The 62,416-nt window shown below is 37.3% G+C and overlaps 3 protein-coding genes across 3 annotated transcripts; 1 reads left to right on the top strand and 2 right to left on the bottom strand.

Annotated features, from left to right (window-relative positions):
- The first annotated feature begins 4,398 nt into the window (after window positions 1-4,398).
- APPL1 (adaptor protein, phosphotyrosine interaction, PH domain and leucine zipper containing 1) lies at window positions 4,399-22,401 on the top strand. Its single transcript, XM_008946045.1, has 21 exons — window positions 4,399-4,494; window positions 5,545-5,604; window positions 6,528-6,599; window positions 7,401-7,488; window positions 9,040-9,081; window positions 9,902-9,960; window positions 10,435-10,581; window positions 11,066-11,148; window positions 11,243-11,401; window positions 12,729-12,917; window positions 13,399-13,441; window positions 13,683-13,739; window positions 15,769-15,860; window positions 16,440-16,622; window positions 18,896-18,945; window positions 19,326-19,500; window positions 19,611-19,647; window positions 20,797-20,943; window positions 21,196-21,246; window positions 21,593-21,682; window positions 22,252-22,401. Exons 1-21 carry the CDS (start codon window positions 4,471-4,473, stop codon window positions 22,399-22,401), a joined length of 1,998 nt encoding a protein of 665 aa, XP_008944293.1. The 5' UTR covers window positions 4,399-4,470.
- A 6,019-nt stretch (window positions 22,402-28,420) lies between these two features.
- ASB14 (ankyrin repeat and SOCS box containing 14) lies at window positions 28,421-38,157 on the bottom strand. The gene is made up of 9 exons (XM_008946047.1): window positions 38,030-38,157; window positions 37,424-37,503; window positions 35,945-36,076; window positions 35,690-35,848; window positions 33,482-33,727; window positions 31,673-31,844; window positions 30,211-30,754; window positions 29,220-29,373; window positions 28,421-28,614 (listed from the first exon to the last, which is right to left on the bottom strand). Exons 1-9 carry the CDS (start codon window positions 38,155-38,157, stop codon window positions 28,421-28,423), a joined length of 1,809 nt encoding a protein of 602 aa, XP_008944295.1.
- A 1,386-nt stretch (window positions 38,158-39,543) lies between these two features.
- On the bottom strand, window positions 39,544-61,302 carry DNAH12 (dynein, axonemal, heavy chain 12). Its single transcript, XM_008946046.1, is given in 26 exon segments — window positions 39,544-39,632; window positions 41,981-42,048; window positions 42,294-42,381; window positions 42,560-42,698; window positions 42,888-42,922; window positions 42,925-43,094; window positions 44,233-44,336; window positions 44,445-44,678; window positions 44,813-44,953; window positions 45,666-45,755; window positions 46,181-46,312; window positions 47,096-47,299; window positions 48,017-48,067; window positions 48,372-48,546; window positions 48,877-49,010; window positions 49,642-49,848; window positions 51,195-51,356; window positions 51,446-51,592; window positions 52,746-52,886; window positions 53,887-54,011; window positions 56,288-56,447; window positions 57,305-57,373; window positions 57,778-57,923; window positions 59,401-59,443; window positions 59,808-59,864; window positions 61,009-61,302. Coding segments are annotated over 26 exon segments (3,405 nt in total).
- Window positions 61,303-62,416: the final 1,114 nt, after the last annotated feature.

Genomic DNA, 62,416 nt, shown 5'->3' with positions numbered 1-62,416 from the left:
GGCTTCGGCAGTGCCCCTGCGAGGGCTCGGCCCCGTCTCGGCGTCGTCGTCCCGTTTGCATCCGCGCTTCCCGGTTGTAGGTAGAGCAGCGAGCCCGGTGACGATATTCCCGCGGTGTGTGCTACGGCGTCGGGCGGCGGTCCTGCCTCGCACCGGCTCCCTGCTTCCCCCCCCGCCCGCCACAGTCAGGATTTGTTGAGACCTCGTGTTGACCAAACCCGTCCTCACTTCTCAAGACGATTTTTCTTATCTTGATCTCTTACTAAAAACGCATTCACTTTTGATACATGCGTAGGGAAGGCAGTTACTGGATGAGTTATGTAGCAAACGGAGCGGTTCGCGACAGGTTACCGCGGCGGCTGTTAAGGCTGTGAGGGGGTGGGAAAAGCGTGGTACCGAGAGGCCTTTAATTGCTCTGGTACCTTCCTTCCATTTTTGTTGCCTGACCTTTGTCAGCGATGCTGTCTATCGCGTTGGCATTTCTTTCATACTGCTATCAAGCAGGAAGTGCTTTGTTCAGTTCCACTGATTTATTTTGCTGGCAGCAGCAACAGCAAGTATTTTTCTTTTCCTAGACAACAAAAAAGTTTACAGTGTATTTTCTTTTTACTCAGACTTTTGAATAAAGATCCTTGTTTCGCTGCATCGTTTATGTAGATGAGCAAAACTTCCTATGTTGTAATAGAATATTAATTGGTAGGTTTGATTCTTCGGCCCTAGAAGACAAACTTGCCTAATAGGGAACTCAACCCATAAAATGCCAACTCTTTAACAAATCTACAGCAAGGGCAGGGAGGACTTTGGAAAGGCAACAGAAGGTGGCCTCGCAGAACGCATATTATTGCTTTCCAAAGTACAGTGCCCATATAGTTCAGACACTAAATGTTAGAAGAGATCTGGCTGGTAGTATGGTCTCGGGCCCAGAAACTAAACCTGATGTACGGTCATGACAAGGAAAATTTTTTACCGTAATAATAGTAATTTAACAAAATTATCTCTTGAGGGTCTGTTCTCAGTATTCAGAAGTCAGAACTACTCATATTTATAGGAAATGTCACATGTAAGATGAACTTAGGATCCCTAAAAAGTGGGACATAGGAGGTTTTTTTTTTTTCAAAGCAATTAAGACTGGAATGTCATTTGAGAAGCATATGCAAAAAAGTTACATACTCAGACAATTATAAATTCTAGACTCTTCCATGTGAGGTTATTAGTGATAGAGTAGCAAAGCTTAATTCAAACCAATGAATTTGATGTGGTTAAACTACTAGATTTGCCATTATCTTCTCTAATTTCAGGTACAAAATTCTACATCTCTCTGTCAGCCTACTAGTTCATGTGATTTCTGTCTAACCACCTCTTAGAAGAACATAACAAAGACTCTACAGTCTTCTGTTGCATTAACTTATATCTGTCATTTTGAAATTGGTGCGACAAAAATGGCAGCAAATCTGGCTTGAAGAAAGTAGAAACCTTGCTTTCTGTAGGAGTTGCCATGACTCTCTGTTTGATATGTTCATGCTGTAATATTAAAAAATTCATCAGCCTAGGTCATTATTTAGTACTGAGCTCTGGACTGCAGTTTTGCACCTTTACACATTTCAGACATGAACTTTAGGTATATAAACATCAAATCAAACTTACTCTGCATCCAAGGTAAGGAAAGGCTTCTCTAAAATGGCAAGACCCATTTGTTTCCTCTTCTTGCAAGATAAAAGTCTAACCGCTGTGGTTTTAGATGTAAACTAAATGCCAAGTTTACATTGTCTTTTGCTATGCAAATCAGTGCAATTTAAATATTAACTTAGCACACATATTACACACATACACAATGTTTATATGTATATTTTGAGAGTTTCTGCTCAGACTTATTTGCATTCCTGAAGCAGTGCACAGTAAAAAAACCCAAGAGAATCAACAGAACAGGCTCTGTCTTCTGTCACACACTACCATACATGTGATGACATAGAATGTTTAACAGTGTACTGACTTGTACTTAGGTGGTTTCTTTGTGCAGCTCATCAGTGGTGGTTTCGAGTGTACCTGCTCATCTATGTGCATTGAAAGCATCTTAAAGAACATGCAAAATTATGCAAAGCTTTGCTAGAAACAGGATTAAACAATTCCTCGACTTTTTCACTAAGCAATAGTCCACGATAACTTGTTTACAGTTTCAGGTTTTCTTTCCATTCATATCATACAATGTCAGTTTGAAGTCCAGACATCAGTAACTGACATTTTTATAATAAAACATAGAAATGCTATTGTTCCGTAGCATCTGGTTTTAAAGAGTAAGCATAATCCAGAAACCTCATGTGATATTCCTTTAAAATGACAAGTTCAGGTTTCTTTATGTTCTGGTTGAAATGTCATGAATATGTAATTCAGTGGTTATGGTACTATGTAATTTTTCCCTTTGCATTCTTTCTCCTGTAATGGGAGAGTCACAGCTATTAGGGTGACGCAATGCGTTGCCACACCTGGCAAATATTTGAGTCTTCCTCCACCTCCTTCCTCCTCTACCCCCCTTTTCCACTTGTCTTATAAACTAGACCCACCATTAAAATAATTTATTTTGTTGATTATGCTATTTGATTTTTTTTAATATATTTAAGTATCTTGTGGGCATTATGTGGCATAATATTTGTGAGACAGCTGGGCATCTAATTCAAGCTAAATAGAAGAATTTCATGTCAAAAGAATGGTCAAATAACATATTTTCTACAGGTTTAATATGTACTTCATTATCATTAAAGGCAGAAAGTAGGAAAAGGGCAGATGGACTAAAGTCGCAGGACAAGTCTTTGACACGGGGAGGACTCCTAACAGCGACCCCCCCTTCGTGCACAGTGCGGTCCTGTGCTTTTCGCTCATCTCCTCAGAAAGGTTTTCCTGATCCCCAGACTTGTTCTGTCAGTTTTTCTTTCTTTTCCCAGGTCCCATCAGACCCTTCTCTTCCTCTCTGAGGAAACTGCAGCAATTTAGCCTAGGGAAGACAGAGAGAGTTTCCAGTTTTGAGTGTTTAACAGTCATAATGGGGGGGGGGGGGAAATAAACTTATGTACTTAAAATTCTTTCAATTTTCTGTCTGGAATTAATTTTAGTGTAAACCTAAAACCAAAGCACAGTCTTCTTGCTAAAATGTTACTAGAGTTAAAAGGTTTTTTTTGGTGAGTCTTGCAAGTGATACTCCTGTTCCTACATCAAATATTTTATCCAATCCATCCAGTATTTTAGATTAGGAAAGGCAAATGGAGGCTTTGTGGAGTTAAAGGCACATGCTCTGCTTTTCCTCCTTTTGGGGTCCTGTCTTGGTGAAAGGAGGCCATCCAATATCCTTGTGGTGAGGCGTGACATTGCTTCCAAGGGCAAAAAGGAGACGAGCACCTGAGTCAGCATCTCATTTAAGCTTAAGGGCAAATTGTGTCTGAGCGACCTGCTTGTCTTCTCATCCAGAGTCGACCATTTTGTCACAGGGAAGAGCAGTGGACACCTTTTATCTTAAGCAAGGATTCTGACATGGTCTCTGGTAACATTCTTCTGGCCAAAATGGAGAGACTTGGGCTGTGACCTGGGTGGAGAAACTGGCTGGATAGTTTGGCTTAAGGAGTAGTGATAAGTCTTTTGCAGTCTAATAGGTGGACAGTGATAAAGAGGTTAATTTTGAGGTGACTCTTGTTAGGCACCATCAGGAGTGATGCAGGAAGTGCAACAGAGTGTATAGTCATCTACCTTGTGGGTGACACCAGCTAAGGAACAGGCTGACTGATAAGCTGGAGTAAGGACAAAAGGACAGATCTTTCCACTCCTGTTCACCAGGGAGTGGTGAGGGGGAGAAACATGTGTCTTAAGAACAACAAAATATAGGTTACACTGGTTTGCTCTGACTTTAATTCCTCAGCCTTTTGATCACAGAATTGGCTGTTACTGCACAGGTGAATTATAGGTCCATGCACAGCCAGCAGCTTTTCTCCTGCAGGATCGACAGTATCAGAGAGCCACAGCCTTTGTTTTGATCTCACTGCAGAAGAGATGTGCATACCAGGTGTGCTGTTTAATATGAGTCATCTTTACTCTTCCCTAGGGATGTACTGTAGTGGGTCCAGTAGCTGCTTGTGGTTCCAACTTTTTTTATGCACTTATCCATCTCCCTTTAATTTCTGAACATGTAATTTTATTAACCTGGAGAAGGTGATAGTAGGAGCAAGGCTGAGCTTGGGTATGTTTAAGATCCTCTGGCATGCAACAGATACCTGTCCTGTAAACAGCCTTGGTGGGTTTATAAACTTTAGTAATGAAACCTGAAACAATGCTATTTAACTTTGAAACTTGGTTACACTTAAATGCTACTTTCTAACTTGATATGTTAGTGTTTTGGCTGTTTCATTTTTACAGACCCGGTCTTTGCTGGGAGTGTTTGAAGAAGATGCTGCTGCAATTTCCAATTACATCAATCAGTTATTTCAAGCCATGCACAGAATATACGATGCACAGGTAGTGTTAATGAAAATCTTGAATGCATTATAAAGCTTTCAAACCCCATTTCATGTATCATGCTGTTTTTTTGAAATTATTATGAGCAATATTTTTTTTCAGATGTCCACATTCTTTAAATATGGAAGTAAAATAAAATAAGAATTAAATAATTGTTTTTCTTTATGCTAAGGAGTGGTAAAGACTAAATACTTGTAATTTCTTTTGCAAGTAAAAATATTTTCTGGTCTTCTAATAGTTCTATTTCCCAAGTGTTACCCATCATGATCTTAGTGTGCATAATAGTATGGACCAAGTGGGAGATTATTTTTTACCCACAATATATTCACATTTCACTCGGCATCTAGAAAGTAACTGCACTTTTATGCCAAAGACAGAGTCTATTCTATGAGTTTTTCTGAACAATTGATTCTGTGGCTGTGTTTTTAATTTGTATATACTTGAACTGTTTGATTTTTCTACTGATTTGTTACTCTTGCTTTTTGAACTTTTATTTTACGGTTTTCACTTTAATGACTAGTGTATTTATTGCAGGTTTACTGCTATGTGGTTTTATTGTACTGCCTAGTCTGCTTTTAATTTCTGTCCTTTCTCCTTCAACTACGTTATGAAAGATGAAGTTGTTTCATACCTTTACTCTGCTAGTTAGGTCCTGTCTGTGTACAAGTACAGAGCAGTTTGTAACCAGGTAGTACTGAAGTTCAGTGTAATATTTTCTTTTGTTTACAAATAAATTTCTAATACTCAGTAACTGGGGCAGCTAATTGTAAATAATTAAATTCTGATATGCACTGCGTAATATGAAAAATATAGAAATTGGTGCACATAGTAGACTGTGAACTTGGTAGTTGTAAACACTGATTACCTGTAACTCTCAGTGTTAGAGAAATGGAAAAGCAGGATACTTACGTTTTCTGAGAATCTACAGTCAAGTTTTAAGTTACATGTCTGTAACGGTTTCCTCTGCAAATATAGAAATTTTTAATATTGGTTTAAATAAAAAAGTAACAAGCTTGGTTATTTGTTATTTGTTATTTGTTTTGAAATCAGAATGAATTAAGTGCAGCAACTCATCTGACTTCAAAGCTTTTGAAGGAATATGAGAAACAGGTACTGTATAAATAATTGTCTTTTGTGTATTTTTGTAGTTTTTTTATCTCCCAGAGCACAGTGTAGAATGTATTTAGCTTTGGTTCAGATAAAGTGCACTGCTGTAGGTGGTGACTTGAATCTTTACCAAAAGAATCTGTCTTCATATTAATTCTTTCAACTAAATCAGAAAAATTTCCTCTTAGCACAATTACTATTTGCTACATTCATTGAGAAGGAGGAAGGGGGAATCTAATAAGCTGAAAGGAGTGACTCAAAGTTTTATTAAAGAAATTATTTGTGGTTTATATTTCCAAATGGTTTATGAATAGCTTCCATGAATTAAAAGAAAAATTAAATTAGCATTTGACCTTTTGACCTGTTTTTCTGATTTGGCTCCTTTGGACTGCTTTTTTCCTAGTCAGGAGATTAGCTTAACAATACACAAATAATGTTTTAAATAGATTATTTCTTTTTCAGTTGTGACCATTTCGGTTGCACTTTTGCCTCCGTCAAGGCTTAACAGAAAGAAACTCTTTTGGATGGTTTAAAAATTTCACATAACCACATAATTTACGAACTAGATGTTTAAGATCAACATCAAATATTGCAAATTATTATAAAATTATCAAAAAATAAGCAAAGTTGGAGAAAAATCCTCATAGATGTCGTCTGCATATTTCCTGATTTTTAAAAAATAAAATATAATGATTTATAAAATCATTATATTAATCTACTTTAAAAATAGATTTAAAAAAAAAAGAATTGCATATTATTTCTCCCCACTTTTCCTTCTTCACAGGACAGTAAAGAAGTGCTTCAGTGTATCTTAATTGTACAATGTTTTAAAATAGTGGAATACCTAATACATTCATAGACATGGCTAATGGAGTTTTGTGACTGGCAGAAAACCCTGTAACATGTCTCCTTTTACTTTGTTGTAGCGTTTTCCACTAGGGGGAGATGATGAAGTTATGACTTCCACTCTACAGCAATTTGCAAAAGTGATAGATGAGGCAAGTACTTGCATTGTTTCACTTACTTTGCCAATGTTGTCATGTAGACTTGAACTTGCTTCACTATTTTAGCGTTTTTTAAGAGAGAAGGTACAGAAATGGCTTTTGTTTATCAGTAAGGTAACACTTAATTGTATATTGCAACTTATATTTGAAGTTATATAACCTGAAGATCAAGCATCAATTCAGCAAAATGAGGATACATTGTTGAGAAAGAATGTAGCTTAACTCAGAGCCAAATTCCATTATAGAATGGCAATTAGAAGCTGGTTTTCCTGAGGCTCTTTGTATTTCCTCATTTTAGACACTTGGCTGACAGAAGAACCTCCTGCTGTCTGTGTTAGACTGACTCTTAAAAAAGACAATTTGGCACCATTAAGATCTAAATCAGGATTATTTCTGTGATCTCTCTCCTCACTGTTAACACTACGTAAACAGCATTTTGGGAGGAAGAACACATTTGTTCTATGTCTGTAGTCTGTGAAAGGTGGTCAGTAATGGAGCTGGAGGGAAAATGGAGACATAAATCAACTAGTCCTCAGAATGTACGAGGTCACCTTCTGACATGATCCAGTAACTTGGAATAAAGTTGGAAAAGCAGGGAGAAATACTAAACTCCAAAAGTCTTCTATAAATAGCTAGCGACAAGATCAGGAGCCTAGAAAAGAGTAACTGCAAAGAAATGACTGTAAAGTTACGTTTGAGTGGTACATGTCATCTTTGAGAGACAACCTATTTTCGATTTGATTTAATCACAGCTCTATTTTCCTAAAATTTCCATCTTTCTCTTATCTTTTATAGCTCAGCTCTTGTCATGCAGTACTTTCAACTCAACTTGCAGATGCAATGATGTTTCCTATTACCCAGTTTAAAGAAAGGGATCTAAAAGGTAGAGTGCTCAAACAAATACTGGTTTTATCAACAGCAGCAATAACAAAACTGTAGCACTTAATCTCCTCTTAATAGCTCTTGTTTAACTAAACAGAATACACCACTTATTTTTCAGCTTTCAAAAGCATGCATGTCCCAATGTTTTTAAAAACTGTTATTTCTATTCATAGGAGTATTGTGGTTGAAGAACTACTCTTTCAACAAAACTATTACATATATTATGGAACCACTTCTCTTCAAGATCAAAATCCTACAGTTACTGAGACATTAGGAAAGAATAATCTTCAGATAATTCACATCTTCAGGAAGTATTAGTATATATTATAATACCATGACATCAGTATAATGGCAGAACTAAACTTAAAATGCGAAGTGCCCAAGTTGTAGTATTTATTATATTATTAGGATTTCATGAGGTGGTTCTTCAACCCTGTTGGTAATATATGATTGATTCTTATGTGCAGGCATAAGATGCTTCCAACTTCTTACTTTTGTAACAGTTTAATCTTGTTCTCCCTGGTCCAAAATAAAATATAAAGCATTTGATAGGAACAGATATTACTCAAGATGCTAAAGTGAATAGACTGGTGTGGCATATGGGCTACAAATATAAATGATCAGAATTAAACCCAAAATAACTTCAGTCCCTAACATGAACATCCTAGTGTGGGTATAGCTAACACATGAGCGTTTTTAAGTAAAAATAACAACTTTTGTATGAATCTTTTAGCTCTTTATGAATCCTGGAAAATACTACTTTGGCAATAGTTTGTTGCAAAAATACGGAGTAAATAGATTATGCTTTTTGAACAAGGGCACATGAGTATCCTAAAGCTAATATTACTCCTTGGAACCTGGAAAAATCTGTTAATATATCCTGAAGAAGTACCCCCGAGGCAATAGTCACAAATAAAAACTTCCAGTGGGAAAATTTACATCACCAACTGATGTAGTATTTAATGACACTGTACCTCTTGACAGACTTTACTTTCTGTAAAGCTTTTCTACAGTTTTTAGTCTTTGCTTTACCATGAGGCTGAACATAGCTCTCTGCCCACTTATGTTGTAAGTGACACAAAGCCACGATCAAGATCAGAACAAGTGCTAAGTGTTGTACTGTTTTCTATTCCCTGGCACAGTGAGACAAAATAACCATCTAGAACATAACTAATTTTAGGTAGTAGGAATCATAAAGTGTTTGGGGCTTTCCTTTGATCCAGTGATACTTCCCCATGTCCTGTGCTTCCACTTCCCCAGTTCGGACCAGGACTCTGATCACAACTGTAGGTGACACGTTTGTATTAGCGATGTCTTTCAAAGTTCCTCCTTAACTTACACAGTATCTTTTTTGGTACTCCGAACTGCCACGTAGACATACTCGGGCCCCAAGTAGGAGCAGACTTCCTGGTCACATAGTGCCTGTGCTGGTAACTCAGTATGGTACAAGGTGTGAACTCCAACTGTTCAGTAGTGAAACATTTCATGAGAAACTTTAATCTATAAATGTCATATTAATAACTTATTTCAATTGTGGTATGTTGTTTTGTAGAGATATTAACTCTAAAAGAAGTTTTCCAAATTGCAAGCAATGGTAAGTGTAAAATAATGTTCTAGATGTTATAGGATGACAGTATTATTGTATATTAGTTGCTCAGAGGACTAGTGAAGATATTTGCAAGGCTTAAGGTGACTAATTAAGATGTAATTTTTTTCAGTGATACTTAAGACCCAGCTTTCTTTGGCTCACTTGTAAATCTCTGCTTTGTGTACTGAAGTGTTAAGGCAAATTGACAGTATTAGTCTTTTTCACAGTATTTTAAATGTGTATATAATTGTTAAATAATTTAGGATTATGATACCAAAATTACCAAAAATGGTAAGGTTCTAGTTCACTTCTTAAAGTCAGGACTGGATTAATAAACAAATTTTACCTCCCTAAAATGAGTTTGATAGTTCCCTTCCCTATCATCAGAAGTTACTATTTTAGCTAGCTCTACTCTATCCTCATAGAGGATGTATTCTTTAAAACAAAAGGATTTCAGTAAGGATTCTGCTTCTCTCAATGTACATGGCTTCATTGCTCTGGAAGCAAAAAAAGATTAGATAGAGTTTTTCAAGATGAAAAGTTGTCTTTACTTATAGAAAGTTTCTGTCTTTGAAGAATATTGGACGTTTAGAGAAATCTGTAACAATTTAGCCATATTTGCAGCTGGTTAGAATTTTTCTTTAGCCTAACTATTTGTGGCAGTGAAGTAATTATAAACAGACAAGAACATTTCTTAAAGGTTTTAATATTCTAGAACTCACATCCAGCTGGCTGTGCAACAAATAGAGATGTAAAAAGGTTTCTGCTCTGTTTCATAAGACATTAACTTATCAAAATGACAATGAATTCTCTTTTGCTTGCTTAGACCATGATGCTGCCATTACCAGATACAGTCGGTTGTCAAAAAGAAGGGAAAATGAAAAGGTTAGTATAACAAGATACTTGATATAAAGATTTCTAGAGGAGATAAGAAATAATTTTCAGCTAATACATGTATATATGATGAAAGACAATATATAGCAGATTACACCTGAAGTTTGGTAGTTTATAGCACTCCAATCACTTTGCTTCAAAACAGAAAAGCAGGTTTACCCAATACATGCCTGTCTTCTAACACTGAAAATGCTCTATGATTAAGATTATGATACTATATATAATTCATTTTTATAAAGAAATAGCCATGCTGTCCAGGGAGAAAAGAGTGCTACATTTGTTTTTAATGTATAAGTTAGAGAAGCAGAACTGTAGAGTAAAATATGCCATTGCTAATGATGGAGGGTGGAACATTATTATGTTGGTATTTCCATGCTGGCTATAAGGCTGTCCACAAGGCATGTGGTGAATACCAAATCTCAAACATTCCTTTTTCCCTCCCTCTCCCTGTCTGTGTCCCTTTAGATCAAAGCTGAAGTTACAGAAGATGTATATACTTCAAGGAAAAAGCAGCATCAGACTATGATGCATTATTTCTGTGCGTTAAACACTCTTCAGTACAAAAAGAAAATTGCTATGCTAGAACCCTTGCTAGGATACATGCAAGCTCAGGTAATTTCAGATTCTGAAAGCCGTAGGTGTGAGAGAAGAATGCTGTTTCTAAGATAAATACTGTCAGTTCCCTGTGGCAGCGTCCACAGTTAGAGGATGGCCCTGGACAGGTCCTCACAAGTTTCTCCTCTCCTGTGTCCCCCAGACAGCCTCACCCATAACAAAACAGTTAGCAGACTGATGGGCTTGAAAAAGTGTAGAGACCTTGGGAACACCAAAAGATCAAACCTTGTTTATTTTCCAGTTTCTGCATATTTCTGTATTTCCTCCAGGTGACTGTGCCCATGCTCATTGAAATCCCACTGAAACATCAACATGATGCAGACAAAACCATGCATCCTGCTCCTTTCCTTGAGAGGCTTTGGTGGGAATGAGGGATGAAAACTGATTTCTTTGAGAAACTTTAACCTCCTATGTTATCATCTGCTAATTTTTATGTACTTTTATTAATGACTAATTCTCCCTTTTCCTCTTTTTCTTAAAGATAAGTTTTTTTAAAATGGGTTCAGAAAATCTTACTGAGCAGTTGGAGGAATTTTTGACCAATATTGGCACAAGTGTACAGAAGTAAGTTGGTGTTGTTGAATTTTGAACTGTTATTGAAACAGTCAGTTTTTCTGTTTCTACTTATTAATAAATCATCTTTGTTAATTTACCTTAGTGTTCGCAGGGAAATGGAATGTGAAGTAGAAAACATGCAACAAACTATAGAGGACTTGGAAGTAGCTAGTGATCCACTATATTTGCCTGATCCTGATCCTACAAAATTTCCTGTTCATAGAAATCTAACACGGAAAGCTGGCTATCTCAATGCAAGAAAGTAAGAACAACTTGTTACTTAAAAATTCCAGAATATTTAGTTTTGTGAAATGAAAGATAAAAATGTATGCAATATTTTTTTTGAAGTTTGCTATGCTGATTTTACAAACTTAGTTGAGTAAGTCACACAGGAGCTATTCTATCTCTTTGGACTCCAAGTAATTAGTATTAATTTAATTGTTACACTGACATAGTGTCATTCAGGTGCAAAGCATAGTTACCCCGAATTTTCACATCAAAGAGTAGAAGTGTGTGAGAGTGTAATTTCACTGGATTGTAATTGGAAGACTACGATTGCAGCTGTCAGGGTTGTTTTATAAGTACCTATTGAAGCCCTGGGATTCAAGTTACTAATAAAATATGGCAAGTTTGAGATACACAAGGCAAAACATTCTTCATTAACTGAATGGCCTTCTCAATCTCGTTAAGTACTTTTGTCCCCTGGAGGGAGCTATTGCTCTAGTTCTTAAAGTCTAGCAATAGTTATTAAAAATAAGTTGTAACACCCAGATTTTTTTTTGGTAGTTTATATAATAAACTCCAATGAAACTTTTTCTTTAAATGTAAATTACTTTTACAACAACAGTTAGTGACATACTCACTGAGTGAGGCACGAATTTCTGTAGCAGAACACAATTGCAGCAATTAATATTGATGAGAGTATCTGAACAAAAAGTGAGGCTAAACTGCAGGTGTTACTGATTTCTGGTTTAAACTGATCCTTTTCTTTTATTCTGGGATTATTAAAAAAACAAAACAACCAAACACAACAAACAAAAAACGGCCAACAAGCCAAAAACAAAACCACAACATTCTCTAAGCAAAATTTTGGAGATGTGAGTGGTACAAAATACTTGAAAAACTGATGTATCTTACATGAAGCTAATTCTTAAAGTTCTTGAAAACTTAGTCTTAACAATGTAGGTGCAGAGTTAGCTGTCTTATCAGTAACATTGATAATGCATTCAGTTTGAATATGCATGTTGTGTAAAGCAATACTGTAAAAGCTGATCATCAAAAGTGAAGTATTTGTGCCTTTTTATTCTAAATTATTTCACATAGTGTAAGAAAGTGATTGTTATTTTATGTATTAGGATTTTATGTATTCTTTGCCCAGCAATGGGTTTAGCATTTAAAAAACAAAACAAAACAAAAAACCAACAACAATAAACAGATGAAAAGAGACTAATTTAGCTGTGAGGCTAACCTAGAACATTAAACAGGGGAGAAACTTAAGAAAATATCTTAAGTGCCCAGATGGTTTGTTCCAAGTGATTTTCAGCTCAGGTGAACTTCTAATCTACTAAGAACTTCTTTTTATCTTCCAGTAAGACAGGGCTGGTATCTTCCATCTGGGAGCGACAGTTTTACTTCACTCAAGGTGGAAACCTGATGAGCCAGGCAAGAGGTGATGTAGCTGGGGGACTTGTCATGGATATAGACAATTGTTCTGTAATGGCTGTGGACTGTGAAGACAGACGGTACTGTTTTCAGATAACGTCCTTTGATGGCAAAAAGTAAGTATTCTTACACTACTGTTAACTGTAAATAATACTGGACGCACTAATTAAGAAAAGAAGGATGGTCTACCTTCGGCCAGATTATAGCTTGATAGATTTGGGGGCTATTTAGAAGCAAAATCAGGGATGTCTTTTTAACTTTCTAATGTCCGGGGGTTTGTTTATAAGCTCTATAATGTAGCTGAGTGGTGTTTCAGAATAACGTTACTGTCATCAGTTTATGACCAGGTATTACTGCAGTTTGTGAGTCATTAAGTGTTACATGGACAGAATTGGAAATTTGTTCCTTTCCTATTTTCATTAAAATGAAATGAAAACAAATTCCCCCCCTTAAATGTTGATTGCACTCACCATACACACAGAATCTTGTCTTAATTTGTTGTGTAGTGTACAAACATGAAAATGAAGTTTCCCATTTGAATGTATTCATGAAGCATTTTAAATAGACTAAGTAGTCTTCTCTATTGTCCTCTTTCAGGTCTTCAATCTTACAGGCAGAGAGTAAAAAGGATTATGAAGAGGTAAGCTTACAGGAGGCTTGCATGGAGTCCAGTGATTTTCATTGTGCAGAAGGAATACATTGATAACAAGAGTTGGAATGTTCATTTTGTGTGCTCTAGTCAGTAGAGAGTGACCTTTTAACTCATTCTATCCATAATGACAGGCTTCAGAAAGTCTGAGAAAATATTGCTGAGTTTAAGTTGGGGAAAAAAAAATTAACTTTTTGTAATTTTTTTAACCTTTTTGTCTCTTCTCTTTCAGTGGATATGTACCATAAACAACATATCTAAACAGATATATCTAAGTGAAAACCCTGAGGTAACCTTACTAAAATTTATATTATCGGCAATAAAGATGTAGATACATACAAAGTTAAAAAGATACCAACGGGATCTAATTGGATAACATAGAATTGAACTGAGTATGTCCTACATGTCTAATGATAAGCTTTTCATAGTGTGAAAGTGTGCAGTCCATTGTCTCTTTCATCTAAATGGTTATGTAGAAATTATTCAAAATATAGGACTTTTATATTGGGTATAACTTTCTGACATCTTCAGGATCCTGTAATTTTATATGGCACTGTGTTACAAATGAATATGACAAATATTTGGGTGGATACATTTAATTTCTACTATCAAGAACTGACAATCTTATGAATACAAATCTTAGGGCATAGCAGCTCTATAGGAAGATAATTTTCACTTCATGAAAGTTACTTGCCTTTTGAAGAGTTCAGAATTGCTTATTTGTTTCACATAAAGAATTTGGGTATGTAAATTGTAATTTATATTGTTTACATTTACATATATTCAATTCATATTAATACAAACTTGCATAGTGATTTTTACTTGCTAAATTAGGGGAATTGGCCCTGCAAAATCTGTTGGTTTATAATAGGAACATTTACCTATATATAAAGTGTGCTGAAAGTGAACTTGTACTCCTTGGTGCCCTTGCTGAGATCTGAAAGAGTTAATTGGGAAGAAAATTTTTCAGTGATCATGTATCAGCAATGAGACAGCAACAGGCAGCTTGTTTAATAATACAGGAATCAGGAATCAATTCTTCAGCTACCCAACACAGGTATGTGTTATGTGGCACTTCTTGCCAAATGACCAAGATGAAAAGGAAACTACATGGCTGCATTTAGCCTGTACCTGGGGTAAACTACAGCAGTTGCTCTGTCACTTGGTGACCCCTGCCCAGCAGAAAAGAAAAATTGGGAAAAGAGAGGAGACCCATGGGTTAAAATGATAACAGATTTCATTAAACAACAAAACTTAATACTTATGCCAGTATAAAATACACAGACTTATACTCAGCCTAGCAAATGTACAGCACTCACAATGAACAGGAAGGAAGGAAGGCCTCAGGAGCAGAACCCCTTCAGGGATGGGGAGAAGAAAGAAGAGGAGCCCTAGCCCTCAGCAGACTCTCCCCTTTATACTGAGCATGATGTTCATGAGATGGGATACACCTGTAGCCAACTTGGCTCAGGTGCCCTGGCTCCAAACTGCTCAGGGTCTGCAGACCGTGGCTGGCCTAGGATTTTGTCCCGTGAAACCAGGGCAGGGTGTCATGCCATTTTTTTTGTTTAGGAACTAAATATAACTTTGTAGATAATACAAGTACCTAGCTGACAAGTTAAACTCTACAAATGAGAAACAAAGTATAGTGCAGAGCTGAGTTACATAAAGCACATGTTGTCCTGAATACACAGCAGAGGTTCTGTTCAGTCTTGGCCTATGTGGGTGCATCTCCCTTACATCAGTGAAGGTGTGTGCATCTACACCTCAATGCTAGTGCTATCTCCTTTTTTCCAATGGCTTTATAGTCATTCTCATCTTCTGAGTCATACACCCACACAAAATGTTGCTTCTTTCTTGTTTTGTCTCCTGCACACTCGCTCTCAAAAAATCCTTTTTCCTCAAGAACTTTTGCTATTGGCTACACCACATTAAGCAAGATTAAAGTTAATGCCTTGTTTTTTCAGAAACATTTAAGAGCAGACTTTTGAATCTTCATGGCTTTTAGTTAGTAGCTGTGAACTGCATTTCTGCAGTTGTCAAGACTGTCCATTGGGATTTTTCTCTAATGCTAGCTTTTATTGACATTTGCCGTATTATAAATTAAGTGTATTTGTTTAAATTTAGTAAATTAATAGGAGGAAATTAATTGCAAGTTAGAAAAAAAATACTACAACTTTTAGTGAGAAATTAGGAATGCATGACTCCCATAAAGGGTTGAGTTTGTAACTTCTGTCAGTTGCATGTAAATAAAATCTATTAAAAGCTATTTTTGAGCAAAATGTTTACAGTTATGTTTTCCCATCTCTCTATTGCAGGAAATAGCTGCACGTGTAAATCAGTCAGCCCTGGAGGCTGTCACTCCATCTCCTTCCTTTCAGCAGAGACATGAGAGCATGCGGCCAGCTGTGTAAGTTTATGAATTATAGGTCATTTGAAGAGCACATCTAAAAGAGAATCCTGGGTAAAGTTCCAGGAAAAAAAGCCAAACAAACAACAAAACTTTCTGTGTTCAGAACTAAATTTTGGAAAGGCTAGAGGAATATTTCTTGAACTTACCTTTGAGGTATTGTTTAGCACCCATTGTTACAAGCAATGCAGATTTCCAGCTGACTAGACAGTTTTGTTGGTTGTGTCATATGTCTGGTTTGTTGTATGAATTCATAATGAGATTTTTCTTAATATGTCTCGGCTCCTGGAAGCAGACCTCAGATTGTTTTAATATCAATATTAATATCAATATACAATCACACATGAAGTATAATTAAGTCTGATGCAACTATTAATGCAAGTAGTAGCTTTAACTTAAATTTGAGTAGGAACATAGACTCCATTTCTGTTTACTGTACTCGATGATAGTCTTTAGGGTTTTTTTTTTTTTGTTTTACATCCAGATTTTGGAATATTGTATTGGTCTCTCATAGCGTTTAGTTTATTATCACCAACCTGAAATTAAGGTATCTCTATTTTGATTTTTGTTTTGTTTTAGACAATCTCGTCCTCCTGCAGCTCGTACCAGCAGCACAGGGTCACTGGGATCTGAATCAGCAGCTTTATCAGCACTTTCCTTGGATTCTCTTGTTGCCCCTGACACTCCTATACAATTTGACATAGTATCTCCAGTTAGTGAAGATCTGCCTGGTCAAGGAAAATCTTCAGGGCAATCGGGCAGGTAGGAAATGCAGAAATAAGGAAGAAAAATCCTACAGTTTAATATTCTTAATTTACAGACAAAGAAGAAAACCACTTTTAGGTTGCAGCCTCAAAACACACATTGCCCTTGCCCTGACTTGCATCACAAAATTTCCAGTGGCCAGCAAATCTAAACAATTTTTTTAACTGTTAACTAGATTTCTAAAAAAAGACCTTAATTACATGCACTAGATTTAACATGTAGTTTTCTATTTAGCAGCAGCTTTTCTTGCTTTTAACAGCGAATGCTTTTGTTTATTGATTTTAACCTTTTGGTTCACAAAGTATTTTCCTTTCCTATTGCTTGCTCACCCAGCAGCTTGGGTTATTTCCTCTTGGAAACTCAAGAGAAATTTGGTAGCCCTGCCTCCAGTTGATGATGGCATATGATGACACTCTTCTTAACCTTGAAAGGTGAGTGAAAATGATCTAGGCTTCTAGAGTAATCTCATATACAGACAAGTTAAAATTGTCTAAGAGCTCTTCCCAAAATATAAAACACTTTCTCCTACTCATTCTCATGTAAACTTTCCACTCAAAAATAATACTAAAAACTTGTAAGTCTGCACTGCATTTCTGGAACTATATGTATAGAATTCAGATACTAAGAAAAACATATTTGCAGATGCAGCTTCTCTTAACAAAAAGAGAAAAAAAAAAAAAAGCTGAAAACTAATTTATGTGACTGTAGTCACAATACAGTGTTGTATCCCTCTGCCCTATAGAAAAATATTTGGATTTTCAGTTGCACCTCACCAACACATAAGAGTTAAAATTACTTTTTTTTTTCAGTTACCTTTTTCTTGTTGTTTGGTATAGCAGGATAATCAGTTGGCTATCTTAAGAATATATTGATTTAAAATAGACATGAACTGTATTCCAGGAAGAGGAAAGGTTAATACTTCAGCTAAATTCATGTAATCAGTTATAACAGAATCTAGAAAATCTTGTTTTTCATAGCAGAAATGATAGAGCTGTGCTCAGTATTTTCAGCTAACTATCACTGTCAATAAAGAACTGCAATGTTTGTACAGATACGCAACATGAAAATTGAGAAAGACTACTAAAAAAACCCAAGACTTGCCTTAGTTTCTGATACTGATGACAAATATTTTTTTTTTTTTCCTTTTGTGGGATTTTGCATTTACTGTTCCAGTCTAATCTTTAATGACAAGAAAAGTCTGAGCAATAAAAGATGCTAATAGAAAGAATTTCCCTTTAATGTATTTACACAGGTCAACATTTAATGGGATGGTTCTTGATGGAGTCCATGTTATATAAACACTGTAGCACTACCATCTTAACTTCAGAGTTCAATCCAGAATTTTTATTACTTTTATCTAGACATCACTTAATTAAAAGATTTCATGCATCACGTAAAACTGGCAGTCAGTATGACATGTAACTGATCAGTAGAGATGGACATTTTATTTTTCTGGGTTCTGAAATTTGCTTTTAGAATACTATTGAGAGGTGACACCTTTGTAACTCCCCTGTAAATCCTAATCTGAAGTTTACTGAACTCCTGACAGTAGTTTTGCAACTAGTAGTTAGCCAAGGAGAAGGGTTTTTTTTCCCCCTTCGGAAGTTTCAAATAAAATTTCCCCATTACCCATACTTTCTTCAGCATTGCTTTACTACTTTTGAGAACTGTAGACTTGGAAGCCTAGAGTATTTTCACTTTTCTTTGCAACTAATAACAGCTCTGTCTTTGAGAGACAGAAATAGCCACATTTCTCTTGACCCTCTAGGAGTAAAACCCCAGTGATGTTTTCAGAAAGCTGCATTTGAAGCAAAACCAGTGACTTCTCTTCAGTAAGTAATTCAATAACTTGAGACAGTGATGAGAAGTGTGGTGCTCCTGTGGAGTACTGAAAGGACTAGCTTTTGGTTGTGCTTCCTGAAGCTCTTTGAAATTTCATCTCCTAAAACTACCTTTTCAAATATTAATGAGGTTTTGACTTTGGCTTATTTCAGATATAAAAAAAACCACCATGTGAGCAAAACTCTATGGCAGCAATAGGACCATAATGTCTGGTATTTTTCCTATCATTTGAGGCCTTGAATATTGCAATTTACACCTAACTCCTGATTAAATTGCTTGTCCTTATCATTTATCATATGCTCTTCCTCCAAATTACAAGTCTGTGAAGTCTTTATGTGTTCTTGTTAGATGCAGCATGACACTACTACAGTATTCATTAGTGGTTCTTGTAATCTGACTCCTGGTTTAATGTTTTGATTTTCTAATAGACGCACGAATCCTTTTGGTGAATCTGGAGGCTCAAAATCTGAAACAGAAGGTAAAACAAATTTTATTTCAATGCAAAATAAAAAAATATCATTTCACTATTATTTCTCTGTTTTAAACTATAGCTTCTCTGTTCTCATTTAACATCAGTTGTAGAATCCTTAGTTACATTAGAAATGCATTTGACAAGTTAAACCAGGCTTCTGTTTGAAAGTCTTTTAAAAATCATTCATTCCATCTTTTGTATTCATTAAACCAAATGAAAAGATGTGTGACTTGCTGTTTAGTAATTGTACCTCTAACTCATAAGCATGAACAGTTTCTTTCCAGGGTACTAGAAGTTTGGAGTTTTCCTGACTGCAGTCCAGCTTTGGTTTGGAATGGAAAACCCAAAGTGGAGTTCACTTTTTTCAATACTTTTCTTTGTCTTAGATTCAATTCTTCACCAGTTATTTATTGTAAGATTTCTTGGCTCTATGGAGGTGAAGTCTGATGAAAGTCCAGATGTTGTTTATGAAACAATGCGTCAAATACTAGCAGCTCGCGCCATCCATAATGTTTTCAGGATGACAGAATCACATTTATTAGTCACTTGTGACTGTTTAAAGTAAGTTTGTTTCCTGACTAGTACTGATGTTTATTTACAGAATGATCTTCTTGCACTTTAGTAAAATTTACTTTGGTTTTTTTTTTTTTTTTAAAAACACAAATTTTTAGGTTAATTGATCCACAGACACAAGTTACAAGATTGCGAGTAAGTAACTTTACATTGTGAAGTAAATACCCAATGTAATTCTTTTACTTTAAAAATAATATTATTAGATGTTAGCAAAATCACTGACAGCATGAGCTTTCCAGACAAGTTTTCACTGAATTTAGGAGATCTAGTGCATACTTTAAAGACAGACAGAAAAATGCCAGCAAACCCGATTTAAGGGGAGTGATTTCAACAGGTCAAGTAGGCTTTTGTCACCTCTCCTCCACCCCTTGATTTGAAAGTGTAAAATCCTAGGAAAACAGACTATTGTATTTTAACAATATGTTTCATTATAAACATATGTATTGTTAATAGAGAATGAACATTAAGATTGTAGTCAAATTGGTTCTGAAGTCCAAAATTTTTTGCTTGGTCTTTAGGGGTTTTTTTTGTTCTTTTTTTCTTTTTTTAAATGCATAATTGCATTGAGAGTGTTTTGTGGTTTCTGTTGTTTGGGGTTTGTTTTTGGTTGGCTGGTTTGTTTTTTCCTAACTATGTATAAAGAAATGCGCTTGGAAGAAGTGGAATTCTTCTTAGGATATCAAGTAAGCCCAGCCTAATTCTTCAGTTACAGCAGTCTTCGTTTTTCGAAACTGTTCCCCTCATCCTCCTTATTTCCCTTCATGAACAATTTTTTGTCTGTCATTTAATTTCTTTGGGTCTTCTAAAAACATTAATTTCCAGGGGGGGACTCTTGAGTTACATTTATTTCCATGAAAGTTGTTGTTTATATAATTCAGGAGAGCTGAACTAATTGCAGTGAATGTTTCCGAGTAGTGCCAGTAGCTGGCACCAGGTTCTGAAGTCCTAGTCACAAGTGTAATTTGTATGAATGATGTCTCTAAAGAAAATAACAAAGCAAGGAGAGTATTCACATTTAGAGTGATGACTGAATTGCATTGCAAATGTGGCCCCCTTTTCTTACATGAAGTGTATTTTTAGAAGTATTCCTATCTTTTGAATAATTTAATCCTTCCCTTCTAATCTGCTGTTTGTAGTTTGTAATTACACGTTTGGTCAGGTTGTAACTTCTGGTGTGGTTTTGCATCTATGATATTGCAGTAATTAATGCGCAGTATACTGACACCTCATGCAGAAAATATTTGGAACCGGTTTTAATGTGCGTGTGTTTGATCCTTTTGGCAGTTTCCTTTGCCCAATGTAGTCTTGTACGCCACGCACCAGGAGAACAAGCGCCTGTTTGGATTTGTGCTTAGAACTTCAGGAGGGAGAGTTGAGAGCCGCCATACTTCCATTTGCTATATATTTGAATCAAACAACGAAGGGGAAAAGGTACTGGGGATGGTTATGCTTGCATCAGCTTTGAACCTTCTGTGGATTCCTAGACGTTAGATCCCTTCAAGCAGTCTGAGGGATTCCTGTGGGAGCATGTGTTGTATATGTACTGAAAAAAAGTTCAGCCTGATAGCCTAACACCTGCAAGTCCTTTAATACGCTGTTGTGTCTAATTTGGGAATCTGGCTGAATTTAAGAGGCATTTTTATTAGAGTCTTTTTGATTATTTCCAATCTGTTTTGTGTTTAGATTTGTGACTCTGTTGGACTGGCAAAACAGATAGCTCTTCATGCAGAACTGGTAAGAATCTTTTTTGGGCAAGGGCTACTTGTTGAACGGAAGGGAGAGAGTATATTTAATATGTGTAGTAGAGTACATTCTGCACGATGCTTACAGATGCAGCAATACTGTTGTGTGGTTTAAGGGATTTGTTTTCTAGAAGTTACATGGAACAGAAAAAGACTGACCAATACCTACTGTGGAATAATATTCAAGGCAGGATTCAGCTTCCTACCTTTAGCAAACATACCAGTCCTTTAAGAGTAATCGAAACAGTGGTATAACAATTTTGAGCAAACTAATATATATTGGTAATGTATCAAACATCTCAGGCTGTCATTACTTCATTTACATTTTTCCCCTTTAGGATCGAAAAGCATCAGAAAAGCAGAAAGAAATAAACAGAGTCAAAGAAAAACAACAAAAAGAACTGAATAAACAGAAACAAATTGAAAAGGTTATATCTTAAATTTTTTTTCTACTTTCTTTTGCAGTTTTGTACTCCAAGCTCCACTATCATATTTTCTAGTACAAGTTTGTAGAATATTATGGAGTTAAGTCAATTACTAGAAATATTTCCTATGCAGATTTTGTACAGTTCTGCATAGAAGTTTTCAAAAAGAGGAGGAGACAAACCACAGAATGTCTTTATAGGAACACTTTAAAAGGGCAGTGCTTGGAGGAACACCTATCATGGGACCAAAATAACTCAGTTTTCTGAAAAGGGTTCAGTTACCCAGTGAGGAAGGGGCTACAGGGAGCAGGCTGTAGATGAAGCTTCCTGTTCTGACCTGCTGTGTTTTGTGGGCTAGAGGTATAGGTGTTTTTTGCAGCTCTAATAATGCCAGCTACTGAAATGTCAATTTTTGGTTTCCTACTCAGTCTTGTAATTGCACAGAAAGCTGCCCAGTGATAGTATTAAAAGATCATTTAGAAATCATAATAATGTTATTCTGTTCCAATTGTAGATGGCTTTAAAGCTAATTTGATTTTTCTGATTTCCCAACCCCTGCCTTCTCAAATTAGGACTTAGAGGAGCAAAGTCGGTTGATAGCTGCTTCCAGCAGATCGAACCAGAGCAGTGGAGAAGGACAATTTGTAGTCCTGAGCAGTAGCCAGTCAGAAGACAGTGATTTAGGAGAAGATGGAAAGAAGAAGAGAGAATCTGAAGCCTAAGGTTGCCTGCTTTATTAAAATTGGAATCATGGATAAATCTGGTGAAATGGCACAAGTTCTACAAGAAGTGAAACGTAGGTGGAGGGTCTGTTCTATTATATAAAAGAATTCACAATACGTAGACCCTGTTATGCCTTGACTTTTCTTTCTCAATTAAGTGGTTTCCATTTTCATGTCAGTATAATTTCTGTATGCCAGATGAAGTGTGGTAATGCTGCCACATTTATTACAAAATTTTGTTTTCTCAAGGGTTCTCTACAGTATGGAAAAAACTGTGGATTTCCCCCCCTCTGTGCAATTGACTCTCTTGAAGAAAAACTTAAAATTCTCATTGGACTTCAGCAGTACACTGAAATTTGTTCTGTACACTACAGTATGGAGAACAGCTTGCTGGAAACAAAAGTTGATGTCCAAGTAAGACAGTGCTAAGCTTTACTTAGTTTGTTGCACATAACTGTTTTTAGATTTAGAAAGAAAAATCATTATTAACATCAGTGAGTTGTGCAATAGTTCTAGACAGAAAGATTTATTTTTCATTTTATGTTGCACTGTATAATAGTGTCTTGATTGTATTGATGGATATAATGCTGAAAGAGTTCTTTCAAGAGGAGAAAAAAAACCCTGTCAGACATAGGTAAGAGCTGCTGAGATGCAGTTGCACTTTGCTGCATGAGGAATGTATAAAGCATTCCTTATCAAATGATAAGAATAATGTACATATTCTTGTAGCACAAGTGCCATGTTCTTGCTTTTTTCCCAGTACACATCATAAAAAGCTGTAAGCCTTTGAATTCACTTTCTACAGAACATGCTTAAGAGTTGCAAGAACATCTTGAATTCCATCATTTGAAAAATTTCTGAATATGTAAATGCCTTGCCACCAGTACACTACATTTACTGAAAATGAGTCGAGGCTCTTGAAGTCTTTTTATGGAAATTGATTTTGCAAACGGAATTTACCAGCTCTGAAGTAACAGACTGCTAATCCTACATCCTAGAGTCCTGTAAAGTGCTTTTCAAAACAGTGTCTGTTTACAGCTTGTAATTCAAACTCTGTGTTCCATACCCTGTGCAATATTTATTTTGTATAGTACTAAATGTGCGTTCACCTTTTGATCCAGAAGAGAAAACTTGTTTGAAGAGAAATACTTATTTTTGCACTAATTACTAAAATCCAGTGGAATGAAAGATATCTAATACTGGTGTGGAAATAAGAGGAAATATAGAAAGAGAAGAATATACTTGTACTCCGAATTATAACAGTTAGGACTGTGCTACAGGTCATTGCAGGGCATTTCTGGTGTTCAGGAATGGAAGCAATTTCCAGAGTATCTCCCATCAGCTGGTGATGGCCCAGCCCTTCATAGCTGGAGTTATTGGTCAGCACTGAGCAAGTGAGGAATCTCAGGACCTCTCTGTTAGATGTCTGTAGGTGCACAGAGGGATCAGTATCCTGGCCGTGTGCTGGCGAATGAACCGGTCTCCTCGTGCCCCTTCTGCCAGAGATGTGATTTGTGTGCAGAAGCTCAGTGCATCTGGCTGCTGCCACGGAGGAGGAAGGGGAGCAGCGCCGGCGCGGGCAGGGCCGAGGGGTCTGCAGCAGGAGCTGGAGCAGCTCTCGGGGCGGGCGCTCCTGGCAGCGTGGCTGTGGAGAGGGGGGCTGAGCAGCAGAGTGCCCCAGCTCCTCTCCCGAGTGGGGTCGCAGCTTCTCTTCCAGTACAGTGTTCATCCACAGAGCAGCCAGTTTTTTTTCTCCTGGTGGTGTTGCGCGGTCAGGCCAAGCGGCATTGCCCTGTGGCCAAGTTTGGCTAGCACACTGTCACATGGACCACGCACATCTGAGGCTTTTTTTCTAAAAATGTGGCATTTTTATTTCACATAAGGTCTTCTGCTGTAAGCTCTTATCCTTCAGAGACAGTTTTTATTCTTGCCAACAAAAATGTACAGAGAGGCAGCAAATCTGATGCCTTCCCTTTTTGTGCCCAAGTCTAGGCTTACAGAGAGTTGCATGGCAGCCAGTTTGTGTCTGCAGATTCTTCTAGTTCATGTTTCTTTGGGTTTTTTTTTGCTTGCTTACTGATATTTGTTTTCTATCAAACACTGTCACAGTATAGTTCAAGGTTACTGTGTCTTACTTTATCTTCCTCAAATACACACTGAAAATGAAGCAGCCTTGAAGCAGTACAGGAAGAATATGGACTCGGTGGTCTCCAGCTTCTGGCATGTAGGCCCCCAGCCTGTCAGAGCAGGACTGACTGTGTTAACCAGCTGAGCTGCGGTAGCCCCACCTCCATATGGAAGACCATTAATAGATTAGCAGTCCCATCAAAAAGCATTTCTGATGTGTAGCCTACTTTGCTTTAGCCTTATTGAAGAAATACAGAGTAATCCAATTTTTTGACATTTTCTTGAAACCTACCATTACTGTTTTAGACATAAATCTGCAAAGACGAGGAAGAAAGCGGAAGAGTAAATATGGATGAATCATACAGAATTTTTCAGATTTAGCAATATATGATTGGAGTTAATCCACTTGATTTTCAGGCTTTCCAACTATGCTGTTAAACTTGGTTTTCTAAACCAGGGAGCATAGGAGTGAAGTGCATTTCATTTGTTTTGGATGATTTTTGTCTTAACTACTAAAAAAGGGAAATGACTAAGGAGAGTGATTGAAGAAAACCGATTGATATGCCTGAGTGAAATGGGGGGGAAGGGAGGGTTGCTTATTTAGGAGAGTTTCACTGGTATAAAAATGAGCAAAAATGTAGCAGCATCGGGGAGAGTGGTGAAAGCTACAAGAGCAAATGGTAGGTCAGAAGAGATGAGGAAGTTAGAAAGGGTGCAATGATTTAGCAGTGAGGCAAGAAAACTGAGTTTTGCTTAAGGGGAGGAGCACACGGCTCTCTAATTAGAACTACCTCAAGGCAAAAAAAACCTGCCGGGGTTTTATACATGTCCTCTTCCCCAGAATAAAAATACTATTTGGTGTCATTTTTCCTGTAGGGCTTAGAACCACTTCACTGGAAAACATTTTTATTAAAAATTTAAGACTGCTTAGTATCTTCCTTGAGAGTGTAATTTTTACTATAAACACCTCATGTTCTCCTGGGAACTAATATGGTAGGATTTCACCACCCAAGCATTTTATTGTAAGTAAATTACTGGTTGGTTTCCTCTCCTGTAATCTATTTCTCCTGGTTAGTATTTCCTATTGCCTTTTACTTATAGACTGGTCTGCCAAGCACTTCCAGCTGAAGCTGCAGTTTGTTTTGTGTGCATCTGCTGTTATTTCAGACACTCCTGAAAATATTATTTGAAGTAAGTGATTTTAAAGTGACTTTGCATAGGTACTGAATCAGCAGAGCTGTTTATACTAACTTCTTGTGTTGCTAATTGCAGCCTCATAGTTACTATCACATTTTTTTCCGCTAGGTAAAGGGATACTAGGCTTGTTACACTGTGTAGATCTACACACTGCAGGCCAAGCAAGTCTTGCTGTCTGTTGTTTCAAGCTACATACATTCTTTACGTAGGCAGTGACATGAATATCAACATATATAAAGCATGCTTATGGGTGTGAATTTTGTTACACTATAGACAATACCCAGCACTCCTCTGTGGATCCTAACAGATTTCCCCAAGTTTAAATCAGAGGACAAGTTAAGAGTCGTATACAACTTAGCCATGTATACCTGGTTACAAGTGAGTAGTATAAACTATCCTGGATTTGATAGTCTATTACTTCCTCGATCTGTTTAGGTTTGAAATTGCATCAAGACAATTTACTGTCTAACAGTTAAGTAATATTTAAGAGTTAAGGAACACTGACCCTGTACAATGCTGTCAGATTTCATTTTCATATGGATGTAAACCTAGAGATGAAAATCCTGAAGGAGCTGAAGCTATTTATGAAGATATAATTTAAGTACATTTATCTAAAGAAGCAAATTTGACTGTGCTTATGTTTAAGGTAAATTCTGATTAATTGGTTGCACAGAATTTAGAAGCCAGTGGAGAAAACTGTTACGGTATCATCACTTGTTATTTCAGAAATAATTGACAGAGAAAGAAAACCTGCCTCTGCTTTGTGAATTTAGTATAGACGTTGTCTAGTTTAACAGCAAGAGCTGATATTTTATATTCTTTCTGTTGCTTTATTTTACAAAATTTCTTTGCAAGTCAATCAGGCTCCAAGGCTTTTCTTTTTAACCAAGTACTAAGGGTTTTGGTTTTTTTTCCTTCCACCATGGTATCTTAAGTTGTCCTGACAAGAGTAAGTCAGTGTGTCAATGGGAATGCACTTGTATTAATGAAGTTTATATCACAAGTCAAGGATTTTGTACAATCTTTGAGGTCTTTTTTATAATAAGATTGGAGTGGTCAAATCCGTACAGAGATGTTCCAGATTGATCCTGTTCTAGTGACATGTAAGTGATTTTGGCAATGTTTGAGACTGACTTGCACATTTTACCTGAATAGCTGTATTAAAAACCTCCAGTGGCATACTTACGTCAGTTATGATTGTTGTGTCTTAATCTTGGAAACATGGATAGTAAACATATGCCAGGGCTTCAGTCAGCATTTTGTAGAAATAAAAGCTTAACTATAGTAACTTTCTTGGTGGGGTTTGTACTGGTGCAAAAACCTCCTGCATTTTTTCATAATACTGACTTCTAGGAAGTACCATTATTTGTGACAGGATGTGTTCCCTTCCATCAAACAAGGTTTTTACAGGCCCTTATACCCCACTGTTGAAAAAGTACACATGTTGTAGCTAGATGACAACGTGCAGCACTCTGCAGAGCTGTGGTTACAAGAATGGTCAGAATTCACATGTACAGAGGCTATACCAGCACAACCATTAACATGGGCATTGATGCATATCTTCACGGGCTTTGTTAGATTATTATATAATAAACAACATGTAAAAAGCAATGGGTCATTAACTACATTATGGTTAAATTTGCATTTTATAAGGTTTGTAGATTTTTCTGGGGAAAAGCAGAATTTTGAATTATGTAACTCCTGTGGTAAAGCTGCATGTATAACTAGAAAAAAAAAATCTATGCGTCCCTGATAATGAAGGAATAAATACTACTACTGGCCAGTGTGTTGATGAATTTGTTTTTTCCTAAAATTTGGACTGACATCTGCAGCATTATTGGAAAGAACAGGCATGCTTGGGTCTGTGTGTATGCAAGACTTCCGAAGGCACCTGTAACTGCTCACAGATAGTCTTCCAAAAGCTTAAGCTCCAACTATCTGAAGAGGAACTCCAGAAATTGCAAGCATGGCTTTGGACAGTACTGTAAAAGAAAAACCTAGTTCCAGAGAGAGCAATCAAATTACATAATGGATGAGACATAGCCATACCTGAGAATAAGATGCAGAACCAACTCGTCTTTCAGCAATAGTACCTCCTTGTTGAAACACTGGTATATCACGCTAGCTGCTGTGATAAGCAGAGGTTTCTACAGCTGTTAATCCCACATTTCACTGCTTAGAATGTGGGATGGCTGAACTGGGTGAAAAAAATACATTTACTTAAGCTGCTCTTCAGAACTTCACTGCAGGACTTCTCAAATAGAAACTACTTTGTGGCAAGAGAAAAGGAAGTACAACAGGAAAAAGCACGATGTCCTGTTCTGGTTTCAGTTAAATCCCTGACCTCTAACTAAACCCTGAGATTAACCTTGCAGTGGGGGTAGTGTTACCTGATACCACAGGCTTTAATTTGGGATCGAGTTTTGCAGTCCTACATTTTACAGTTCCTTAACTTTGCACACTAAGCATCTGAAACACGATGGCCATAGCTTTCAGCTAGTTTATATTCCAGTAGATACATAGAATGGGATCACCAATACTTACATTTTAGGGTTCTCCCCACTTCCTTCAGGGGCGAGGGGGAAATGCTGATATTCCTTAGTATACATAGGAGATAAAATCCCCAAAGAAAAAAGTGGCTGCGCAAGTCAGTCTTATCCACGTCAAAATTCCCTTCAAGACACAGAACTAATAACTATGTACAGCTGAGGTTGTAAATTCCTGTGAAGTTCTTCTGGCTATAAAGATCATATTCCTTGTATAGTATATAGTCTTTCAAGCAGTTTGGCAGTGGAAGGAAAGTCATGAAGACAGGACAGCGGAGGCGCAACCGGCCCATGCATTCCCGGATTTTCAGACGGCAAAGATGCTTCAGAGGGCGAGGATTTCCTGGAAATGAGAAGGTGAAATTGTTAGTAAATTATTTATTAAATTTTGTTCAATTAATTTATGAAGTATTCTGCTACCTTTCAAAAGCTTTTTTCCCTGATTTTGCTGCACGTTCATTCTGTGAATAGACAGATAAAATGAATGTGCCTGTCCCTGGATAACCAGAGCTGTCAGGGTCTATCCCTTTTATCTCAGCCCACACATCTCTGTCATATTTTCAATCACTGGCAGCTAAACCAACACATTTTGTTTCGGTCAAGTTGGCTAAATGTAGGTTAATGCAAGTTTAAGTAGTAAAGTTTGGGGAATGTACTTTTAACTCCAAATAACTGGTGCCAATTTCCATCAACCTGAAAAAGCTACTAAAAGTAGAATTTTGAGTAGCTACTTCTTAGTATATGTACAGCAAAAAGGACACAATTAATCTAGACTAGAACTAAATTAATTAAAAATGGTGATATATTAGATTTTTTCCATCCGCTTGAAGCAGAGGAAAGGTTTTTGTTCCCTTGAAGAGGACTGTACTGTTTGCATTGAAATTAAAGTTCTCAAGTGCTCTACATAAATTGTGCAGTTACTGTCAAATGTGAACATCAGATACTTACTCAAAATCAAATCGATTTCTGGCCAGAGTTCCTGTTCTTTGAGAACTGCTTCTAGCTTCCAGCAGATATTAACGTGGTCGACGTAATCTAACATTACTCGTACTACTTTCCCAGACAGATGCTTCAACCATGACAAGGTTATCACTTCACAGAACTAATAGAAACAAAATATGTAATAGGATAATATTCAGTACTCCTGGAAATTGCTTCTGTCTCTGCAGGACAAGAGCAATTAAATAACTTCATCAGAACGCCAGGAAGAATGAGTGTTCTGTCAGCCAGGGGATTTCTGGAGGTTGTCCCAGCTTGCATTAAGAACAGGAAAACCTGAGAGATTTTGTATTGGATCCAAAAATGAACTTAAGCAGCTGTATATTTAGTAAATAAGCACTTAAAAAGAAGCGCTAGCACTCCCTCAGTGGAATTTAGACTCGCGTCCCTGCCTGAAGAACTGGGGGAGCCACCAGCCCATTGCATGCCATACCCTACCCTTATCTTCAGGTTAAAGAAGGGTTATCTAGATTCAAGTGGACTTTACAAACTGCAGAACAATGCTGCTGCTGGGTGTGTCTCTAGGATCCTTTTCAGACTGGTCCAGGGCTGTTCATTTCTGCTCAGTGCTTGTCACGCCAGCTCCAGTAGGTCCTTACAACAGCCTTCCAGTATTAGTGGTAGGATACAAAAGAACCCAGCCAGTTCACAGCGTGGACAAGACTGCCCTTGAGAGCCAGTTCTGTACTGATCATTAGCGTATCGTTAGCTGTATTTTCACAATTAAAAATACTGTTTATAATCATTTGCTGTCACAAACCAAGCCACATGGCAACCTCTTATTTAATTTTAAAGCCTTGGCTATTTCTATCTTTATATGTTTAAACTGTCTTACACTTTCAAACCTTCCTGTTCTGACACTGCATCAAGTACATTTCCATTTAGGTTTAGGAAGGATACTGGTAGTCAAACAACATCTGAAGCCATCTGATACACCTACCATTGTATCTCTGATAACAGTAGAAGTCCACCCGTCAGTCCCATACTGGGCATGCGAACTGCTTCCCCGGGGGCAGTCAAAGCAGCGGTGCACGTCGTACCCGTAGTTCATCAGCATTCGTAACGTGACTTCATCCTTCAGCGCGTACTGCAGAGCTGACGGGAAATGCGTCGTGTTCACTCTGCAGAAGTAATTGACATTAGCCCCGTGTCGCAGCAGCAGATTCATTAACTCGTAGTTGCCCATCCTCAAGGCTATTTGGAGACAGTTGATGGGATCTTGGTTTGTCAGGGCTCCAGCCTTCAGCAGCAGCTGGGTGGAACAGATGTCCCCGTTGGAAACGGCGAAGTACAGGGCTGACTTCCGGTGGTCGTCGTAGCCTTTGCGAACTCTCTGATCCAGCATAAAATTGGCATCAAACCCAGATTTGAGGAGAAACTCAAGGCACTGAGGGTGTGATCCTGCTGCTGCTGAGTGAACTGGACTTATCCCACTTTTTTTAATGGCGTCAAAATTAGTAACTGGAACTAATATTTTTAGGGCTCTGAAGAATTAAAAAAAGAAGAATCTCAGAATCTTAAACACATGGGTTCACCAAGCTCAATCTTTGAACTTCTCTGTGTTGCTGGGGTTCAGAATTCATCACGACTGTGTAAAATTGTCTTAACAACCAAGCCGGCCCCATGGCACACTCTGCCTCTGCACTGACTTTAATTGCTAACAATTCCACCGTTGGCCTGCAATGGATACTGACTTTACATTTACTACATGCAAGATAATATTCTGTTATACTGCTATTCCTGAACGACACCATTCCTTCTTAGAGGAATAATGGTTCTTTCTCAACAGAAGCGTTTCCTGAATGTCAAGGGCACAGTGTTATTGGCTAGCCTATACCACTTATGGAAATAATAGAATAGAACATGAATACATATATACTTTATATAATACATTTACATTTAAGCATAATTTAATAGATATAAAATATTAACATAGGAATTAAGAATCCTCAGATTCTTAAGCACTAGTAGACACTCCTAGTATTGAAGACTTGTTTCTTGCACATAGTGTTTTTAGCACACACATCTTCCAGTAACATTCATGTCTCTAAAACAGGGATAGCCCTTATCCCTTAATCTATTTATATTTAGGCCATTTACCTTCCTGTGATGAGGTGGAGATGAGGCACACCCAAAATAAGTGAGGATGTCCCAAGAACCTTGATATCAGAGTGGAGAGTGTTCCTATTTGTGACAAGTGGGGAACTACTACCAGAATTAGTAGTACTCATTTTAACCTGACTGATCTCTTACACTCAGACATAGAAACTTCGTATTTACACAGTCAAAAAGAATTCCTTCTACAAAACTGCAGATTTGCTGCCTGCTTTGAATAAGGTAGAATTAGCAAAATTAGTATTCCTGGTGTCACCATTATATAATTTTTAAGTATATTAACTCACAGAAAGTGTCCTCTATATGCAGCTCTGTGGATTGGCAAATGACCCGAATGCTTTGGTACATTGGCATCAGCCCCATATTCCAGTAAAAGACTCAAAGAATCTGGATTTCCTCCTCCTGCTGCTTCAAATAACACAGAAGCACAATCCATTGCCTGTGAAAGAACATCTGCACCTGGAAAGGAGCATCAAGGATTTTCACAGTAGTCACTGTAAATACCCAGAAGTAACTAATATCTCCAACCCTCCAATGATATGGTACTTTGAATTCTACTCTTCAACATATAAAACTATTATAAGCATAAACCTTCATGTTGGATTCTTGATCTCAGATGTCTTTATGTAATGCTGGGAACAAGATGGTCCAAATTGCTTTGAATAAAATTACACTAAGTCTTGCTGCTAGAACTGGGCAAGCAAGGGCTTTGGTTCCTATTCATACAAACAATTCTTTTGTTGCATATAATGCATTTCAATTCTTCTACTTTACAAAGGTCAGACACATGTAATTGTAAATATGAGAGAATTCAGCATCCAAACAGTTTGTACAATCCAGTTGCAGTGCTGCTGAGCCATCACATAAAATTCCCCACCATAAATGTCTTGTCACACCTTCTACATGGTGACCTGTCTACATAAGAAAATAATAATGCAACTACAACTACTCACTAAAATATTAATATAGTATAAAAATGTAGTCTTTATCAGGCTTTTAGTTAACTAATCACAGCAATCCTCTTGGTGAGGATAACATTTAATTTTCTTTAGTAAGGAAAATTACTTCTGCTGCTACTTCTGAAGGTCTTCTTACAATAACCAGTTTTAATCCCATCACTGAACTTTCAGAAGACTAATTAAAATGTGGGTAAATAGGCTAACTACTTCAGAGGGAATATATATTTGTATATATGTGCACACACATGTATATATATGTATAATCTTAAACCATGACATTTACATACTAAGAATTTTTTACATGGACCCTAACTCACACGATTTGGGACTAAAATTTTTCCAAATAAATTAAGATGCCATCTAAAAATGCAAACAAAATATCGCCTGCAAAGTGTCAGATTTACTTGTAGTTTTGCAAAGCATTCACTGTTACCTACTACAGTTTTCTACAAGTAATCCCTAAAGATATATTTTGTATATGTTTGGATCTGTTAACACTAGAGGCTGTATACTCAGAAACACCTAACAGTTTGTATCTTATCACTTCAGTAATTCAAAGTTTCACTGGGTACTGAGCTACATTTTTTGCCTCTGCATTTAGGAATAACTTTATCTGTTGGAAAGAGGATTCACTTTGTCCTGTTTGGGCTTTAAACATTTCAGTACTAACAAATGTGGATTACAATTTCTACTCACTTCAGAAACACAAGCACTGAATGTTATTAAATCAGTCTGAGCTGTAAAACAGAACCACAGAATAGTTGAGGTCAGAAAAGACCTCTGGAGATCACCCAGTCCAACCTTGTGCTTGAGCAGGGTCAGCTACAGCAGGGTGCCCAGGACAGTGTCTAATCAGGCGTTTACTGTCTCCAAGGATGGAGACGCCACAACTTCTCCAAGTGACTTGTTCCAACATTCAACCACCCACCCCCCCACCCCGAAAAAAGTTCTTACATTCAGACAGAATTTGCTAGGTTTCAGTTGGTGCCATTGCCTCCTGTCCTGTCATTGGGCATCACTGAAAAGAAGCTGGCTGTCTTCTTTACATCATTGCATCATATACTTGTAACACCAGCAAGCTAGATCCCCACCCCGAGTCTTCTCTTCCTATAAACTGCCTATATAATAAAGTCTCACCTTTTTGCAGTAGGAGCTCCATGATTTCTGTATGTCCACCCTGTGCAGCCAGTGCTAGAGGCGTGAGCCCATATCCACTGCGAGGGTCAGGATCTGCTCCAGAATGAAGGAGAAGCTTCACCAGATCCTTCCTGCCTAGTCTGGCTGCCTCGTGCAAAGCAGTCCTGTTGTGGACACACTGCAAATTCACTTTTGCACCAGAACTTATCAATAAGGAGGCAATCTCATATGAATCGTGTTTAATTGCTGTAAGAGAATAGGCAAAGCACCCGTCAGAATGTTACTCAGCACTGTTCTAGGCACTTTGGCTTCTGTCATGTGACAGCCCAGGAAACCTCAAGCTATTCCTGACAGCGCTATTTATACTCTGAGCAATGTCACATGAGACTGAAAGCTTTAACTTCTCAACAGGTCTGTTCTTTGTTTCCAGGATAACATTAACTATGCAAACGAATAATTTTATGGCAATCTCTTTTTCCCTCTGAAATCCCCTGCGCTTGGTAATGCAACTTTCCTTGCCACTAGATGGAGATCCTACACAGGGACTTGGTGCAGTCATGAGCTGGCCTGCTCAGAGAGCTCCGTTTAATCTTCCTAAGCAGCTACCACAATATGAAGCATAGTTTAAGAAGCCCGTGTCATATGCCTTCTTAGCTTAATAAGCCAGATCTTTTAAGTCGGTAAGGATCTTAAGAGTGTCATCTGCATTGGCTCCAGCAGGCAGAATGAAAAGGCAACACCCTTCCCTTCTCTCTGTGATCTTCCAGGCTGTGCAGGGTAGAACAGTGAGTGCCCTTCACTGAAACAGATTAGACAGAGGAGCTTCATGAGCCACAGCTCCTTGAAATACCACTGACAGCATGCTATAACCTATGATGTCCCATTATCTGTACAGTGCATGGATGCTTTACATAAATCCCACACAGCCCCTTGTTAGGGGATGGTGCATTTTAATGTAGTGCACTTCAAAAGTATCCAGCAATTCTTTCTCTACATCTTTTCTAAGCAGTTGGCCCTGACTAGAAGCTTCAGTCACTTCACAAGGATGGAATGGGGGGGGTCCTCCAGATGGTTGGTAGGCTTCCTCTTTCTTGAACACTAGTTTTGAAAAAAACACTCTTCCAATATGAAAAAACTTACAGGCTTGTCCAAAAAACTTCCAGTGCTCCTTTAGAACTCCGATAATGGGAACAAGCTTTCTTTATGTACCTTTTTTTGGGCTAGAGTTCAGTAACAGTAAGAGTATCATAGACCAAACTGAGGGAAGCAAAGGAAATAAATGTAGGACGTTTTTTAAAAATATCTTGGCAAAATATGGCTCTTTATGAATCAATAATTACAGTTCTTGCATATGATCAAATGAAAATGGCATCCACACTAAGGGTGACACTAGGAATGGGAACTTCTTCAATTAAAAAAAAAAAAATTCAAAAGGGAACTGAACTGAGAAGTTCAGCCTGTGTAGCTTCTTCACTTGTCATACTGGTATTAATTCCAACAATGTCTGAATAAGGAAAAATACCGTTCTATGCTCCACATAATGCAGATAAATCAGGCTGGTTTGCTCCAGTTTTTGAATCAAAACCTATTACCACCATTTGGAGAAAGAGAAGCTGATGCAATGAAAGAGGTATCATCTAAGCAAAGAATATGGATGTTTTATGCCTAAAGACGTGAAGAAGGCTAATATCATGAAGGACCTGGTTACCTGGCACCACTGCATAAATGCTGGTGAGAAGGGCAGAGGAAGACACTCTGCACTTCATGGAGAGAGCTATTCGAGTCTTTGAGGAAGAAGAGGTATGTTCAATCTGAACCTTGAACTCTTTGGAACTGAGGGGTGGAAAATGGTAGGCATCTGGAGCTCCCTGCACTGGATCAGATGTTAGGGAAAGCTTTTTAGTTTCTCCTAGTTCTGCGTTTCCCCTACTTCAGTAGACCAATAAGGATTATACTTTAATTAATAAATAATGCTAAGAACTTTGTGGTGATGGTCCCTGACTTGGATGTGTGAGCCCATTTAAAGTCTTGATGTCATCTAAGACAGACAGGGACGGACACATTCAGTACCAAGATTACTTTTTGTTCCTTACAGTGAAGTATTTTAGATATTGATTTGAAGTCAAATACATCAGATTGAAACCTATAAAGTGCCACTATAATCTCACCGTATGCCCTCGCCTCTCCACCCCTAAACAGGGTATTCACCTATAACTAAAGGAGAATCTCCCTCCTCGTTCTTAACATTGGGATTGCAGCCGTTGAGCAGGAGAATGCGGACATTATCTACGAAGCAGTTTCTTACTGCCACCAAGAGGGGTGTTTCCCCTTTTAGAGTGGTCTGCTCCCTCGTAAAGGCACAGGAGGCTGGAAGACAGAAAAGCAGAACGCATCTGAAGGTGGATGACTCATCAAACCTGTCCTTGTCAAACTTTTTGATGGAAACCCCAAAGGACTCTGTACCTTTCAAAGTTATTTCAAGGATGTTCTTATTTCTCTGTGCTGCAGCTTCATGCAGAGGAAGCCAGTCTTGCTGATCTGCTTCTTCGAAAGCGGAACGGTGCCTCACCAACTTCACCAAGGCCTCTTCTTGGCCTGTGATATTTTCAGACAGACACATAACCCATTACTCACAATAAAACAGAATTCAGGCAACTAATATATGTGGTGTCGTCTATCCTACCAGTATATCTAGAATAAACAGCTTGTTTTGTCAAAGCTACTTTTTTCTCAAAGGGTGGTTTACGTAAATGGAACAATCAATGACTGACTCAAAGTATTTTAAATTATACACCGAAAAAACCCTTAATTATAATAGTAAGATTATCCTTATAATGCTAAAATATTTCGAATAAAATCCTCTCAGGAGCAATAGCTTAATGGAGTGTAAAAGTTTAATGTAAAAACAGATGTCCTAGCTAAATTGTAGGCAAAAATATTTAGGTTGGCAAAGTAAAATGAAGTTGATTTAACAGGGATGAGGCCTATCTATTTTTTCCCGCTTTTAATAACCAACTTACGGGATCTTTAATCAACACAAGCAATTACATTTTCAATTTTATAGCTCATCAAGCAACAGCAAAATTTTCTTGGCTGGAAAGCCCGTGTAAGCAGAGGCCTGGTTTCTGCTTATTCTTTATCCCGTCATGCCTGGGAGAAGGCAGTCTGCCCTTCTGTTAGTTACAAATATGGGATGAAGGGACAGACTACTCTCCATTTCTGCTGCTGAAGTTCTCCTACATATGGAAGAATCAGACATTCATAAAGACAGACAACAAGTGTAACTGGAGTTTAGACACATTCTCCACCATGTATGGAACATTTATAGCATTTGCTTTTCCAGAAAAGACTTGGTTTCCTGATTCCCTACTTCAGTAAATATCTTTGTCTCTATAGTATGACATGTATAAAGACTGGACTGAAGGTTTCCCACTGCCAGGCAACTGCTCAAACAACTGCATTACTTATGCCTATTGCTTAGTTATCTCTGTAATTCATTATACAAATTAACTGCACCACTAAGTAGAAGTTTCAGTGAAGCAGACTAAGACCATCTCATATTGGAATACACTAAAGTTTGGCAGTGAAGGAGTAATTCTAGAACATTCTTCACGTAGAAAAGGGACTTTAATCTGGGTATCACAAAATGGCAAACGCTTTTATGAAGTATTAATTGATTAGGGACCTTGCCATACAAGGCCTGGCATTGTCCCATAATTCCAGGAGGAGAAGCACTGGAATCTCTGAGAGGAGCAACGTAAGAACCCCTCCCATTACAATGTTCCTATCTAATAGATTAGCTTTTGGGTGTTCCATTTTCAGTTACTTTACTCCTCCCAAGATTATATGTAGAAAATATGCACTTAAAACAGCTGACCAAACAGTGAAAATGTTGGCATTGCTCAATAATGCAATACCCAGGTGATTCTTCAAGGTACAGGCTTGGTGTGGTGTGTTTGTACTTAACTGTCCGGATTGCTGCAATTATCTTTCCGTGTTCTTTACTTGCAATATAATGGAAACTGCGTAAACAGAACAAAAATAAAGTGACAAGTAAAACTTAATGTGAAGTTCAGGATATAATTATACTTTAATTTCAATACTGAGGTCTAGACTGCATGTTAGACTACTGTAAGTTACATAGGTTTTGTCAGGGTTAATATCTTAAAATGCTTCTTTTGTTGGTCTTCCCCTGCCACTACAAATAAGTGGATTTTTCACACAAAGGCCAACAATTAAATACTAAAATGAGTGAAAGCTATCATACTAATCTCTTTTTTACATCATATACTTTTCTTCAAAAAGCCTTGTGCTCATTTAGATATTGAAGTAAAATGTCACCTGAAAGTTTTATAGGTTCCATATTTTTGAGGAAATGGGTATACTTTTTCAGGGAGAACTCGGAACAAGTGACCTACCAGTGGTTGCCAATGTCCATGAGACAAGGTAAGAGGAGTACAACATACAGACTCCCAAAGGAAAATAAGGTTACTACATGCTTATAATGATGCCAAGAAAACATCCACAACAGAAGTAATAACTTAATACCTTTCAACCTCTGTCGCACTGCCGCTTGTTTCAATTTTATGCCTGTCTTGTAAGCTTTCCTGAATGGCTCGCTGGGTAGGGATTTCATCATCAGAATCATCATCAAACATGTACGTAGAACTATACATGGCAAATCAGCACAAATTGGATCACTCTTTGTACGGAAACACCGCTTTCTAACTGGAAGCAGATGTTAAATCTTAAGGTTAAATCTGGAGTAGTAAGAAGTAACAATTGCTGTTAAAGTATCAAGAGAAATGAAACATAGTTAAAAATAAGTGAATCAGAATTCCTCCACTGCAAGCTCCAGCCTTCTCCCAAATATTTAAGGTAATAAATAAACCTTTAAGAATAAAGATTTTCTATTCCAACAGCATGTTCTCACCTTTATCTCTGTTCCACAGACTGAATGTACAGAATAGCTATTTGTTCTGCTATTACTTATTAGTAAGCAATAAAAATAAGTAGAACTTAGTTTTCAGCTAAAGACTCCTTTCCTCATAAGTCTTTTAGACAATCAAACATCATCACAATTGTGCTCTGAGGTTTCCTTAGCAGGAAAACAGATGTGCAATAGGACTTGGGGTATTTTTTCAGTTTGTTCACAAAGGGCCTAGAAGGGAAGGGCAAGTGAAGGACATCAAAATGTTTAATAATAGCTTTTGTTCAGACTGTTTTAACAATGCCATCATTAGGACCGTATCTTGAAGCCAGGAAAGGATTGGGGATTTGTACCCTTATGTGCATCAGCCTCCCAGCTGAAATGACATCAAACACCATGCTTGAAAAAAAGGCTGACTTTACCACCTTATGTACATCATCTACAGCCTTTTCAAACAGAAAAACTTACAATTCTGCATTCTTCCTCAATGCATGCTTGTTTTTTTCTAATACTTGTAAGGGATACATATAAGATAATACGACAATATATACCCAAACACAGGCAGAAATAAAACACACTGGTGTAATCACAATGAAGTCAATAATAATAAAAAAAAAAGCTGAAGAACAGCATTAGTTTAAAAAGATATTGAAAATCCCAAATTGAAAGAGTTCAATTAAAAATAGTTCTATCCTTTTAAGACTGTAACACAAACAACAGAGCATAGAAATAAATCCCATTGGTACTATCTGTTATGAATGTTAAAATTCAAGAAGAAATAATTAAAAATTATTAAAGACCAATCATTAAATAGTATAATATGTATAGATGTACACTGTTAGACACAAACAGTCACACTGTTCCTTTGTATGTTCAGCTACACAGCATTCCAATTTAAAATCATAGATGTTCTGTTAGACTCAAACCTCTCCTCTGTTTTACCTTATCAAAAGTTTCACTTCTGTCTTGCAAGAGAGTTGGTCTGAAAAAAATCAGAAAAAAAATACAGGGCAAAATAAAATGTAATTAATAAATAAAACTGAAAACAAATAATTAAACAAAATGAATGAGCACAGCAAAATGAAGGAAGTTGTCAACAAGCCACTTAGAGAGGAATAATTCTAGAAGCATCTTAAAGCTGAGCAGCAGTAACTTCATAGCAAACCTGCATCATTTCATTTGTTACCTGATCCACCCAAGGCGTGATTGCACGGCCTTGCTCTGTAATTGCACATGAAGCAAAAAGGAGAAATATATTAACAAAATATACAGACAAGGAACTGTTAATATTCAGTTGTTCCTATAGCACAGTGAGTATGCAAACATTAAACCTAGACTATTTCTTTTTTGTAAAAAGGCTATTAATTTTCCTATGAATTGAGAAAATACATTGTTTTTACTCACCTTCTGAAAGAGGGAAGACCTCACACTTGGAAGACAAGATTATTAAGTTGAAAGTGATATTTTCAGGATTGAAAATGATCTCAGCAGAGCCTATGTCCATTAATAGCTCACTATAAATACCCGATCATAAGATACTCTGGGACTTTCTCCATGTTTCTTTCAAATAGGTTAGCTAGGTTTAATAATCTGACCTGACAAATCATGTCAGTAGAAGAAGAAATTAGAAGTCCCGTTTGTTTATAAAACTACTCTTGTTAAATGTTTTTGGAATGAGAATCTGAAAACTGTAAGTAGTAATTATTACATTATGGAACGCAAATTCTTCAGGGCTTTCCTAAAACAGGAGTAAACTGAAGATACTGTTACGAGCTTGCTCGAAAGGCTAGGACTGGGTAAAAATAAAAATTAAACCAAACAAAAGTAAACATAAATGAAGAAATAAAATCAAGCAACAGTTACATTAAAAATTGCTATGTGTTTCTGATTGCTTGATCACACTTCACATATAAATAGAAACAGAAAAGCAAACAGAAGATAAATATAGAGACACTTAAAGGGAAAAGCACTGTTTCAGAAAGACAGACCTGTGCTGGAAACCTATGCTGATGTAACACACCACAAGCAGGGAAATGAAGGACATAGATGCATAGTTACAACATTGACAGTAGGATGGAGGGAGTCTTACATGCTAAATTTACTCCTACCCTACTTTACGGAGGGATCCTTACAAAGAAATGATGATGGCTGTGTCCAAATGCAAGGCAGAAATAGTTCTTTGATAGAGGAGGTCTAGGAAGAAGGCTTAAGTAGTTTGTTGGTTTTTTGTTTAAAGAAAAGAGAAGTGCAGGATCAGTGAAGGAATTGAAACTGGACTGCCTCTCTAGAGCAACAGGGAACAGACAACATTTTATGGCAGGTGATCAGAAGGGAGATGTTATAATTTATTCTTCACAGAAGCTATTTGGAAAAAAAGCCCTTACAAAAATCAGATTATCTGAATTAAATCCTGAAAAGATGATTTTGCTGAGAAAGGAAGGTGCCAGAAGTACCTAGTACAGATAGTTAAAAATTTCTCATACAGTCTGCACTGTTGCTATGACAGAACATAGGCTACATGTAAAAATCCAGATTGAAATCCCAAAACTACTACTTTCCACTCACCTGACTCAGCACTCTTAATGCTTTAAGTTTATTAACTGTAATTTTTTTTTTGTTTTGTTCATAAACTCAACTAAGTTTACTATGATTTGTTTCTAGGACTTGACGCCTTTCTGTCATTCTACCACTGTTATAATAGTTCAAAGATGCATTAGAATCTGAATAGTTACTCAGTTAAAGCATAGTTGATACATGATATTTTAACAGCTCCAAGAATTCTGATCCAGCAGGCACAGAACCTCACTGCAATTCAGGTCACCTGAGATCCAAGGACACAACTCTGCAGGAACTCTCTGTATGCCTAGGCTACCTACATGCACCTTGTGCAAAGTCTAAAATCATGCATGTCTGAATGGATTCATCCATTCTCAAGAGAAAGCACAGGCAGAAAAAGTGCCAACTTCGTAAGACTGCCTATTAGTTAATAACATCTAAATTGCAACAGTTGCAATAGACAGTCCTGCTTAAGTGAATAAACAAAAACAGGAATTTACTGATCCTCCCGATGAAAAAAAATAAGAGTTATGGCAAATATCTTACTAGTGTGACAGACAACTAGCATAGCAGCTAAAAATAACCTGAACAAACTCTGCTAAATCATGTGAGGTGAAACACTGAGTCTCTGTAAGCCAATTAAAAGTTCCCAACTTGAGCAGAGCCAGGAATTCAAGTACCATGTGCTCTCCTACCCAGTTTAACTTTCGATTGAAAAACAGATTGGGCAGCACCTTGACACTTATAAAATATTTCTTTAAATAGTCTTTTCATCTAGTGCGCAATTAGAAACATCCGTGGGGAGAAAGACAGGCCTATTGTGCAGCTAAGAGGAGACAGAGCCAAGCCAGCAGGCCCAACTTACAATGTAAAAATCCTGTGTCAGATGCATGTGAATTCTGTGCATATTTGGGTACTTTGGTGAGGACTGGAGCATTATCTTCTGTAGAAAAAGGAATTCAATGTTTCAGCTTCTTGTTGAAAAGTTCACACTTCAGAGAAATTATACTCACTTGGCTTTATCCAAATGATTGGCATCATATCAAAGAGCAATCTGGGATACTGCTCAGCTAACATTCCCCTGTTGAGAGAAAGAAACAAATGAATTATTTGGGGCTTGGTGTTAAAACAAGTTTGGTGTGTATTTTTTGGTTGTTGCTTGCTTGGCTTTTTTTATTCTTCTTTCTCACTTTCCATGCATGAAAGAGTATTTCATTTCACGTCTTATTTCAATAATATGAAAAGTATTGCCTAAAATATCTAAACAAATCTTGTTTGAGCCTCAGAAAGCTTTCCACAACCATAGTACCACACTTTGTTACTGACATGGTCCTGTCCCAGAGAGCTCCGTCTAAAAATAATCCGTGGACACAAACACCATCTTCTGGTGCAGTGTCAGCAGTATCCTGAGGAATAACCCACAAGAAACAAGTGTTCCATGTTACTAAACTTTCACAGTTGTTTGCTTTTTGAGGTATTACGCCAACAGCCAATTTTTTGAAGAGAATCCAAAACCAGGAATACAGTAGTATTTTACATCTCACCGCAACATCAGGATTCAGATTAATAAAATATGTATTTATAATGTATCTGCACCTGAAATTCATATTCCAGAAGGTCAATAGGCATCCTGTGTTTCCTAGCATAATTTTGCATAGCTGCAGTTAAGAAAGCTTGAGGAAAATAGTATCCTGACAGCCAAAAAAATGTGGGTTTCCCTAATTCATACCAGTCGTGGAAAGAGGAAAATAACACGCTCAATGATGAGAAACAGACAAGTCCCATGTTGTTTGACCTTCTTCTACAGAACTGTACTCAGAAAATCTAAGCAAAGTCTATCACTCCTTTCCTAATACTTCTTTAATGTAAACAACAATTATAAGTAGATTAAATAATAAGGTAGTGCTGCCTCTTGTACATGACCTGTAAAAATTTCAGCCTTTCTAGAAAATCTAGATATAGCTCTCTAATGGTTTTAGACTTGGATATGAATTTTTTGCCCAATTCTCAGGAACTTTTCCAATAAGTAGACTGCCACACAGAGCCTCCAGTTCAGCATCCATAACAACCAGTCATTTAATGGCTTTCTTCAGGTTAATTAATGTGCTACGGATAGTTCGGATTAAACTAGAATTTAAAAATGACACAACATTTTCACACATTTTGCATGACTTGTAAAACACAACATACTCACTGGAAAAAAAAAAAAAAAAGAAAAAAAAGGATTATGGAATCATCTACAGAACTTGTATAGCTGCTACATAACTCTGAAATTATCCACATCTGTAAAGTCACAGATTTGTGCATTTGTGGTGTTTTATCAACCAGGAACAGCTGAATAAATTATTGTGCTATTTTTGATATACTCTGTATTGTTTGGTAAGATGGTAAATTTGGAACTCCACATGTACACATTGTATACTAGATGAAGGAAGAAGCTTTAGATTACATAAGAAAACGTGGGTAGGGTCTGCAACAAAGGAAATCTTGGAGTCTGAAGGCCAGAGAGCATTATGGAAAGTCTGGAAGCTAATGAAGTGGGAGACATAAAGGGACGAATAGAAAAGGAGGACAGAGAAGAAAAGGGAAGAAAGAATGGTGAAGCAAGTGAAGATAAAAAAGAAAATTAGGAAATAAAGTCAAAAGAGAGACTGGGGAACCAAAGAGAAAAATAAAAGTGACTACCAGTTTGTAATCCTAAAAGAGTAATTGGTATGAAGCCCGTAGTGTAGGAAGAAAAGCATCATGAATGGGGAAAAAAAGCAAAAATTTAAAACAGAAGCATATGAGACAAAGAAATCAGCAGAAATATTTCTAACTATCAAGCAAAAGGTTTCATAAAATATAACTGCGTATTACAGTTTCTAATCCCTTTAACCTACAGGTCAGAAATATGACGAAAATAATATATAATCTATGATAAACAAGGTGAAAGAGGAAGTGAAGTTTAAAAAAAAGGAATACAAAAATATTGTTCACATTCTCTTTTCCAGCTGCCTTCTCAGGCTCCCTTCTTCTACCATGTGTTTTTCTCTTTCTGTTCATTTTGCCACTAGATAAGTTGTCCTTACATGCATCCCACATTATGACTTTTCAGAAGGTGTAGTGCTGCTTGGACTGCAGATATCACTGCAGACAATTAGAAGGGAACAAAATAAATAAAGTATTTCACACAACATAGGGTTTACAGTGTACAAATCACAGGAAAACTTTTTCAGCAAATGTAATGATTTCAGTTATGTTTTATTAAATATGACACTCTTACTTGTTAAATCTTTCCATTTCTTGGACCAGCACAGCGTTCGTACTTTCTTCATATCTCACAGGATATTTAATTAAGCAATTTTCAATGTCAAAATCATTTGGAAGCTGTAAATGACAACATATTTGGAAATCACTCCACATACCATTGTGTGTTGGCATTACATTAGAAGTATGCAGATGTGAAAGACTGCAGAGTAATAGATGCCATTAAGCTTTCTCTCCACCAAGGCCTCCAATCAACTTCTCTGCTCGTTTTAGTTTTCGAGCACACAGATCAACCTGGAATTCTAAATGAGCCTTTTCTCCAGATTTCTCAGTGAAAGTTCGTTCCAAAGCAGCCGAACGACTTTCAACTGCTGCAATTTTTTTCTTCCGATTCAAGAGTGTCAGTGTTTCCTCTAAGGACTGCTGTGCCTCTCTTAGACGACCTTTCTTGGGCGCAACCACCTATCAATTACAATCAATATACAAATTCTTAAAGCACACTTTTGTAACTTTATTACTGAATACAAGGCTTAGGGTGAATATATCAAACAAAGGAAAGGTTTCATAGCACCGAGGGGCAAGAACCAAAAAGGCACCTTTGCCACCCTGTCATACACCTCCATTGCCATAATCCATTTACATAAACCATCTGCTGCCGAGGAAGCTTTAGCCACCTTTTGTGGATCAAACTCAGGATTAGCCAAGTATTCAACCTGAATCTTCTGCATGGCAGCTGCCTGGATAACAAAGGTGTTAGAGCTCATCAAAGTTTTGTGGTTGACACTTGAAAACTACACTGATTGATTGCTGTTTCTCTACATCATGAAACAGGAAAAGAACTACTCAGTATTAACTGTGGTAGAAAACACTGCTCATTTGTTTGTTTTGCTTTTCCCATCACATTTTGCAGTCTTTTCTTGTTTTCATCCTAATCCTGTCCTTATGCTTTATAAGCATGCATTTGGTGTATCTGCCATATGGCACCTACCTACGTGCTAAGAGCATTACAGCCACAGAGAAGCCTTAATTTACTCTGTCCCTTGCGCAAAACAGGCTGATTTCACAGGATAACAAACAGGATGGACTACATACTCTGATACAGTTTTTAAATGTGTTAGTTTTTACTGTTTGATGAGATAGTAAATTGCAAAGTCAGAAATATTTGTGCATAGGAAGACATTCCGTTCAAATAGATGACAGCACTTACAGAAGCCTTAGAAATTCCCAAAGGGAATTCTAAAACCTTCTGAAACACTGCTTTGAAGGCTCACCCTAGGGCAGTTTGACTCACCTGCCATGACCATACCCATTCTATAGAGATATCTTATCATCTTATCCAGATTCTTGGTCATAACAGAAGTTGTCTAACTTGGCACAGAGAGTCCAAGTTCCCCTACAAGAAAGAGTCTACAGGGTAAAAACCACGATAAAATTAGACACAAGTCTTACTGGAATATTGTCCTTGTCATACACTTTCAAATCCTTTAAGAAATTCATGTCACCAAGGAGTTTTTTGCTTGGAGCCCAGTAATCCAAAATCTACAAAACAGGAGGAAATACCTTTTCAAGCTTTAGAACAACCAACCAACCAAAAAATGACAAAACTCTTTAAATTAAAAATTATGCATATTTAACACTGATGACCTTGTATCTCCTTGAGACATCAATAAGGGAGAAAGTCAGATGAGATATTTCCCCAAAACCATATCTAAAGCCAAAAACTGACAATGTCTCAGGGAAGAGTTATGTATTAACATATTTAAGTGAAGCAAAGTAAATGTGTTGCCTTTGCATATTCCAAAACTTAGAAAACTTGGAATTTCAGAAGTTTTCAGTAAAATAATGGATGGAAGCTTTAATTACTTGTTTACTGTAGTGGATGTTGGGTGAGCTTGTCCAATAAATAAGTGCTCTGTGTTGTGAAGAACACAAATTATACTTTTAACTAGTGTCTGCCATTTTACCTTGCCTCCAGTCCCTGAAGGATTTGGAATTCTTTTGGGTTTTATGTCCTTCATGTCACAGACAGCAGCCGTGACAAGTTTGACACCAGACGGAGGATTTTTCATTGATTTGACAACCGATATATCAGAAGCCTAAAATAGAAATCACATTTTAAACAATTATGACAAATGTTATGACTTTCTCACTACTAACCCAAAACAACTAACAGCAAAAAAAGGGGAGTTATCATTGCCAATGAACACAATTACAGAGGACTTTTAGAAGGAATGCTACTGTTTTAGCAAGACAGGTAACAATATCCACCAATGTACCTTATGCAAAGGAAATAAAAATTAAATAAATGCTAGTAACTGTAATCTAGTGATTAAAATCATGCTTTAAAAAAAGTCCAAGTGAGAATATTTTTGTACACTTCCACAAGTGTCATCTAAGACTTCTTATAGACACCATAACTTCTACTATACTAAATTCCTGCAGGACTTTCTCAACAATACAGCGTTCAGATCATGTGTAAGTCATAACTTAAAGAACAAAACCTTTAAGCCAAAGATCCAGATAACTCTTAGCCATAAACAAACCCATGTTACACACTGGCAGTCAATATTAACTTAGCTGAGAGAAGAAATTCAGCTGATACCAGTGCTGGTAACTTCAGGGTTTGGCTACTTCTCCCACAAGAGGGTTGTCTTACAAATAAACACTTTAAATGCACAAGCTCCCCCCCACTCTGTATTATGAGTACATGAAGAGGAAATACACTGAACCATGACTGCACAGGTCACATCTGTTGCCAAATCTGAGAAAATTTAACATTTTCCAAATTCGTTCCATCTTAGTGCATTCTTTCCTAAATAAATGGAAGAGTTTCATCATTTTATATAACTTTCCAGATGCTGAAGTTTACACCAGCTTGCCTTCAAGGTGTCAAGAGCAGCAAGTGCTGCCTCCAGGGCTGGAATCGCCTCTGCCAGGTCACTCCCACATTCATTTTTCAATGTCTGAGCTTCTTCAGCTTTTCCTGTAGCAATTTCTTCATCTGCTTTTACAGTTTTTCTTTTTTCTTCTACTTCTGCAGATTCTATTTCTATAGCCTAAAGAAAACAACACATGTGATCTTCCTGTTAAGCAGTGAATGATCAAATAAACTGAAATTACAGCACTTACAATACGCAACGTACTAGATAAGTGTACTTTTGCAAGTCAAAATTTTCAAAAACATCCAAGAGATTGGTTTCTATATCCCACCAAATTTCTATGAAGTTAACCCTTTTTAGGATCCTTTTAAAAACCAAGCATATCATCCCTGTGTATGCAAAGACAGACTGTGCAAAACTGTTCTTGTTTATTTTGTACACAGAAGAACTACATGTCATTTTTGCACTGTTTGGAATGATCTTGGGAAAACCAGTCTAACCACTACTAGCATGAAAGTTCCTCTAACACCCCTCAGCATGGAGCTTTGGCAAGGTCTGTATAGCCAGACTCTGTATCTTCCATGAAGAACAGAATTTTCTTCCAGTTCTAAGAAGGTAAGCATAAACAGTGACAAGTTTCACAATACTGCAATCCCCAGTATACAAGATGTGAGCTCAAAAACCTGAACTCAGCTCCTACTTTCTGAGTCATGTGTCAGCAGCCTTAAACAGTCATGTTCTTTAGAACATGTCTACAATCAGCTGAGATATTGAAGGAGAAGTACATTGTATGATTAGGATTCCTCATTCAAAGCCAATTATTATGAAGATGAAATTATGGATTGCGAAGATACACGTGCTTACACTAAAAACCAACAAGATGTTATTTGCATAAACCACCCTTCATCATGTTTGCATTACCCAATTATCCTCTTCCAGTCTGGGCTGCAGCTGAATTAGTTCTTGTTTCATCTCACCAACATATACGTATGCAAAAGAATCAGGTAGGGTTCAGAAGTGCCAGGTACAATTTCCCAAGATTTCTATAAGATCTAAGGTTTACCTAATGACTAATTTATTGATAGAAGGAAGTAACATTCAGTTTCAAAGCAAAACACTTCAGACACTTATGTTTATCTCGTATGTACAACCTCTAATTTTAAGAAATATGATCACTTACAAAGCTTGAGCAGAACAAAATCCAAAGCACTGCTTTTGACTAACTTCTGCAGGAAAAGACCTGCTTTTGCCATTTTATATTTTCAGTTCCATTTACGTCCTAACTTACCTGTGATTCAGCAAAAGCCAGCTTATCTAGTCCATTCATGTATTTCCTCTTGGCTCTCATTACAGCATCTCGTTTCTGAGTAAGAAGTTTCCGAAATGCAGCAATAAGCTCAAGATAAGAAGCAGGCGTAACGTAATTATGGCGTCCCAGACTTTGCAAAAGCCTATTTAAATAAAAAAATAGTATCTAAGTGATTTTTTATTAGTTTAACTACTGTTAGCAAAGTTATGAAACTGTTTGACAAATACTAGGAGTAAAAAACTTTGACAATATTATATGAAGTTTTTATGCAAGCAGATAGATAGACAGTACCTTTTAAAACAGAAATGAGCAGTAATGAAACTCAATCAACTACTGTTTTACTGTTTCTCACTTCTAAAAATTCAAATTCTGAGTTCTCTTCTGTTCAATTTGCTACTTTCAAGAAGCATAGTCTTTTCCCTTTTAACAGTTCTATAAATTAGTGAGTTGTTTTCAAAAGAAACAGACTGACCTTTCAGAGAGTGACAAAGCTGAAGTATGGAAGTATTTACTTATAGGCACAACTTCCTGATGCTCACTCTCTGTCAGCTCAAGTGTTTCTAAGAACTTATCAGCCACATGTTCAAGAGCATCTTCAGGCCGTGGCTCAGAGAGAAAGTGAGGAGAGAAGGATTTGTAAAATTCAGCTTGTTAGCAGAAAAATTAGCTGATGTCATCACCAGGCCAAGCTATAGAGCCAACTGCACTTTAGAGAGAATAACACCAACTACATCAAGGATCATTAACTACAGTAATTTTCTGAGATGTATTTTGCCATAAACTATCTACTGATAAACAACAGGACTTGCATTTGCCAGTCATTCTGATGATACATGATCTGCTTAACAGGCAAAAGATATTATGACTATTTTACAGTCATATTGAAATGGTTTGTCTAGTCCTTTAAAGCATACACATTGTGCAATAAAAGTAACAAATGACCATCATCAAACTGAGACTATGCACTACTTCGGAAATGTAAAATTTGCAGCAACACAATCTAGGTTTGCTTACTCGTAGAAATAATGAGATTGCACACCAAGAAGCTCCCAAAACATTACAAAAAATGCCTATGATACTTTAAAACTTTGAATAACATGGAGTATCTCTATACAGAAGACAAGAGTAAAATCCAGTGGATTTCTCCAAAGAGCCATGAAAATATAGACTGCTAGAAAACAGAAGTTTCCTTTCTGAAGTAGATTGTTGAGGAAACAATATAAACATTCTGACATACCTGGAACCAATCAATTGTACAGCAGTTGATGAGTGAGGGAAACTGTCTCAGATGACTGTGGAAAGCACCTCCAGTTGGGCTGAATGCTGGCACAATATGATTTTTGATGAAAAGATTTTCTTTGCAGCGGTTCACAAAGTACGCAAACAAGGCCAAGGGACAGAGTTCTTCATGTTTACTGCCAGCCTGAACTATTGTACCAACACCCTTAGGAATAATACATAGGGTAAAAACTGTTACATATTTTCTCATTCAGCACTTCTGAAGTCCTTTAGCAATTCTGCTAATGATAGCAACACCATGCAATATTTTTTTTAATTGACAAATGAAACATAAAATAAACTAAAAAATCAGAACAAGCAGTAAATATTATTTGAGAATAAGATTACAACATTTATCTGTGACCCTGACAATTCTTTCTAGAAATGATCATCTGATGCTTTGAGAAACTGTGAATACATCAGAAGGAAACCTAAAAATCCATCCCAAGATCAGTCCCAGACAGATAACATGCATTAAAGTGAGACCGAGGGTTAAGACGCACTCTGAAAAAAAAATCAAAATTCACTATTACTTCCCTCAAGAAATAATCAAAGCTTTCATACAACTATCAGGCTCAGTTACAATCCGTTGCACTCAAAGATTTAGGAGATACAAAGAGATGAGGCAAATCACTACTCTCATTACACAGAAGTCACTATCACAAACTCAAATGCTTTTCTCATCATCTATGCTTTAAGTGCCACTGAAGTCAACATTTCAAGACATGAACTTACTAAGACCTTTTTTAGTTTGAATATTATAATAAACTATGCTGCATTTGCCTAATTGGAGAGGAAGATTAAAATTTCAAGCATCAAAACATATTCCATTCATTCTTTTACCAAAACCACTAATCTCTCAAGACAAGCAGAAACCTCTAGATTTGAAGCTAAAGACTACTTCATAGAAGTATTAACATCAATTATTTAACAGTCCATGAAACATTGACTAAAAACCCCTAAAACTCAAATTTTTCTTTCACAAAACCGTGCATACTCGACATAATCACTCAGTTGAAATAAATGACAAAAATGAGTCTAGTAGCAGTAGAGTAAAATTGGAAATAGTTTGATGGAGCAGCTTTAAAGGCGTTAAGAGCAATTTTGCTCTGGTTGGCATATTATGGGATAGCTACTGAGTTCTAGCATACACCAATTGAATATGTTTGTACAAACTGTCAAATTGCAAAAGCGCCCCATTATCTGAATGTTGTTGTTATATGCCTGGCATAAATGAAACAGTAACACAGAAAGATTATTAGAATTATAATCTAAAATCTCTGCAGAACACATGGAATTCAGGTATCAACATGGTCCAGAACTTTAGTGCATGAAAACCCAGTTCAGTAACATTTATCAAGTGATACAGCTATTCCAACAACGAACATTTGTGTAGGTACTAAGAATCACTCTAAGCTCCAGCTAGAAGCATACCTAGGTCATTTATTAGTAAACTGAACTGACAAAACAGCTTAAAAGGGAGATCACATTAAAGAGAATTTCTGAAAATACCTCTATAATTTCTTGGTTTTCATCTGCTGCAAAAAGATTGGGTACCTCCCCAGTGTTGAGGACACTGTCAATATCTCCTAAAGAGCTTTCCCCTTTAATTTGTGCATCCGTGATCATAAATACAGTTTTCAAGCCTTTTACACCTGGATTCCTCAGAAGATTCTAAAATGCAAGACAGTCCATATGTTGTATATTCCAAAACATCCTTCCTCAAAATGAAGTAAAGATGCTGACAGGTTATTAATACTCACTTTCAGGTCTTCTCTCCACTCATTTGTACCATAGGTCTTACAAATCTCTGCTTGAAAAACTCACATTTTTGCCGTGAATGCTGCTAGGCGTGTCAAAGACTGACGTCCACTTCCTCCCACTCCAACCAAAAAAGCATTACCTCCTGGCTGCTTCAGAGCACACACGTTCCAGCACATACCTGTATTTGAAACGTGCCGATTACCGGAACAGCAGAAACACAGACATTTCCTAGACAGTGCACCTATGAAACTGTGGAACAAGTACACAAGCAGCATCTCCCAGACAAATTTCTGAAGGGGAGCAGGGGGGAAGAGGAAGAAAGGGAGTGAGTATGCACCACAAAATAAAACTTGCAACTCCTCTATTATACAAATACCCATATTTAGCTAAATTACTAATGCATACAAGTTACAAAAAAAATCAGCAGACGTGTGAACAGGAGCACTATATGGATAAAGGTGTTAAACAGTATTAATTCTCTACTCCTCTATCATAGCAGTACTATACTTCAAGAAAGTTAAAACTGGTAACAGTTCAAGGGCTTTTTAAAGGAACAACTGGACAGAAATGGGTTGCATCAACCAACCTCTTCTTTTGCTCTGCCTCTGATAGATTTTATAACTTGTATGTGAAACAGAGATTAGAGCAAAATCTTTAGAAAGCAGTGTCTGCACATTTCTGAGAGTCCTATCTATGTATTGTGAAAACACAAGCATAGATTCTCTTGGAAAATGCAGCAAGGCCTTCAGAAGAACACCTGCTTATGCACAGGGCATGGGGTAGTTAGAGTAAACTGAGCAGTGGTTAAAAGCGGTCTTCCAACTCAAACAAACATAGTTGTATAAACAAGTACTCGCAAATCCAGCTTGTCAAAATTACCTAGACTGAAATAAAATGCTATTAGAAGTGTAGAACCCTAATCGCCTTCACAAAGGATCTAGATGTTGTCAAGTTACACTGGCAAATATGAAGAGGCAGTAATCTCTAGCAATAGAGAAGGAGTTGTGACCTCCTAATCTGTCTCAGTTGCAGCTCTGCTTGATCACAAATTAAGGTAACAATAGCAGCCCACAGTCTAAACTTTTACAGGATGAGCTGCAGCACCAGGCTGGGTTCATGCCCCCCAAAGTGGGGCATGGCTGTGCTGCACAATACCAGCAGACAGACAGCTGAGACCGTGCTGTGCCTTACCGTGCAACCTCGCGCAACCTCAGAAACCTTGTCCTTGGTGATATCAAAGTCCAGTGGCTGCAGGCAAAACTGGCATCCATCTTATGGGGAACACTATTTGACTGATACCTTTTTGTTGTCATCCAGAACTGTGTTCATGTTTTTTATCCACAAAGTATCAATTGGGCCATCAAAGACAACCCATTTGCGTTCAGGAGTCTCAGATGACACAAAGTCTCCGAAAGTATTGGCAATTATACCATCTGTCCACTGTAGGGGTGGAACACAGGGACAAGAAGTAAGACATAGCACACAGTTCAAACTGCAAGGAACAGAAAACCCTCCCACTTCATTTTCATTATTCCTCTGTTATTTTTCTCTTGTTTTGTATAGCATCATACAGCTTCGCAGTTTCATGGAGGGTCATGCAACATCAGAAATTTTAAGATAGTGGTTTTTTTCACTTCAAAAGATATTGTGACAAACAGAAAACATGCAAGTCCATTTACAGAAATTTGCAAGTGCTTCTGCTCTGTTTTGAATCTGTTTCTCTCCAGAGTTGCCCTAAGTTTCACTATTCCACATTCACCACTCCACACTGTTTCTTCTCCAAATCTAAGCTTCATACTTGGGGACCCATGAGTTCATAAGTTCTAGATAGTTTTTGCATTACTTTGATTATACTGACTAGGAATAGACAAAGAAATGAATACAGTTAAGTTTGGAGTGATTTCCTACCTTGGAAGTAACTATATTAGGACAATGACCTTCAGAATGGTATTAGTTTTTTTTTTCATATTTAAACTCACAGAACTGCATACAGACTTGGTACTGCTGGTTCTTTATATATATGCTACTTTTGATCAAGCCATAAAAGTACTAGTTAAAATAAAACAGCTGTGTTCTCATTTGTGTTTAAAGTAATAAAATTATTAATTCAACAGATCATTATCCAGAATTGTGGAGGTCTGACATTTTTTAGCTCCTAGGCTTTAACCCATACCGGTAATGCTTGCTTTTTTTGCAGAAAAAAAACAGACAAAGAAATGTTGTCTGGAATTGGGACTTAAAACTCAGAAGCAGGAGCCTTGTAACCTGCCTATCCTGCCCTCTGAAAACAACTGCAAATGACACCAGGAGTTAACATGTAGTTAGAACATACTTACACAACTGCACTCCTACAAACACCGTGAAAGCCACAGCAGGTGAGAGAGGAAGAAACAGAAAAAGGTGGGCAATTACTGTATGCTATTTTTAAAACATACATTACCTCATGGGATATTGCATCAAATTGCCCAAAAAGCTGACCCAGGGTGATTGATTTTGGATTCACAGTTCTCAAAATTACTTTTTCTTCTCCACCGTAACCACGCTCTTTCATAAGAGACAGTGTATCTGCCAACATGTGTAGAATTGTGGTGTTCCCAGAAAAAGATTCTACCAGCATAAAGCTGTTAGATGGAAAGAAAATGCTATTAATAAATTTGTCTTGCAGTTTAGACTTTCACAGACCACACGAAAGCAAATAGCATCATTCGTAAGTTTAGACCTAATATTCACCATATATTCAAAGAGCAGAGCAAGTAAATTTAGCTTGTATATGTGAAATATTATTTATGCAAAATAGTGTATTTGGACAGGCAAATCTGATTGTACAGTCACTGTATGCAAGCTGTCTTCTAAAAGGTAGATTTACCAGCACACTAGTGCACTTACTTGCTGAATCAAAGATGACTTTCTTGTTTCTTCCCAGCCTATCTAGACAGAGTTTATAACAAAGTTCTGGATGAACATAAACAGTAGGAACATACTACACACACTCATAAAAAAAAAAGAAATCTAATTATCTTTGCCCACACATCAAAATGGCTTTTAATAGTCACCCAGCAGAGCAATGCGATTGTAATAATGTCACACTGAAGATAATAATAAATGAGCTGAATATTAACAATGGTATTGCTGATTTAATATTGTATCTATTTTCTCTACACGTTTGCTATTCCACTAAAAAAAGCTGGGAATAAAATTGCAGGCATCTCGTAACTCATATGTGCAGTCCTACATCTTCGCCATGCCAATACCCACATCTCAAGTCCTTCTACAGGTAAGACTACTTCTGATGTCAGGAGTAGTAGAACTCCCCAGATGTACATTCACAAGAATTTTGGGACACATAAAAGCAGTATTGCTGATCAGCTGCTCCAATACAAATAGAAACTTTTTGCCACCCTTAAAACCTTTTATACTTGATATAAACAACCACTATGGTAGAAGCCAAAATTACAGGTACTGCTTGTGAAACAGTAATGAGAATCTTACCCGAGTCTAGCAATCATCATTTCATATGTCTGTATCATTTTCTCTGTAAAAGCTTTGACCAGTTGGACATTATGTTGAACACAACATTTGCCGGCACATTCCAAAAAATGCCTGAAATCAAAACAGATCATACTACAATGTAACAGACCATAGTAGAATTTAAATTACTATCTTGGGCTACAGTAGAACACTTTAAGCTCATCAATAAGAATTTCAAATTAATTACTAACTGAAATAGTATTAATCACACACAGTATCTCCCGGGGAGGGGGAACAAACCCCACTTCTGTACTTCATGTGCTGTAACAGGAGTTAACTACAATTTTTATCTTGTGGAGAAGGCATATCATCATCACAAAATCAACAGTGTCCTTTGGAACAACGCGCTTTTAACAAGACTCTAGTATTTACTGGACATTTAAAAAAGTCAATTAATTTTGTCTTTTACAACATGCTCATCTCCTTCCCAACCATCCTTTTACAAAGGAGCTATGCTTTAGTTGTGGCTATAAACAGAAAAAAACCAAAACAAACACAAACCTTAATCTCATTTAATTATGGCCAAAAATTAGGAAAGAAATCACCAAAAGACCCTAAAATTTGGAAAACCTGTAGGTCAATTTCTGATCTGCACAATGCCTCACACAGCCCTTCTGGATGTAAGGGAACTCAGATGTGGATTATACTCAGAACACATACAAGGAGTTTCTTTGATTTTAAGTTTCATTGCAAACATTCAACCATTTTCCTTATCTTGTAATACCTCAAAATTTACTGTATTAATTACACTTGGTTAAAAACAAAACACCACAACGATTATGACAGAGGAAAAATTATGAGTGTACTTACCCTGTGGTCTGCAGCAGGAAGCTTGCTTCCAGGAAATAAATCACTAGCTATATCATTGAACAGAAGTATATCATGCAACAAAAATTTGGGCTCATTCACATCCTTAATTCATCTAAGACACTAGAGGAAACAAATACACATTTTACTGCTCTTATTGAAAACACAGAATAAACTATTCAGCAATTAAAATAATCTAATATGTAATAAAGATTAATTACTTAAATGATGCCTTTGGTAAGCAGTTCAGCACACCTGTGTGATTATCAGCGTAGCACTGGGAAGTACAACATATATTTTATCATCTTCATTTTGCAAAGTAAGAAACTTGGATCAGCTATGTGACACGACACGGTGGAACTGCCTTCAGAACTCAGAACTGTGCATTTGTAAAATCCCTTAAGAATTACTCCCTCAAGAACTCACCAATATATCTTCATCTTCAGTGGGAAGTTTCAATTTTAGATTCGCAGCAGCCACCAACACAGCTTTAACTGCTCACATACCATAGTCATAGGGATACTGTGAGATAAGCTGTTCTGAAGAAAGCCTGTAGGTCATTACTATCTTCACTGACTTAGCATTCAAAAATCCATACAAATAGAGTGAAATTTCTGCTATCAGAGCATAGTTAGGAACCATCATGGCTACTGTTCGGAAAAGAACCTGAAAAACATCCCCAAAGAAACACCTTTAAGTGATTAATTGAGACATGGAAAGTAATTCAGAGCTTTTGCAAATGATGGATCAGTATTTGTCCCATCACAGCATTTCTAACAGAAAACAGCAATGGCATTTAAAATTAAGTACTTCTTAGCCACATTAGGTAAGCTGTGGATCATTTAAAATAGTGACACTGGAAAGCAGTGGGCTGCAGAGCATTTGGGAGCCAGTGAAAAAGAGAACTATCAGTGCTTGCAGCTTCTGATGGTGTAGCTCCTGAACACCACTTTTAAATAAGACTGGAATAAATGCAGTATAGAAATACTTTCTTAAAGTATTTTTTTCCCAACACCTCCATCTTAAAAAAAGTTAGCATTCAAATCTTATCATCTACCCACAACCTCACACTTGCCAGTTTACCTGCTGTAACATTACAGTCTTTGGCCTGTAAAAAGAATATTGAAAAACACTAACAGATATAAGAAAGGTAAAAAAAAAAAAAAAATTCCAATTTTTCCAAAAGAACAAAATATTTTGGAAAAAAAAGAGGCTTCGCGTGTGTAAAACCTATAACAAGCATATGTTTATATTGCAGGTGGTGCAGTCTGTACTAATACCACCAATACATGTCCCCCATTTTTTTTTAAAAAAATCATTCTTAAGCAGAAGCAGGTATTTTTTTATTTTACCTTCAGATTATCTGAAAGTTCAGAATGTCCTGCATAGCCTGGATTCGTTGTAATAACTACAAAACAGTTGGGATTAAGCTTCAGTTCAGTTCCTTCAAAAATAAATGTTTCTATCCTCATCTGTATGGCTCTCTAGATGCAAAGGATCTGCTGTGCCACAACAGACAGTACTTCCAGTTCCATGCGATTGAATTCATTGAGACGTGCCCATGCACCTGATGAAGCCAAACCCTTGAAAATCTACAAATGAAGAAAAATAGCAATAATATTGCCAACAGAATCTTAGAACTTTCAAAAGAAGAGTATCATGTTGGAAGTTTAATTCCATGAAAGATACAACTGTGATAATAATATTTAATTAAGCCTTCTGAGAGCAAAGATCAACGATGTACTGAAGAACAAAGTATTTTCTTAGTTCTAAAGAAAGTTGTATCAGAAGATCTTGATCCTGTTTCATCTTTTCATTAGGAACTGAATAGGGTTTCCTAAAGCACAGAAAATTAAACATATGTAGAAAAGGGTATATAGTGCCCAAAGGCAGCAGACCACAGGAGTCACATTTATGTGTGTGCTTATACAAAGAAGGGATCCTACAATTTTAATCTTAAAACATAAAATACAAAATACATTCATTTTCTATTTACCTTTCCCATTGCCAGGTAATCAAGGCCATCAGAGCAGCTGAAGACAACACACTGAACAGCAAGAGCTTTAGCCAAATCTTTGGTGGTTTCTGTTTTACATGTTCCTGCTGGACCCTCCAGGGCACCACCAAGGTTTAAATAAAAGGCTCCAATTTAACAAACAGAAATACTTTATGGAAATTATTCACATGATAACATTCTGAATGAAAACTTTAACTTAAATTCCACCAGACAGTTTCATAGACTCATCAGATCTAACATAAAAAGTATGGTTGCACTAATTAAAAAATAATCTGAAATTTACTTACAGCTTCAAATTTATACAAGAGAATGGAATTTCGACCCTAACAGGGACTTTAGTTTTATTATCATCATGACCACGACGGTTAGTTATTCAAACTTTATTGGACCAAATATTTCAGTTCTTTCTTAGATACTTCTTTCAATTTAAATCTGATGCAATTACTTGGTTGCTACTCTTTTCTACCTTTGTTTCTCCTTTGATATATTTTCTTCTTTTTTTTAATCTTTCCCACACTGTCCCCCTTCATTGCACATATATTCCATCGGCCATTCATATTCTCTCCTTTATTCCATTGAATCAGGAGAAAACTGACAGAAAAAATAAAGCTGCAGACTCTAAACAAAAACTCAGATCTATCTGACTTCTGATCCACAGTTACAGTGCCACATCTTTACTGGCAAGCACTGGAATACTGTATTTAAGACAGACTATCAGCTGCATCACCCTCTCATTCCTATGTAGCCTGATCTTTTGACACATAGGTACCAAGCATCAGCTACAACCATACCACAAAAGCTGAAGGCTCAAAGAATGCCTTGTTCAGGTCTTTTCAGACCTCTTCTTTCTGAAATTGTACTGAGTTCACAATTAGGTCTTCAAAGGATGAAAATTATCATCTTACAACAGCAGGAGGACGGGTGAGGAGAAAAACTCAAAACCATACTCCAGCAAAATAAACTGCTGTCAATAGTCAGAATAAGCCAGGTCTGAGATGACTTGGGTAACTTGCAGCTGTCAGGTTAGTTGAGGATAGACCAGTACAATACTAAGCACCTCTAACAAGAGCAGGGGTACTAAAAAGTTTCTGAGCTTAGGAAGATGATCACAAGTGGATCCTTCCCCACTTAATATAGTGACTATAGAACATCAGAAAAGAATTTCCTGTTCTCAAAATTCAGATAGCAATGAAAATATTTGGTGTTTTTTTCTATTTTAAAAAAAAATCATCCTCCACAACCGAAAAATCCACTAATATTTCAGTCACGTTAGTGGGCTGTCCAGGTTTCTTCTTATAAATCAGTTCCATGTTCAGTATTCTATAGAAATTATAATCTTTGAAAACCACACTACAACAGAAATAGCAGAGTCTGACAGCAACTGCAAGCCCTAAAATTATGTCTGTAATGAACAGTGTAAAAAATAGTATACTACAGTGAATACAGAACGTAGCACTGCTGGCAGATCATACCAAGGTGCGGTAAGTCCTGTCTGTCAGAGGGGCGATGACAAGGTGGGGTGAGTTTCCAAGGTGTTCATAGGCATATTTCACGTTGCAATTAATGACGCGGACACAAACGGTCTCAAATTCCCAATAATACCAGAGTTGTGCAAGCCACTGAAAGTCTGTTTCACTTTGCACGCCTGCAAAACACAGAATTGAAAGTGATCATAAAAGATTTTTACATAACTGGATTTTCCATTAATCCATCAATAACCCACAAATCAATTAAACCTCCATTAAATTTAAAAAACCTTTGAAATTATTAACACTGATGCTCGCACCCAAATACACACATACATCTCTTAATACCGTGGTGTTGCAGGCAGCAAAATCAGATTGGTTAGCTGTTTTTAATTAACTGTGTATTAAGGCACATGTGAAGAAAAACACCTAAAAGATAATTACCACTTTGAATCATTTCCATGAGGACGTCTCTAGCATGAACATCAAGAGTAACCAAGGCACCAGTGTAGTCCTTGTTTGCTTTGATAGTTTTCCTCTTACCAGCTCTGCAATATCATTCATTTGAAGCTGAAGGGTATCATAACAATCCTTTAAACCCTAGGAGGGAAAAAAAAAGTAAATATGAAATGGATTATATGACAGTTTCAAGTGTTCCAGACTTCTTCACCTTGGCTAAACACCTTAGTGGAGATTGCTTATTAAGCCATTCTTTTACACTGTCATGTTTTTGCATTAACTTTTCTCTCATTCAGTTATGCATTTTGTGTTGCAAAGCTACATTTTAACCTGTTTGCTCTAAAGAAGAATATTTAAAAACCAGTTCAGAAAGTGTAACTTAGCTTGAGATGAATTTTCCCAAATACAGTTCTCACTTTAGTGCTAACTAAAGTGTTATCTTTTAACCGCTTAACCACCAGGTAACATCCAGGATGCTAACAATTACAAATTCTGTTTCATCTCCCTGCAACAAGGAACTCTTAGTTTGCAGCTCAATCACAACAGGGACACAGATAAACCAGAAAGGCCACACTAGATCACAGGAGATATCCAGCCAGCCCAGTATCCTGTCCCTGAAGCAGACAATAGCAGATAACTCTGGAAAAGGCTGGAGAGGCTGCCTGGAAAGGGTAGATACTACTAATGTTCACTGAGTGTGCTTGAATATTTCCTACACAAACCAGCAAAGAACTGGTAGGGGGCATAACTGCAAAGCAATTACACCAGCTTCTCTCCTGTCAATAGTCATGGTGTTAGCAACACAAAGACTACTCTAGCCCTGAAAACACAAAAGCAAGTGTAAAGCAATCCCATCGTTGCTCTGAGGCCTGATTAAAAAAACCTTCTCCCAACTCTCAAGATGTTTCCTTGCCCAGACAAAAACACTATAGTAAAATATGTGAGTCCATAACTCAATTAAATCACTAAATGTTCTTATTAACAGCAATAAGAACACAATTTCCAGTTTTTAAGAATTAAGTTTAAAAGCACTAACAGAAATAGTGAATTTGCAAAGTATGCAAAAAAATAATCACCTTCTTTTAGTTGCTTTTGAGTCTGAAGAGGGCATTTCAACACAGAAATAATTTAAGTAGGACTTAACGTGACTCAAAAGAACCTTGCTGAAAAATCAACGAAAGCATTTCATTAACAAGTGAAGCAAAGCTGGGATACAACTGGCATACTCTTGCATTATAGTTATCCTGCAAATAAAAATGTTAAAAAAAAATAGTACTCATCATACCCTGATTTCTTTGTCAAATGCTTTGATGAAAGGTGATCCTCTCATTGTCTGAGTTTTCACAATCTGATCATCAGGAATGGCTTGATTCTCATCCACTGCAGACAGACTATGAATACCAGACTCAAGATACATAGATGTGTAGAAGGAAATTGAATCCCGGGTCTCCTGCACGGCACACATTGTTTTCTCTTGTGGCAATGTATTTAGAGGAGCAGGGCCATCCAAATGCAGGTTATATGCAACTTTAGGCCTTATGCTCTGTGTGCCACATGAGCTAGCAGTTTTAGGCCTCATGTTCTATGCGCTACGTGAGCTCTGTGCGGTACGAGTACAGTTGAAGGCCATAGGGATGCAGGTGGACGAGAAACAGCCGGTGACGCAGGATGTGAGAAGAATGTACGGGGAGATAAGGGGACTAAAACAGAGAAGTTGGAATGTAGAAATAATGACCAAAATGATAAACAGGATCTAAGGAGGACAACGATTATTAGCAGCCGACTTCTGTTAATTTACATGTGCTAGTTTCATGTGCTATGACCGTAACCAATGAACAATAGCCACGCTATGTATAGAGCCAACAAATTGTAACCACAGTGCACAAACAATAAGAAGCTGAGGTATAAAGGTTCTGATGCTCTCTTCAATAAACGGCTTGTGCTATGATCATATTGGTCTGTTGCCAAGTCCTTCGCTTGCTCCCACATCTGGCACCCAAACAGGGACCCTTCGAACTTAGTCTGTGCGATGACCAAGAGACGCACCGGACTTGGTCTGTGAGTCAGTCGGAAGACCCTCCAGACTTAGTCTCTGTTAGTCTCTGCACGGACAACAGGTTGGGGGAAGCGCGGGAGGACCCTGGACAGAGAGGACCATCTGGAACGTGTCTGCCGCTCTGCAAAGGAGAAGACCCTGTGAGGCAGCCCTGTGAGGTGACTGCAGCACTGCGATATCCCTGTGAGGTGAACGGTCAGTGGGTGGAGAATGGGAACACAGTTAAGCAAGGAAGAAGAAGCCGTGGTTAAACTCCTCCAGCATATTCTCTCTAAGAGAGGTTTGAAATATGAAGAAGCATGCTTAAAACGCCTATTACAGTGGTGTAAGGACAGGGACCTTTCACCTGGTGTTGATGCAGCCTTTGAACTCAGCACCTGGGATGCCATAGGGACAGCCCTATGGCATGCAACCAGTGATGGGTCTAGAGAAGCAAAAGGCTATGCAACCCTCTGGAAGCTGGTAAAAACCATGCTACATGAACTAAAGGTGGAGCACACAGCTGCTGCCTCTGCATTTGTGGCATTGGGACCAAATGGCAGGGCAAAAAAGCATTGCTGTGGTGGTCGTAATCTTTCCGCCCTCACTTTTGACTTTAATAATATGCCACCCCCGAATCATAGAATCATAGAATCAT

Source organism: Merops nubicus, unplaced genomic scaffold (assembly GCF_000691845.1).
Source record: "Merops nubicus isolate BGI_N331 unplaced genomic scaffold, ASM69184v1 scaffold17698, whole genome shotgun sequence".
In the NCBI taxonomy this organism is placed as follows: Eukaryota; Metazoa; Chordata; class Aves; order Coraciiformes; family Meropidae; genus Merops; species Merops nubicus.
Note: the sequence above shows the minus strand (reverse complement) of the source record. Positions and strands in the feature narration are given on the sequence as shown.

What these genes read in the sequence shown, in the direction of transcription:
- ASB14 (XM_008946047.1), bottom strand. Translation starts at nt 38,157, where the DNA reads ATGTATAGTTCTACGTACATGTTTGATGATGATTCTGATGATGAAATC. An exon ending in AGTGCGACAGAGGTTGAAAG is followed by an intron (nt 37,504 to 38,029) that starts GTATTAAGTTAT and finishes CTGTTTACGCAG; the next exon opens with TTTCCATTATATTGCAAGTA. An exon ending in AGATTCTCCTTTAGTTATAG is followed by an intron (nt 33,728 to 35,689) that starts GTGAATACCCTG and finishes ATTCTCTTACAG; the next exon opens with CAATTAAACACGATTCATAT.
- APPL1 (XM_008946045.1), top strand. Translation starts at nt 4,471, where the DNA reads ATGCACAGAATATACGATGCACAG. An exon ending in ACAGAATATACGATGCACAG is followed by an intron (nt 4,495 to 5,544) that starts GTAGTGTTAATG and finishes TTTTGAAATCAG; the next exon opens with AATGAATTAAGTGCAGCAAC. An exon ending in AAAGAAGGGAAAATGAAAAG is followed by an intron (nt 9,961 to 10,434) that starts GTTAGTATAACA and finishes GTGTCCCTTTAG; the next exon opens with ATCAAAGCTGAAGTTACAGA.